Raw genomic sequence first — 70,101 nt, forward strand, 5'->3', positions numbered from 1 at the left:
TGATCTACAGTATTGCTGAAGTATAGGACGGAATCTTCAGGTTTTCCCCATCAAACCTCTTCCTAGTCACCTAGTTCTCTCATTCAGACATGGACAAAAGAAGACCTCATTAAGAACAACTGGTGATGTAGCTTTCAAATACTTTTATTGTATTCTGGTGATAAGTAAAAGCAGAGTAATTAATTCAGATAATAAGATTTGTTTTGTTTTTATCATTTTTGTATTAGTGTATGGAGTGTGCCAGTATACAATATAGCTTGGTTTCAAAAGGCTTAGAACTGAAATACATACTTTGGGTTGATTATTATTTGATACAGTGCACAGCGGGTTATGTTTTTTAACATCCTTCCCTTTGTGGAAGTTAGTCGTGGATGTGAGGAATGAGGTGAAAGCATGTTAATGAAAGCCCAAGTGTGACTCGCACACATCAACGAGCAGTGCCTGCTTGTGTGATGGTGTTCCGAACATTCCTGGGTATGTATGTTTATGCAAGTGAGAAGCCTGCTTGACTTAAATTAAAGCTTTGGAATTTAAAGCTTCATCTGGTTTCTTTGGGTAAAGTTTCCATTTATCGAGTGGGAAACAATTGAAAAAGACAGTTGATTGGTTCACATTTACTCTAAAGTTCAAGTGAGTTATTCCAACAAATGATTGTATAAGGTTACTGTGCTAACAGCTGAATTACAACTGTGAGTTAGAAACGGAGCAGTCATCTAGAAGTGTACCCTGTGCAAGAGTTTGCATTTGTGGTGTGCCTTAGAGAACAGGTTGGTTTTGAACCATTGGTAGAAGAGGGCATTGTTACAGACCAGTCCAGAGGACCACAGGAGTGGAGTGGGATATGCGGAAGGAGTTCTGTAAAATGAAGGATTTTACCCACTGTAAAATGGAGCTATTTTCCTAAGGTCCTGCAGCAAGGCAGGCATAGAGCTAGGATGAAAAATCATCTCAGTCCTGGTTCAGTGGTCTTTGCTCTAGACTATTCCCTCCCAGCAATCTGGCGGTCCTTAGTGGACAGATTTGAGGGAAAAGACAGCTGGTGCATTAGGCTTCTTGATTCATGGTGGGTTCAGAGAAATCACAGTGGATGCGCCATTAAGAGGTAGACAGTGGCTCAGGCAAATCACCTCACCAAGTCAGAGCTGCCTGGAAATTACCATGTTGACTCATAAAAGTATATAAACATTCAATAATCAGGTGCCTGACAAGTGCTATGAGGTGAGATGTTGATAATAAAGTTGGCCAATACTTAGGAGAACTTTCTATGTATGGGCACAATTCTAAACATTTTTATGAGCATTAACACAGCCTTGTATTATTGTTTTGCAGATGCAAAAACCGAGGCACAAAGAAGTTAAGGTCACACCGGGATTCAAACCTACTCTGGTTCCAGGTGCCACACTCTTACCCACTGCGATATACTGCCTCCTAAGTAGTTGAGAGATGTACAAGGTCTGGCCCTTGCAGAGCAATGTAACTAGCAGCTAAGGACAGTGCTGGGAAGGAGAAGCATTGGGGATTGTGGAAGCATGGAGAGATAGGATTTAACAAAGCCTCGGGAGTCAGAGAAGAATGAACAGCTAGCCAGAAGAGGTCAGTGAGGTCTAGGAAAGAAAGCAATATTTCTAGGCAGAGAGGCTAGCACTTAGAAATACCCGAGGTGGTGAACTAATGAGGTTTTGGAAGTGCTGGAAGTTCAATAGGGGAAACAGTGAGTGAGACTTCTGATTTCTCTTCATGATGGACTAAGTTATTTTGTCTGTGTGTGAATCCTCCTGCTGCAAGAAGCCAAAATTTCTGGATAAAATACAAGCAAAAAGATTTCTGGAAGCATTCAAGAACTGACAAATTATTAAAAATGTCATCAGGCCAAAAGCGAAGATAAACAAGAATTCAGGGAGAAATGGAGCACAGATGCCTGGAAACCACATTTGATCTAATGGCAAACCACATTTGATTCTAGCCAATCAGACCTTACCCTATGTTGAATGGGACAGAATCAAAACCTAGAGCCCACATACAATGAATAGACTGTTAAGCGTTTCCCATAAAAAGCTGGCATGCCAAAGGGCTATCGTTTCCAGAGTAAAGGAGGTGATCAGAAATCAGATCCTCCCAGGGATTTGCAGCCTGGGAGCTCAGGAAAATTCAAGCCTTGAACCTGGCTTCAGATGATCCTGTACTAATGATGCCTCCAGAAGTATGATAAAAGTGAACGAAATTACTTTTTGGAGGCAGGGGCTTTTTTTTTTTTTTTTTTAAAATCTCCTCTGTTACTTCTACATTTTTTTTCCCCTGCAAAGATACAATTATTTTTTTAAAGCACACCAGAAAAGTTACTATAGGTGAGAACCAACAGGAATAACAAACTGATTCTCAAAGACTAGATACTTGAATTATAAGATACTATAAAATGTTCATGGCTACTATCCTCAAAGAAATGATAAACTTGAAAATAGAGGGAACAAGAAATGGCAGCAAGCGAAAGAACAGAAGCCTCAGGAGAATTAGTGAACTGGAAGATAGAAATTATCCATGCACATAAATTTAACAAATGGTCCAATTTCTCAAAAATCATAAGCTACCAAAATTCACCTGATATGAAATAGATAATCTGAATAGTCCTACAATTATTTAAGAAACTGAATTTGTAATGGAGAAAGCTTCCAGGGGTGCCTGGGTGGCACAGTTGGTTAAATGTTGGACTCTTGGTTTTGGCTCAGGTTGTGATCTCAGGGTCGTGAGATGGAGCCCCATGTCAGGCTCTGTGCTCAGCCTGGAGTCCGCTTCAAGTTGTCTCTCCCTCTCCCTCTGCCCCTAGTGCTCTCTCTTTCTCTCTAAAATAATTAAAAATAAAAAGCTTCCAAAAAAAAAAAAATGTTTAGGTCCAGATGGTGATGGTTTCACTGAAAAAGCCTACCAAATTTTAAGAAGAATTAGCACTATTCTATACCATCTCTGCCAGAAATTAGAATATCGGGCAGTACCTTCTTAACTCTTTTTTTTTTTTAAGATTTTATTTATTTATTTGACAGAGATCACAAGTAGGCAGAGAGGCAGGCAGAGAGAAGGGGAAGCAGGCTCCCTGTGGAGCAGAGAGCCAGATGTGGGGCTCGATCCCAGGACCCTGGGAATCATGACCTGAGCCGAAGGCAGAGGCTTTAACCCACTGAGCCACCCAGGCGCCCCCCCCTTTTAAAAAATATTTTACTTATTTACCTTCTTAACTCATTTTATAAGGGCAGTATTATTTTGATATCGAAGCCAAATAGAATAGTACCAAAAAAAAGAAGAAGAAACAACAAAAACCCTACAGACCAATATCCCAGAAATTTAGTCACAAAAATTCTGGAATTAGCAAATTGAATCCAGCATATATAAAAAGAATTAGGCAACATGACCAAGTGAGGTTTATTCCAGATATCCAAGACTGGTTTAACATATGGGAAGAAATCTATATAATCCACTATACCAAGAGGCTAGAGGAAAAAATGATCATGTCTATTGGTGTAGAAAAAAGCATTTGACAAAATTCAGTACACATTCATGATAAAACCTATCAGTAAACCAAAAGTAGAGGGGGAACTTCCTCAATAAAAAGCATCTACAAAAATCCTACAGCTAATGTACTTAATGGTGAAAGACTAAATACTTTCCTTCTAAGATAGGGAAGGAGTCAAGAATGTCTACTGTGACCATTCTTATTCAATGTAGAACTGGAAGTCCAAGCCAGCACAGTAAGGCAAGAAAAATAAAAAGCATATAGATTGGAAGGTGGGGGGGGGGGGACCCAAAACCAACAACCCTTATTTGCAGATGAAATGATTGTCTATGTAAAAAATCCTAAGGAATCTGCAATAAAACCCTTCTAGAATTAATAAGGGAGTTCAGCAAGATTTCAGGTTACAAGGACAATACACAAGAGAAATTATCCAGAATGCAGCAGAGAGACAAAAGGATGGGAAACAGTGGGTAAAAAAAGTAAAGATTATGTTCAATTTGAGTTCCAGAAGGAGAGAGGAAAATGAGGCAGAGGAGTATCTGAAGAAAAAGAGCTGAAAATTTCTCAGCTAGTGGAAGATACCAATCTACAGATTGTACAAACCCAAAGACTTCAAGCAAGGTGGGGGAAAAAAATGAAATATGAAGAAAAAATCCCGCTCATGATCGTGGAATTACAGAAAGAGAAGTAACCAAGAGCCAAATGAAAACCAAGTTAACGATGCCGGACTTAATGATAAAAACGAATGTTTGCACGGTCCTTATTACTTGCCAAGCCCGTAGGCGAAGTGGTTTTCTCCTCAGGACAATTGTAGGGGTAAGAAGTACTGTTATTCCCTCCATTTTACAGATGAGGAAGTTGAGACGAATGAAATTCAGTTACTTGTGCAAAATGGCACAGCGTAGCAATGGTAGAGGTTAAGATTTTGAACAAGGTAGTTCCGGCTTCGGTTTGTGACCTTAACCGCTGCACAAACTTGTCTCTCTCAAGGGCAATGGGAAGCCATCTAAAGGTTTTAACCAGGGGAGTGACCCCACATTTGCTTTCCAAACACCAATCATCCTGGCTCCACTGGGAATAAGGATCAAATAGAGTTAAGGGTGGAAAGCGGGGGGGAGGGTCTGTGGGAATAATGGAGCCAAAAATAGGGAAGGCCTGGATGAGGGGGATGGTGGCAGACAAAAGCCAGTGGACTGCGGGCTCTGCTGGAGGCGAGTCCTCAGGACCTGGCTTTATGCAAGAGGAGAGCGACGATGATATTCACGTTTCTGATTCGGGCAATTCGGCGGACAGGTCAAGTCATTCACTGAGGTGACCTGGGAGGAGCCTGGTTTTGGACAAGGTGAATTTGGGGTGTCTGTGACTCACAGCGGGCCACCGAGGAGCCACGACCGGCTAGGACGCAGAGCGGGGCCCAACACCGGCCTGTCCAGGAGGGGCGCGCGCGAGCCCGAGGGCCCCGAGCGCTGCGCTGCGCGGCGCCCGGCTCCGGAAACCGCGCGCGCAGGCGCAGTGCGGCGCGGGCGCCCCCTGGCGGGCGGCGGCGCACAGGGACCGCCCCCAGCCTGGCGCCGCCGCCGCCGCCCGCCTCAGCCCAACATGGCGATGCACAACAAGGCGGCGCCGCCGCAGATCCCGGACACCCGGCGGGAGCTGGCGGAGCTCGTGAAGCGGAAGCAGGAGCTGGCGGTGAGGGGCCGGGCGCGGGGGCGCTCGGTGCGGGCTCCGCGCCCTCCCCTGCCTCCAGGCCTCGGCCCGATCGCGCCAGGCCGTTATTCCCCCGGCGCAACGCGGCGGCCGGGAGCCTGGCGGCCTGAGGCCGTCTGCGCGTTCCGCGGCCCGCCGACCCCACGGCTTGCCGGCAGCGCAGCTCCGGAGCGGGGGCGCCAGGGCCGGGGCCCGGGCCGGGGGGGCGGGGCACGGAGCGGGGGAGGGGAAAGGGGCCGGGGCCGGCGGGGGCGTGGAGGAGGGATGGCGCCTGGGGTGGGGGCTTCCGTATGGAAGCTAGAGGAAGGCGAGTGTCTCTGAGCTTTGGGAATGGGGGCGGTTGTGCCCTTGGCTTTTGCGGGGTGGGTGAGGGCGGGCAGGTCTGTGGTCTTTGAGGGGTGGGTTCGGGAGTGTCTGGGGGGCCGTAAGCCACCTGTTTGGGCTTGCCAGTGGGCTGAGGGGGTGGGGTAGGGGGCGAGTGTGGGATGGGGACCCAGTCATCCAGTCCGGCCTTTGGAGGATGGAGGGGCGCATGTCCTTTTGAAGACTAGGAAATGCGTTGGATGGGGTTTTTGACGGGCATGGCTGTGATATTTTGGGGAACATCTAGAAGGTGACAGGCGAGGGGAAAGGACTCAGTCCAGGGAATTGAGAACTGTGACATGCACCCAGGGTTCCAGGCACCCTGGTGGCCACCCCCTCCCCACCGCGTTTAGGCTTGTGCACCGGGGAGGGCCATGTCACCTGAAGCTGCCCTTCCAGGTTTCCATGGTAACTGACAGCCCATCGCCGGCGTTCTCAGTGCCTGCGGGGAGGGGAGCGAGTCGGCGCTGGAAGGCTGCTCTCCCCAGTAGCAGTACCTTGGTGCGTGGGAGTGGAGACTGCTCACGTTCTGCCTGAGCGGGGGTTCTTGACAGGCTTTTCCACGAGCCGTCTGAAGTATATGCAGAATTTTGCACATTTTTTCAGAGACAGGGCCTGTACCTTCCCTTCTGTTCTCAAAGGACTCCAACAAGACAGGACTAAGGTCTAGACTGTCTTAGCCTAAAATAGACTTCCTCTCCCCGTGTCTTATCTTTCTAACTGGGGTGGCTTAGCGTAGTCGAGCTCGAATGTCTAAGGCTGATATTCAGAGTTTGGTTTGGTCAGAGTTAACTTTTGCATTTAAAAGGCATTATCCATTTCCTTGTTTTTCATCTCCCAGGAAACACTGGCAAACTTGGAGAGACAGATCTATGCCTTTGAGGGAAGCTACCTGGAAGACACTCAGATGTATGGCAATATTATTCGTGGCTGGGATCGGTATCTGACCAACCAGAAGTGAGTGTCAGAAGCCTGTGGTGTTGGCATTGTGCCCTACTGATAGTTTTTTGGACTGTGTTCTTGCTAGCAACCTGGCAGGGGGCAGTAGTAGAGTGGTGGTGTAGAAAGCTGTGTGGGGTTCAGCTTGGACTCTGGCTCAGCCTCTGCCTCACAGAGTAACTGTGGACAAATCCTAACATCTGGAAAATGGGGAAAGTCGAGCCCCTGGAACAGGGTTGTGTGAGGCATAAACAAAGTGCAGCAAATGACAGTACCTGACATATCACTGTGTGAGTGTTTTCCTTTTTTTTTTTTTTTACTCAGTCACAAGTTTGACCTTTATAAGATTTGCCACACCTGTGTGCCAACCATACCACAATTTTATTTAGTAATAACTATTCTTGAAAACTGCCTAAGCTTTTCGAAAATTTTCAAATTTGAGAAACTTCAAGTTGAAATAGTATTGTGCACACTTGATACCCTTCACCTGCATTCATCATTTGTTACCATGTTGCCACATTTGCTTTCTCTCTAATGTATATAAACAGACACACACCTGTAGCTCTACTTAAAATTTCTAGAGGCACCTGGGGGGCTCTGTCCGTTAAGCGTCCATCTCTTGATTTCTGCTCATGATCTCGGGGTTGTGGGATTGAGCCCCAAGTCAGGCTCTATGCCGGGTGTGGAGCCTGCTTAAGGTTCTCTCGCTCTCTTTTCTGCCCCACCCCCTCCTTTCTAAAAAATTTTTTTTAAAAATTTTACAGATACATAGGAAGTTGCAGCAATATTAGAGTCCCATGTACCCATCACCCACTCTTCCCCAGTGGTTGGGTCTTATGTAACTGTAGTAGAATATCAAACTCAGGAAACTGACATTGGTATAATGTGTATGTGTAGTTCTGCCACTGTGTGTAGATTCCTGTAAGCACCACTGCAGTCAAAATACAAAAGTGCTGGGACGCCTGGGTGGCTCAGTTGTTAAGCGTCTGCCTTCGGCTCAGGTCATGGTCCCAGGGTCCTGGGATCGAGCCCCACATTGGGCTCCCTGCTCGGCGGAAAGCCTGCTTCTCCCTCTCCCACTCCCCCTGCTTGTGTTCCCTCTTGCTGTGTCTCTCTCTATCAAATAAATAAATAAAATCTTTAAAAAAAAAAAAGATACAGAAGTGTTTGATCACCACAAAGACTTCCTGCCTACTACCCCTTTATAGTTATATTTTCCCTTCCCCCCCTTATTTTGGCTAATCATTTAAGCAGAGAGCATGACACTTTGCCTATAATTATGTCAGCAGTTACCTCCTAAGAATATTTTTCTTACCTAACCACAATTATCACACATAGAAAATTAGCGTTACGCTAATAGTATCACCTGCTGTAGTCTATTCAGTTTCCCCCAATTGTCCCCCACATCCTTTGCTGCCTTGTTTTGATCATCCGGCGTTCATGCATTGTATTTGGCTGTTACTACTCTTTCATCTCTTCATTTAGGAGAGTCTCCTACCCTTTTTGGTGGCAAAGTTGTTCATGACATTGTCTTATAGAATGCCTCAATTCCACATTTTTCTGTTTGTGGCCTCATGAGAGATCCTTTAAGGATTTTTGGCAAAAATGTTACCTAAGTGACTTGTATGCCTGGTGTCTCATTTACCTCTATTTGATTGGGAGGCACATAATGTCATTGTCCCATTACTGGTACGAAGTTTGAGCATATCATTACTCCCTTATAAAAGTTCATTTTTTTCTCTCTGTGATTGGAAACTATACTTTTAGACAGTGTGAATATATTACTCCTCCAAGTTTTTATTCAGTGGTTTTAATATCCACTGTTGATTTTTACCTGACTCACTTAATATACTGCTGATTCTGATCCTTGTATGTAGACTACTGGCATTTGGAAGGAAGAATCTTCCCTTCATATCTTCTCTCCCTTTTGTTCTCTATCTCTGGCCCTCTCTTTTTAGTATCACTAGAGACCAGTGGATTTAAAAAAAAAAAATGAGTGTGTTGGAATCTAGTGCTGTCACTTTTTTACTGTAGAGGCATATTTTTTACTCTGAACTTACTGAAATATACACAGAGAAGTGCGTACATCACAAACATACAGACTGGTGACCATCATTATCTTTTCAGTGCTTGGTTTGCCCTACATGTAGACAGAGGGAGCCTCCTTTGCCTTTTTGACGTGACCCTCTAATCTTCGAGCATTTTGTTGCTTTCTGTCCCAACAAGGTGTCTTAGACTCACCTTGGCCTTTTCTTATCCCAGAACTGATACCAGTCATTTCCCTAAGGAACTCTGATTTGTTCTTTAAATTTTTTTTTAAAGATTTTATTTTTTTAATTTGTCTCTAAACCCAGTGTGGGGCTCAAACTCACAACCCCGGAGAGCAACAGTCACATGTTCCCCTGAGCCAGCCAGGTGCCCCGTGTTCATTAAATTTTTTCAATTAAGCTTATGTGACAAATATTTCATACCACTAGTCTCTGCTAGTTGTTTTTAATAAGTATCAAAATAAATACATATTAAAAATACAGTGACTGGGAACCAAGTAAGTAATGTCCCACAGTGGAGCCCCTGCCATGTATTGGAAACTGTTGGTGTCTGTGTAGGCATTCAGCGTAAAGGTCATTTTGGTCAATCCAAACGGTGTTGGAGGCGTTTCCGTCTGAAAGTTGGTAATTAAAAAAAGAGAGACAATGAGAGAGAGAGTTCCTTACATGGGCCTGGGCTGTCCTCAGCTTGAGCCATAGATACAGCTTGGTGCTTATGAGTTTCTTGTGTGTGTTTTAGAAACTCCAATAGCAAAAACGATCGAAGGAACCGGAAGTTTAAGGAAGCTGAGCGGCTCTTCAGTAAATCCTCAGTTACTTCAGCAGCTGTAAGTGAGGTGGGGGGAGCTTTCCTGTGGCCCATCTCGAAGGAACACCTCAGTTAAATTTCTGCGCGTTTTCTCTTTCCCTGCTGTCTGAGTGCTCTCTGGAGGTCTGTGATAATTTTTCTAGTAACGGGTGGTTTTTTTCTTTTAGGCAGTAAGTGCGTTGGCAGGAGTTCAGGATCAGCTCATTGAAAAAAGTAAGTCTATTTTTTTACTTTTTTATTACTTTATTTTTAAGCCACAATAACCCTTATATTTAACTCCTGTTCAACCTAGAAGTTAGGAATCCTTTTGAGTCTCCTTAATCATGTCTTTTTTCCTCTTTTTTTTTTTTTGAGGAGGAAACCATGTCCCTCCTGCCTCGTCTATCATGAGAGGTTGACTCTAGCTGCTCAGAGACACAAAAATATGTCTTCCTTGCTGATAAGTGTTAGGGAATTTTTTTGTTTTGTTTCATTTGTTCGTTTAATTTAAAAAGAAAACCTTTTATCATGGAAAATTTCAGACATATATGATAAATCTCCATGTCCCCAGTTTAATAATTCTTAGGAGAATCTCATCCTGGGAACAGAATGTACCTGTGTGTTCTTAAATACAAAACGCAGAGTAGATAGTATTTACTTTGTAAATAAATTGTATTGTCCTCTGTAGGTAAGCCATATAGTCTAATTCTAATGTCTAGTGATGGGATATAGATCTGTACATTTATTTCTCTGAGTCAGACTCTATGGAGCTATCTGTGTTGGACACTCTGCCTGTGTACTGGGCCACTCTGAAACATAACCTGCTTTTTGTATTGTGGCTGTGTGCTTCTTTGGGGTGGTTTTTTTAAAAGATTTTTATTTGTTTACTTGATAGAGAGATCACAAGTAGACAAAGAGGCAGGCAGAGAGAGGGAGAAGCAGGCTCCCCGCCGAGCAGAGAGCCCAATGCAGGGCTCAATTCCAGGACCCTGAGATCATTATTAGGTGGTCTATCTTGTGGGATCCAGTTGTGTTTGCACTGGGCCAGTGATTTGAGGAAGGTCCATTTTGGTAGTTTGGGAATTAAAACTACTCAGTGACTTTGATGATTATCTCTGTGTACAGATTTCTAAATATCAAGAAAATTCTAGAAAATGTCTTCTGGTCATTTCTGCTCAGATATTCAAGCTCATACATTTTATCTAAAACTGCATTGTTCTGTTTCCTTCAAAACTTGTCTGCTCAGTTTTTCTGTTATAGTACTTCTATTCTCCCTCATTCCAAACCCGGAAGGCATCTTTGATTCCTTTCTGCCAGCCGAATCAATTACACCGAGTCCTTTTGATTTTTCTTTTACTGTGGCTTAAATAAGTTAAATCTTATTTCTTTTCAATTAATTGCCACTTACAGAATGTAGCACTAGTATTGTCTGCTTTCTGAAGTCATAAGACTGCCTAAGGAACACCCTGGACCTCACTTGTGTGAGTTGAAATGGAATGATGTCTGACTCCTCAGTTTTCACAAAAGCCCATAATCCTCCTCCTGGCCTGGTGGGTGGTTCAGCATCTGGCTATGGTCTTAACTACCCACACAGAATGGCTGCACCTAGATACTCATGAGGAGATGAGTCTTAAAACCGCAACTTGCAGAAGCTTGGCTGAGAAAAGCACTTATGTATTGAAGGTTTTCTGAAGCAGGTGTAGGCCATCCGTTCCCCTGAGATCTTCCACTTGATTTGAGCCGCGTTCCTGGCATATGTCAGAGTGGTATTTTTTGGTCTTCCCTATCACGTTGCATTTGATGAATTATATTTTGGTCCTGTTAAATGTGCTACTGTACTTATTGTAAGAAAATGTTACAGATGTTTACTATCATTACTAATTTTTATGATTTTTAGGAATAGTTGCTTTCCCTAAGGGGACTCTGGGTGGCTCAGTTGGTTGAGCCTTTGCCTCTTGATTTCGGCTCTGGTTATGATCTTGGGGTGGTGAGGTTGAGCCCACTCAGCTGGGAGTCTGATTCTCTCCCTCTCCTCTCCCTCTGCCCCTCCCCCTCCCCCCACTCGCATACATGCACACTCTGTCTCTCTTCTCTCAAATAAATAAATAAATCTTTAAAAAAAAGGAATAGTTTATTTTCCTTGAACAGCTGGTTGGTTTTTACTGAATATCTGGTAATGGACTGTTTCTTTGTGCAGGTGCTCAAATGTTTAGTGGTTCTCCTCTAGCAAACAAGTATAAATGTATAGCATGCATTTTGGGAATGAGTCTTAGTGTTGCATCCTTAAAGCTGCATACTTGAGTCTTCTATTCCTCTGTTTTACTTGTCTCATTTTAAGTTGATTTTGTTATATGAATCTTGGTAAACTGCTTTGAATTCTTTTTAGAATAGAGAATTACATAAATACTGGAGTTTATCAGTTCAAATGGTCAGAGCCCCTTTAAAGTAATTCTGTTGGGTTCTGTCTGTTCTGTCTCACCACCTGTCATTACTGTTTCCTCCTGCTGTTCTTTTGGGAGGGGGGGATAGAGGGAGAGAGAATCTCAAGCAGACTCCCTGCTAAGCACAGAGTCCAACATGGGGGTCTGTCTCAAGAACCTGAGATCATGACCTGAGCCAAAATCAAGGGTCAGATGCTTAACCGACTGAGCAACCCAGGTGCCCCCTTACTGCTATTTTTTTAGTTTATTTTCATCTTGATTTTCTATAGTCACCTACAGTGAGTCTAAGTATGAAAGTATGAATTTTTTTTTAAAGACTTTTTTTATTTATTTGACAGAGGGAGAGATCACAAGTAGGCAAAGAGGCAGGCAGAGGGTCGGGGGAGCAGGCTCCCTGCTGAGCAGAGAGCCTGATGTGGGGCTCGATCCCAGGACCCTAAGATCATGACCTGAGCTGAAGGCAGAGGCCAACCCACTGAGCCACCCAGGAGCCCCTATGTATGAATTTCTTTGTAATTATCTGATTGGGTTTCATTGGACTTCTTGAAATGGTGCTCTGAGCTCTGTCCCATCTCTTCCCCTTCTCTGCTTACATGTACGTTAAACTTTCTCGTTTTTTTTTTTTTTAAGATTTTATTTATTTATTTGACAGACAGAGATCACAAGTAGGCAGAGAGGCAGGCAGAGAGAGAGAGAGAGAGAGAGGAGGAAGCAGGCTCCCCGCCGAGCAGAGAGCCCGACGCGGGACTCGATCCCAGAACCCCGAGATCATGACCTGAGCCGAAGGCAGAGGCTTTAATCCACTGAGCCACCCAGGCGCCCTAAACTTTCTCCTTGTATCCTTTATGTCTTTTATTAGGCTTTCCATGTCTTATCTTTGCCCCTGGACTGCCCGCCAGTTCACAAATCTTTCAGTTGAGTCTGATTTGCTGTTAAACCTTTCCTTGATTTTTTTGGGTGCCTGGGTGGCTCAGTTGGTTAAGCAGCTGCCTTCAGCTCAGGTCACGATCCCAGGGTTCTGGGATTGAGCCCCACATCGGCCTTCTTGCTCAGTGGGGAGCCTGCTTCTCCCCTGCCTGTTGTTCCCCTGCTTGTGCTTACTCTTTGTCTCTCTTTCTCAGTCACTCTTTCCATGTCAAATAAATAAATAAAATCTTTTTTAAAAAATCTTTAAAAAAATTATTTTTAAACTTTACTTCTTTAAGAAGAGTGAGCCTGGTTGTTGCATATTCTGTGTTTAATTTCAACCTCTGAAGTCCTTCAAGACGAGTTTGTGTTGTCTGTTGCTTCCACTGATTATTTCTCACAAAGTCTAATTTTCCTGTGTGCCTGGTTATTTTTGACTGTGTACTGCTCATTGTAACCTCAAGTATTTATAGAATAATTTGAGGGTGAGGAAGAAGGTGCCATCTTCCAAAGACTTTATGTTTTCTTCTACTGGGTGTTTAGACATTTAAACCAGGTTGAGGGTCCCTGAAAGACCCAAGTGATTCAAACCAAGCTTTAATTCCATGAAGAGGAGTGGTCTGCTTCACCTTTTGCTCTTTTACCTTTGTACAGAATCTCTCCAATGTCTCAGAATTTCTGTATTAACAAATCTTGTGGAATGGATCCTGGTTCTTGATTTTTGATGGTGATGAAGTACACATTCTTTTCTCTTAGAATTTTGAGTTACACATTCTTAGATCTCAAGGATTTTGGAGTTCAAACCATTCTGAAAACTTTTTTAAAAGATGCATTACTTTCTGCTTCCTTTGACTTATGTACCCAAACTAGCATGATAGAGTGGATTCGCGGATCCCCAAAGGGGAATTTTATGCAAATTACTGAAAGAAAAACAAACAGCCAGATTTTATCCAGTTTCCTTTAAAGGATCAGCCTAGTTTGTACTGTTTGTTTTACCAGACTCCTCTGAAGTTTTCATCAAACCAGATCTTTCCTCAGCATTTAAATCATTCCAGTGGATAAATAAATGGCTGCAGGAAGCATAGTTGGGTATCTTTCTTTCATCCTTTAAAGTTTTTGTGCTGATCAATGTTAGTGCCTTGGCACTCTTCAGTAGGTGTTTTTGTTGTTGTTGTTGTTTAAATAATTAGAGTATCTCATTTGTAGGTGTATTACACTTAATCAAAATCTGGCATTCTTTACTCTAAAGCCAGTAGCTTACTTACATGTCAGTGAGAAATGAACTTACGTGTCTTTTCCTGGTGACAGCATCATAGGGTTGACTGACTCACTGCTGTACTTTGGGGTGTTGTAACCCACCCCTTTTGCTCTCACTTCTCTCCTACTTTCATGAGCCAAGAAAAGACAATTATTGGGGCACCTGGGTGGCTCAGTCGGTTAAGCGTATGCCTTCAGCTCGGGTCATGATCCTAGAGTCTCAGATTCGAGCTCCACATCAGGCTCCCTGCTCAGCAGGGAGTTTGCTTCTCCTTCTGACCCTCCCGCTTCTGGTGTTCTGTCTCTCTCACTCTCTCTCTCAAATAAATAAACAAAATCTAAAAAACAAACAAACAAAAAATCTTTCTTTGTGGTCACACTTTATATTTTAACATTGTTTAATGTGGTCTCCCTGGCTACAGCCCCTCTTATAAACCACTTTGAGCCCAATAATCCTAAAACACAGGTTTGTAATAGAGAACTCAGAAAACATTCGTTGTTTGATGTCACTTCTCTGTTTAGAAATACTTGATGACTTTACCTTATGTCCTGCTAGCGATTATTTTACGGCAAATTGTTTACTGTTGAGAATTTGACTTGCATGTTTGTAGATCTCAAGGATACTGAGACTTGAACACTTACTGTGTTCTAGCAGCCACTTGCATTGATCTCATTTATTCCTCAAAGCTACTTCTTGAAGGATAGATACAGATTATACGCTTGAAAGTAGGGAGCATTGCTGTAGCTCCAGCGTTGACCCCAGTGCCTGGTCTCTAAGAGATTTTCAGTGTAGAGAAAGAGTTCCTATTTTACGGGTGGAGAAACAGGGTCTGAAAGGTTAAGCGACCAGTCAGCTCTTTTAAACATCACCTCACACTGTCTCCATAGGTCAGATCCCTTAATCCGACACTCATGGCTCTTCTTTACCCTGTCGTGCTATTTCACCTCTCATTTCTCAAGCCGTCTGCTTAAGAGATGTTGTTTGATTCATTTGGCCCAGGTGTACCTTATGTTTTCTTTTCTCTGCGCTTTCACTTGTGCTATTTTTTGTACTTATTTTGGCTTCTCATTTTGCAAGGTCCAGCTTAAATTCCACCTCCTCCGTGAAGCTTTTCCTGAATAATCCACTCTTTTTTCTCTGGCTCCTGTGATGCTTAATATCCATATCTGTCCTTTGGGACACCGGTTACTGCCGGGGATGTTCTCTTTTCAGAGAAGTAACACAGGTGGATTCTCCATTCACAGGGCTTTGATTCGATTTTACACTCTTTTGTATGTGTTTGCTCATGGGTGCTGACAGAATATGACCGGCTCATCCATTTACTCAATCCTCCCATAGCAGCGGGTCCGAAATGAGCAAACGGTTGGTTTGGTTCACTAATGTAATTTTTTTTTTTAAGATTTTATTTTTTTATTTGATAGAGATCACAAGTAGGCAGAGAGACAAGGCAGAGAGAGAGGAGGAAGCAGGCTCCCCGTGGAGCAGAGAGCCCGATGTGGGGCTCGATCCCAGGATCCTGGGATCATGACCTGGGCTGAAGGCAGAGGCTTTAACCCACTGAGCCACCCAGGCACCCCTCACTAATGTCATTTAACAGAAGTGCAGTTTAGGCAGAAGTTGCTGTATCTAACTTACCTCTCTGTCTTGTCTCCCACCTTTTTAGTTCATCCTCTCTTCCTTTGCCCAGCCCCCTACTCAGTCCTGTGCCCCTTCTGTCACCCTGTCTATGATCCAAAGTGTTTGTGACCTCATGCCCCATCAGCCTGTTCCCTCCCTCACCAGCGCCCCTGTCATTTGTAGTTTTAGAGATGACATTTTTTAACCTACATAAAAACAGGAATGGGTATGGGAGAAGGCGGCTGTCCTGATCATACGTCTCCATTTTAGACTCATCTTTTTATATTTTGTTAGAGGTTTTTTTTTTTAATTAGAAAAGGATTATATTCTGATTTTATTCAGTCAGACTATTTAGAAGTGAATATGAAATAGGTTAATTACGTGTTCTACTTCAGCCCCAGCTTTCTGAGGTAACCAACATTAACAGCTTGATATCATCCTAACACAGCCTCCTGCACCTTCACACACCGCACACACACATACACACACACGCAGACGCACAGAGTTGGGTTTTGGTTTTTTTTCACTTGGAGGGTTTTTTTTGTTTGTTTATTTGTTTTTTGGGTTTTTTTGCTTGTTTATTTATTCCAGGACTTTTTAAAAGGGTTTTATTATTTAAAAAAATTTTTTTATTAACATATAATGTATTATTTGTTTCTGGGGTTCAGGTCTGTGATTCATCCGTCTTACACAATTCACAGCACTCACCATAGCACATACCCTCCCCCATGTCCATCACCCAGCCACCCCATCCCTTCTACCCCCCTCCCTTCCAGCAACCCTGTTTGTTTCCTCAGATTAAGAGTCTCTTATGGTTTGTCTCCCTCTCTGATTTCATCTTGTTTCATTTTTCCCTCCTTTTCCCTATGATCGTCTGCCTTGTTTCTCAGATTCCTCATATCGGTGAGATCATATAATTGTCTTTCTCTGATTGACTTAATTTTGCCTAGCATAATAACCTCTAGTTCCATCCATGTCATTGCAAATGGCAAGATTTCATCTTTTGATGGCTGCATGATATTCCTGTGTGTGTGTGTGTGTGTGTGTGTGTGCACGCGCTCATGTGTGCGTGCATGCGTGTGTATACACACACACCACATCTCCTTTATCCATTCAACTATTGATGGACATCTAGGTTCTTTCCAGTGTGGCTGTTGTGGACATTGCTGCTATAAATATCGGGGTGCACGTGCCCCTTCAGATCACTACATTTGTGTCTTTAGGGTAAATACCCAGTAGTGCGATTGTGCTGGGTCATAGGATAGCTCTATTTTCAACTTTTTGAGGAACCTCCATACTGTTTGCCAGAGTAGCTGTACCAGCTTGCATTCCCACCAACGGTGTAGGAGGGTTCCTCTTTCTCTGCATCCTCACCAACATTTGTTGTTTCCTGACTTGTTAATTTTAGCTGTTCTGACTAGTGTGAGGTGTTATCTCATTGAAGTTTTGATTTGTGTTTTCCTGATGCCGAGTGATATGGAGCACTTACATGTGTCTGTTGGCCGTTTGGATGTCTTCCTTGCAGAAACATCTGTTTATGTCTCTGCCCATTTCTTGATTAGATTATTTATTCTTTGGGTGTTGAGTTTGATAAGCTCTTTATAGATTTTGGATACTAGCCCTTTATCTGATATGTCATTTGCAAATATCTTCTCCCATTCTGTCAGTTGTCTTGATTCTGTTGACTGTTTCCTTTGCTATGCAAAATCTTTTTATAGTGATGAAGTCCCAATAGTTCATGTTTGCCCTTGCTTCCCTTTTCTTTGGCGATGTTTCTAGGAAGAAGTTGCTGTGGGTGAGGTCGAAGAGGTTGCTGCCTGTGTTCTCCTCAAGGATTTTGACGGATTCCTGTCTCACATTTAGGTCTTTCATCCATTTTGAGTCTATTTGTGTGTGTGGTATAAGGAAATGGTCCAGTTTCATTCTTCTGCATGTGGCTGTCCAATTTTCCCAACACCATTTGTTGAAGAGACTCTTTTTTCCATTGGACATTCTTTCCTGCTATGTTGAAGATTAGTTGACCATATAGTTGAGGGTCCATTTCTGGGCTCTCTGTTCTGTTCCATTGATCTGTGTGTCTGTTTTTGTCCCAGTACCGTACTATCTTGATGATTACAGCTTTATAATAGAGCTCGAAGTCTGGAATTGTGATGCCACCAACTCTGGTTTTCTTTTTCAACATTCTTCTAGCTATTCAGGGTCTTTTCTGGTTCTATACAAATTTTAGGATTATTTGTTCCATTTCTTTGAAAAAAGTTGATGGTGTTTTGATAGGGATTGCATTAAATGTGTGGATTGCTTTAGGTAGCATAGACATTTTCACAATATTTATTTTTCCAATCCATGAACATGGAACATTTTTCCATTTCTTTGTGTCTTCCTCAATTTCTTTCATGAATACTTTATAGTTTTCTGAGTACAGATTCTTTGCCTCTTTGATTAGATTTATTCCTAGATATCCTATGGTTTTGGGTGCAATCGTAAATGGAATCGACTCCTTAATTTCTCTTTCTTCTGTCTTGCTTTTGGTGTAGAGAAATGCAACTGATTTCTGTGCATTGTTTTATATCCTGACACTTTACTGAATTCCTGTATGAGTTCTAGCAGTACTGGGGTAGAGTCTTTTGGGTGTTTCACATAAAGTATCATATCATCTGCAAAGAGTGAGAGTTTGACCTCTTCTTTGCCGATTCAGATGCCTTTTATTTCTTTTTTTTTTTTTTAAGATTTTATTTATTTATTTGACAGGCAGAGATCACAAGTAGGCAGAGAGGCAGGCAGATAGAGAGAGAGGTGGAAGCAGGCTCCCTGCTGAGCAGAGAGCCAGATGCGGGACTCGATCCCAGGACCCTGCGATCATGACCTGAGCCGAAGGCAGAGGCTTTAACCCACTGAGCCACCCAGGTGCCCCCTTTTATTTCTTTTTGTTGTCTGATTGCTGAGGGTAGGAACTTCTAGTACTATGTAGAATAGCAGTGGTGATAGTGGACATCCCTGCATTGTTCTTGACCTTAGGGGGAAAGCTCTCAGTTTTTTCCCAGTGAGAATGATATTTGCTGTGGGTTTTTCATAGATGACTTTTATGATAGTGGGGTATGTACCCTCTGTCCCTACACTGTGAAGAGTTTTGATCAAGAAAGGATGCTGTAGGGGCGCTTGGGTCGCTCAGTGGGTTAAGGCCACTGCCTTCGGCTCAGGTCATGATCCAGGGTCCTGGGATCGAGCCCCGCATCGGGCTCTCTGCTTGGCAGGGAGCCTGCTTCCCCCCTCCCCTGCCTGCCTCTCTGCCTACTTGTGATCTCTGTCTGTCAAATAAATAAAATCTTTAAAAAAAAAAAAGGAAAAGAAAGGATGCTGTACTTTGTCAGATGCTTTTCTGCATCTATTGAGATTTTCCTTTTTTAAAAGAAAGGCATTGGATCCAGCAGTACATTTTATCTGCTTTTTCACCTATGCCCCTGCAGGTTGAACGCATCTGGATTAGAAGTGTATAGAGTAGTGATGAAGAGCGCGGGCTTTGGAGCCAAACTGTCTTTAACTATGAGTTCCGACTCTTTCCCTTATTAGCTGTGTGACCTTGGGCAGATTTGTTAAACTCCAGCCTCCTCGGTTCCCTTCTCTGTAAGTGGTCGTCATAGTTGCAGAGGTTTCTGTGAGGGCTTTAGGCACGATGTATGTAAAGGGTATAGAACAGCGCCGGGCTTCTAGTTAGGACTCTGTTAGCTTTTGTTACAACCTCACATTATTTTCAAATGCTGAAAATACCCAGCAGTCTGGTTGTGCCTCTTCCCCCTTGGTGCGTATTCACACTCTCCACTTTCCCCACTATAAACAATGTTGCAGGAAACTTCCTCGTACACTAGCTTGTTTGTAATGGGCTTTTTATTTCTATAGGATGGTGTCCTGGAAGTGGCATTATTGTGTCAAAGGGTGATTTTCATAAATACAGCACAGTTACTTTCTGTGGTGTGGTGGGAAATACATATTAGGTCTTTGTCCCCTGCTCTGGCACACAGCTCCTAAAACCCGTGGAATCTCCAGAGTGATAAGAATGACTAATATTCACTGCATACAGAAGAAATTGTTGAACGCTAATGGAGATGACTGAGAGCTGGGGGCCCCTAGAGAGTGTGAAGGATGGGGGCTTAGAACTCTCAGCCCTACCCCAGAACTCAGAGAGGGGAGGAGAGCTAGTGACTGAGTTAATCACCAGTAGCCAATGACTTAAGCATGACTGCATAATGAAACTTCCTTAAAAACCTCTAAACTATGGGGCACAGTTGGTTAAGCTTCTGTCTTTGGCTCGGGTCATGATCTCAGGGTCCTGGGATTGAGCCGTGCATCAGCCTCCCTGCTGAGTGGACAATCTGTGCTTCCCTCTGCGGCCCCCTCCCCCGCCCTGCCATGAGCATGCGTGCTCTCTAATCAATAATCTCTCTAATAATCTAATCAGTCTCTAATAAATAAACAAAATCTTAAAAAAACTGAAACCCTAAACTGTGGAGCTTTTGTTGGTGAACGAAGTGAGGTGCTAGGAGGGTGGTGTGCCCAGAGAGGGCATGGCAGCTCCCTGCCCCTCCCCATACCTTGCCTTATGTATTTAGCTGTGGCTGAGTTGTAGCCTTTATAATAGACCATTAATAGTAAATAAATCATATTCCTGAGTTCTTGGAGCTGTTGTAGAAAGTATGAAACCTGAAGAGGGAGTTTAGGGTACCCCCTGATTTATAGCTCATTGGTGAGAAGTGTGAGAGGCCTGGGACTTGGGACTAGTATTTGAAGTGAGGGGGGCATGCTTGTGGGACTGAGCCCTTAACCTGTGGGTCTGCCCTAACTCCAGTAATAAGTGTCAGAATGGAATCAAATTGTTGGTGTCTGGTGAATCAGGGAATTGGTTTTTGGTTTTTGGAAAACACCCTAGACTTTCCAAAAAGAGTATCACCACTTAAACTCCTTGGAAGGGCCTATTACAGATATCGAAATAAACTACAGGGAAAAGAGAATACTTTTTAACTCTTTATTAAAGTGAGTTTTTGAATCTATGCAAATAAGGTAAAAAAAAAAAAAAACCCCTTTGTACCCATTACACTGCCCCAAATCCCAGAGCATGCTCAGTGCTCCGTCCATACCCCTACTGTCACTTCCACCTCCTGTGTTACATTGAAAATCCTAGACATCATACCATTTTCTTCTATGCGTGTTTCTTATGGTCTCCAAATTATACGTTTTTTAAACTGTGGTAAAAACACTAAAAACAGGAGTGCCTGGATGGCTCAGTCAGTTAAGCATCTGCCTTCGGTTCAGGTCGTGATCTCAGCGTCCTGGGATTGAGCCCCACATTGGGCTCCCTGCTTAGCAGTGAGTCACCTTCTCCTTTTCCCTCTGTAATGTCTCTCAAATAAATAAATAAAATCTTTAAAAAAAAAAGTTAAAAAGTTCACAGATTTTTTTTTTCTTTTTTGAGTAGGCTCCACATTCAACGTGGGGCTTGAACGCACAACCTGAAATTAAGAGTTGTGTGCCCTAACGACTCAGCCAGCCAGGTCCCCCGACTTCCACAGATTTTTAAGTGCCTCCTGTAGTATTGTTAACTACCGGTACAGTGTTGTACAGCAGATCTCTAGAGCCTATTCATGTGTAACTGAAACTTTCTACTCCTCATTTCTCCTTCCCCTTGGCAGCCACCATTCTACTCTCTGCTTCCCTGAGTGTGGCTGTTGTAGCTACCTTACATAAATAGAATCATGCGGTATTTGTTCTTCTGCTACTGGTTTATTTCATTCAACGTGATCTCCTGGTTCATCTGTGTTGTAGCATATGACAAAATTTCCTTCTTTTTTTTTGAGACTTTTATAATATATTCCACTATATTTATATACCACATTTTCTCTATCCATTCATCCATTGATGGGTGTTTAGGTGGTTTTCACACTTTGGGTAATGTGAATAATGAATGCTTCAGTGGACATGGGAGTGCAGGTGTCTCTTCAAAATCCTGATTTCAGTTCTTCTGGATAAATACCCGCAAATAGGATTGCTGCGTGTTATGGTAGCTCTATAAACAATAGGCTCTTACCACTATAATCACACCAAGGAAAAATAAAAAGTCCTAAACAAAACATGTATTACTATTACATTTCTTTTTTTTTTTTTAATTTTATTTATTTATTTGACAGACAGAGATCACAAGTAGGCAGAGAGAGAGGAGGAAGCAGGCTCCCCGCTGAGTAGAGAGTCCGATGCAGGGCTCGATCCCAGGACCCTGGGATCTTGACCCGAGCCAAAGGCAGAGGCTTTAACCCACTGAGCCACCCAGGCGCCCCTATTACATTTCTTTTTAATGCTGAATAGTACTCCATTGTATGGATATACCACATTTTATGTATATATTCATCAGTTAGTGGTTATTTGGCTACTAGGTTTAATGCTGCTGTGAATATTCATGACAAGTTTGGTGTGAACCTGTTTTCATTCCTCTTGGATATATACCTGGGAGTGCAATTGCTGGATCATTTGTTAAGTCTGTCCTTAGGCTTTGAGGTACTGCCAGACAGTTTCCAGGTGGCTATACCATTTTCTGTTCCTATCAGCAATGTGTGGGCGTGCCAGTTTCTCCACATACTTGTGTATTTTTTCTTGTTAGACTGCCTTCTGTGCTCATACCTAAGAAACCGTTTACCTAATCAAGTGGGTTCTAAGAGTTTTATGTTTTTTAGCTCTTACATTTAGGCCTCTGATACATTTTGAAGTAATTTTTTTGTGTGGTGTGAGATAGGGGTCAGACTTCATTCTTTTCTTTGAGGATGTCCACTTGTCCCAGCCTTATTTATCGAAAATACAATTAATTGAATTGTCTCGTCACCCTTCAAAGCCATTTGACCCTAACTGTAAAGGTTTTATCTGGACTTCGAATTCTGTTGATCTGTATGTCTCTTCTTATCCGCAGTCTTGGTTACTGTAGTTTTGGGTACTAAGTTTTGAAGTTTGTTTTCCAATTTTTATATGAAATTGGTTTAGGAGCAGGATGCATCAGCGTACTTTTTCTAGCTTCTTAGCCGTAGAGCTCCCTCTTCTGTTGCTCTCGTGACATGTTAAAAAATACAATCTCGTGATTTCTGAGATCTGGTTCCACTGCTTCCTTCTGCTTTTGGGGACTGTCTCTTTCTTTTACTCTTGTGCCCATGTGTGACTCAACTTGAAATCCCCTCCCAGCACTTTATAATACAAAGATATAAAAAGAAGAAAACTGGTCCCTGGTCCTGTTGTCCACATAACCCCTTTTGACAGTTTTTAGAAACCGATAGTGTACAAAAAGTAAATAAAAAGAAAAAGAAACCATGTACATATTTGGGCTCCTTCAGTAGTTGAGTCAAGTGAAAGTATTCTTCCATCCTTATCTATTATGGTTTCAAGAAATTCCTTTCAGGAAAAAATAGGTATACCTTTACTAGAATATATGTAATTCTTCTTTTTTTTTTTTTTTAAGATTTTATTTATTTATTTGACAGGGATCACAAGTAGGCAGAGAGGCAGGTAAGAGAGAGGAAGGGAAGCAGGCTCCCTGCTGAGCAGAGAGCCCGATGCGGGGCTCGATCCCAGGACCCTGGGATCATGACCTTAGCCAAAGGCAGAGGCTTTAACCCACTGAGCCACCCAGGCACCCCTCTTTTTTTTTTTTTTTTTAAAGATTTTATTTACTTATTTGACAGAGGGACAGCGAGAGGGGGACCACAAGCAGGGGGAGAGGGAGAAGCAGACTTCCCATGGAGCGGGGAGTCCCATGCGGGGCTCATGACGTGAGTGGAAGGCAGATGCTTAATGACTGAGCCACCCAGGCACCCCATGTAATTATTCTTAAAAATACATATTTATGCAAATTGTTTTTTAATTTGCTTAATATATATAAAGAATTTTAAAATTGGGAATGTATGTCAGCTGAAGAGTTTTACTTCCACTTTTTAAATACTTTTTTTTTTTTTTTAAGATTTTTATTCATTTATTTGACAAAAAAGTAGTGCAGGCAGGGGGAGAGGGAGAAGCAGTCATCCTGCCGAACTGGGAGCCCAATGTGGGGCTCAATGCCAGGACCCTGGGATCATGACCTGAGCCGAAGGCAGATGCTTACGGACTGAGCCATCCAGCCATCCCTTAAATACTATTCTTAAATACTATTCTCAGAGTAATGGGGCTCCTGTCCTCTTGAGCTCCCCCTCAATAGGATTCCTATACGGTTTGGGGAAGGAACCCAGGCTTCTTATATAATCATTAATCCCATTAGTGTATTTGCTGTTTATGCAGCCAAGAGGAGGGACTCCTGCTTGTATGGTCCCATCCCCCAGCTGTCCTTAGGTAGGTTGCTTCTGGTTACACTGTTTCAGGTTCCTTGAGTTTCTGGAACTCTGGTAACTTTGATGCTTTGACTGCACATATCTTCTCTGACATCAAGTATTTTCCTGTCAGTTAGAATGTATGGTCCTGGAAGATGGGAAGTCGTCACTTTTTTTATCTGTTAGTGCTCAACAACATCTTTCCTGGCTGACTGACAGACTGCCTGAGGAGTGCTGCTGATGCTTCTGGGACTTGTGTTTATTCCCTCCAGGGGAGCCAGGAAGTGGGACGGAAAGTGATACTTCTCCAGACTTCCACAATCAGGAGAACGAGCCCAGCCAGGAGGACCCTGAGGATCTGGACGGATCTGTGCAGGGAGTGAAGCCTCAGAAGGCTGCTTCTTCTACTTCCTCAGGGAGTCATCACAGCAGCCATAAAAAACGAAAGAATAAAAACCGACACAGGTCAGTGGCAGGGACCTCCCCCGCCCCGCTGCCCCTAATCCCCTGCCCAGAACTGCCATGATCATTGCTGCAAAGGGGCTTTACTAGGGTAAAACCTCGTCAGGCTTGGTGCCGTCTTTCTGTTGCAGGTGGGGAGAAATTGCTTTGGTCCAAATGATACAGGCAGAGTTTCCTCCAGTGGAGGAATGGGTGGGCATTAGAGTGACGGTGAAGGAAGACAGCTTTCTCACTGTTCTGGTGTAAAGAATTTCATTCCATATTGAATCTGAGGAGGAAAGGGGGAAGTCTGTAGAATAGGACTTGGAATATGGCGCTCGTGCATGTTGGGAAGCTGCCAAGTGGGAGAGAGTCTTTTGCTCCTAATCCTTGTCCTTGCTTACACTTACTCCCTTGTGGGTGGACAGAGCTGATCTCTGACAGGCCTTTTTTTCTTTTTAAATACAAGTGTTCGATTGCTTATGATTTCTTTGTTTTATACATCTCTGTAATTGCTGATTTCAGATATCAGAGAGGAATAATATAAAGTCTATAAGATATGAGAGTACCTTTCTAGGTAATGTTTGTCCACTGTGTGTGTTTTTGTTTTGTTTTTGTTTTTTTACAGTGCGTAATGAGATAGGAATGACATCAGTGGACAGAGAGGTCAGGTGTCACCCAGAGAGGATTTTAGCATTACACTCTGCCTGGGGTTTGTATGATAATGCCAGGGCCTATTAACTCATAATTGTACAGCTGTACTCAGAGAGGGGGATGCATAGCTTCTAGAGTGAGCAGTCTTTCCGTGACCTCAAACTGTCTTCTGGCAGGCATGAAAACCAGGTGTCCATAGGCTGGCTTTTGTCCTGCTCCTTTTGGGAACTTACATACTGAGGTGAAAGAATGCAAGCAAGGAGTGGCGGGGTTCCCTGTCCTCCAGTACCCTTCAGGTTGGGTTGCTCTACAGACCTGTGGGATATTCCTTCACACACCCAAGGCATTCACATCGTTAGCTTCGTGGTTATGGCACATGGCGGTAATACAGAATGAACTTGAGCTGGTTTAAGCCTCCTAGGTATCAGCAGATTCTCTAGTTTTTTAAAGAATTTTTCTTGTCAGTGGTGGTGGTGGTTTTTAGACTGCAGAAATAGTATTTCCTCCAAAGAGTGACTTAGGATCACTGTTTAATACTTTCCTGCAAACCCAAAATCACTCTGCCAATCTCATGACTGCAGTAAGAAATAGCAAGATCTTACGACCCGTAAGGTTTAGGCTATTTGATCACTGCGGTAGGACTAATGCTAGCTCATCACAAGCAGTAGCAGGGAGCTAGACTCTTAAAATATTTTTTTAAATTGTTAAGGTAATTTAAATGTCATGTTCTGTGTTGCTTTTATTAAGTTTACTCCAGTGCTGTTTTAAAGTAATGATTCTTTTCCTATTTCATAGTGTCTAGAGTAGGGGGACAATTCCTTGAAAGTTTCTGGGACATTAGTGGTTCAATAGGTAGCTACTGTTCATTGTAGGTGATACTTCCCCTTTTTTTAATGCCATGATCAGCTGACTGATAAAAGGGAATTAGACATGAACTTAACTTCCTCCTGTGGGTTTCTAGTAGATTTCTGTAGGAATACTACTCCTTCCTACCTTTTTTTCCTCTGGCTCCTAGAGCTAACTCCTTCCAGAAAAATAGAAGGATTTATAAAGATCTTGGGTATTATTTATTGCTTTCACAAATGGTGTTTTCTGTTTGAAAAGCAGGATCCTTTTGTCATCCCCCTGGGATAATACCTGGCTGGCCTTTTCCATTGGCCATAGGCACCTACATGCTCCTAGGGAGCAGAGTTGAGCTGATTTGCCTTCTTTCTGTATAAAAACGTTCAGTGCACCAGAGTGGCACCTCAGGGGCCAGTGAAGGTTCTCCGATTCCTACCATCTTCAGTCAGGAAGTGTCCAAACTCCTTGTCCCCGACTCCTGTCTTTGTGGAAGGGTGGAGAGTGGAGCACTTCGTTCACACATGTGTGTCCATTTGCATTTGGTACCCTACTTGTTTCTCCTCCCAACTTGCCACGCCCCAGATACTCTCAGAAAGTCGATAGTGAATTATTTCAACAAATGTCTGAATGCCTGCTGTGTGCCAGGCATTGTGTAGGGGTGAGTAAAGCAAAGTGGAAATGAATACGGTACTGTAGCAAAAAGGAATAACTTTCGGGTTTGTCCTCTTGAGGAGTATGAACATGTGTCAAATAATTTTTAACATTCATAAATGATCACGGTGTTCTGAATTTGTATATTTTATATGCTATCTGAATATTAAGTCCCAGTGACTTTAAAGAAAAAAGTAGAAATAATAACTTATAGCTCTTCTTAGAGGTTTTTACTAATACACAGAACTCTAGAATTCTAGGTAGTTTGTGACATTTTCATTAAGTAGGTACAGTCTCACTTGTGAACAAATTTAGGTTAGGCTGAAAATTAAATTTTTTTGAAGTTTTATTTACTTGAAGTAATCCCCACACCCATCATGGGGCTTGAACTCACGACCCCGAGATCAGGAGTCTCTTCCGGCTCTTTCAACTGAGCCAGCCAGGTGTCCTGAAAAGTTAAATTTTTGATGGTTCCTGGTTTGTACGCTGCGTACTCTTCCACAAATAATTTAAGTGAGGCGGTTGCCTAAGAGATAGTGAAGCTACGCTTTCTTCCAGCTTCACTCATGCAAACATGGGCCAGGAGGAAAATAGAGCATTTTGTATATTGTTTCAGCACCTGTCTACAGTGTGAAAGGTGTTGGAGCCAGCCAAAGAGCTGGAGTCATGCTCAGGGTTAATGTTTGCTTTGGAGGTCTGCCCAGACCATGGCCTGTTAGCAGTGATGCCCTAAACCGCCTCCTCCCCTTCACTGTTCCTTCCAGATCCCTGAGGCTCAGGTGCTTGTGGATGTCAGCTCTCCTTTGTCTTACGGGGGCGGGGGGTAGGGGGTGGGGCTGTAGATTTGGGTGTTCTTAATCCTAGCCCTGACATAAACAGTTACCTGCCATCACCAGTTCAGGGGCAAAGTGATGGGACGGTGCAGTCCTCTGGAACAAGACTGTCACCAAAGTTTATTCATTCGACCCTTGGCTTTCTAGGATGAATGCTCTAGAAGAAGAGTACCATGTTGCCTGGACATTCTTAGAATTTAGGACTTGGGTTAAAAGTTGCAGAATGTTTTCTTTTGAAAAATGTATAATGTTTTTATCTTTCATGTTAGTCAAAGTGTATTGTGCTGAATTGTTAGTACTATCTTCAAAGCACCCTTTCATTATATGACTAAACCCTTCTTTCTCTATTTCTTCTAATGTGCTGTTTATATTTTTCACTACAATTACGTATTTTAAAAGTTCTAACTCTGAATCTGGCAGCTAATAGACGGCCTGCAGTTACCTCGTTTCCTAATGCAGTAACTTTTCCTTTCTTAGTCTGTTCTTCTGATACGAAATCCAGTGAGGGAAGGGACTCTCCCAACCACAGAACCTTTGGTGCTTTGATGTTTGAAACTTTATGACTTAAGATTCTTAAAGCTGATTTTGTTTCTATGAATCTTGCTAGGGTGGCTAATCGACTAATTTATTCAATTAGTATATTAATTTCTATTGCTTTCTTCCTTTCAAATGCTGCCCCTCAGCCCGTCTGGCATGTTTGATTATGACTTTGAGTAAGTTTGATTTGAATTAGTATTTGTGCTGTGTTGTTTAGTGTGTAGAGACCAATATGCCTTTTTGAGACCTTTCTAACCCATAGTTTATCTGTTTAATTGTAGGTATGTATATTAGGTTAGGCTGGGAAGTTTTTTTTAAAAACAGAAAAACGTGATGGAGGTAACATTTTATTTAATAACTTAAGCAAAATTAAGTAAACTTCACTTTTATGCATCTTAATTTCTTTAAAAATAGATAACCTTTACTTTAATTCACATTTAAATTGATTTTCTGGCTTTGCTTCATAAGGAGATTAATAGTTTAAGATCTTGATATTTTGCTTTGGAAAGATTTAAAAATTGAAATTTGTTTAATTTCTTTTGTGTTTCATGTCCAGAAATACAAACTCCTAGTTTCTTTCCTGTTCTTAATCATTACGTGTCTCAGTGATTATCAGTGATATAGTTACAAAGCTAACACATTAACATAGAGCATGCCCTCTTAACCCAATCTCTTTAACGCATAGTTTTGAATAGTTTTTAAATTATATGGCTTTCGTAACTGCTGTATATTTCTTTTTTGTCATCTAAGTTTGCCTTGTGGCGAAAGTTACCTGCTTATGTTTTTAAATACTTGCTTAATAATATCTGGGTAAACAACTAAATATGACATAGTCTAATGAAGAATGTGGGTTTTACTTAACCAAATAGTCTTTGTTATAGCTTGTGCCCTATGCAGTAGCTGATTCCTGGCCCCTCTTTCTGTAAATTAAAATGCAAATATGTTTTATCTTTTCTATCACAGGATTGATCTGAAGTTAAACAAAAAACCACGAGCTGTAAGTATCAGCCAGAGCATTTCAGAGAGGCTAGTGATTTTGTAATGATTAGAAAAATGTCTTCTTTTCAGAGCTGAGTGTTCTAATCTCAGGTTACAACTCTCCATTTTAAAGGCTGGGGTATCCAATTGTATATACTTCAACTTTTAAGGGTTAGGTTTTTTTTTCCTTTTTTTTTGGTTGTTGTTTGGTTGGTTCTTGTTTTGTTTTTTTGTTTTGTTTTGTTTTTTTTGATTAGAGAGAGGGGTCACACGTTTTTACTGAAGAAAAATTCCCTTTGATTAAAGAATGAATTGTTAATACTAGTTGTTTTTATTTTTGTTTTGTTTTGTTTGGGGTTGGTGAGTTCAGGGGGCCTAATAAGGGCAGAATTAATGTTTCAGATGTGAAATATTGTCTATTATATTTGGACTAGAATCTTTGGCTATAGAACAATCCCCTAGCAGGGCTGTTGATGGATTATTTTCTTAGGTTACAACTAGTGTTCTGAGAGTAAGTTGGGACTCTCTTTCTCTCTTCAGGACTATTAGAAGACTCATTAGTGCAGAAGCTGCAGAAGCTTCCAGGCTGTAGAGCCCTGCTTCCCTCCTCCAACCTCACAAAGATACATATCCCTCACCTGAGTGCGCAGCCATCCACCTCTGCTTTCCCAGACCCAGTGCCTGTGACTCTGAATAGTTTGTTCTGAAACGTGGTGACAAGTCATTTCTGTAAGACCACATTGGATCATTTACTGTGTGTCATTTTTAGTAACAGAACTGCAAGAAGACCAAGACATGGTTATAATTCCAGCAAGTTGCTAACTCTGCATTTCTCCCTTCTTGGAATGAATGTGTCCCCCCAAACTGGCTGGCACCAGCTTCATCTGTGATACCCATCAGGAAATGTTCTCTGGTTTTGTTTTATGCTGAAGGTAGAATGTAGGTCACGTTTCAGAGGGAGGCTGTAAATATCGGGCATTTTCTTATTTTGTTTGTGTTTTATTATTTTTCTATTGTTTTTACCATCTTCTTTTCTTTGGGGACTTTTTGTAATGCCGTTGTACAGCTCATACCTTCCTGCCAACATATCTGATCATCTGCTTCGTGCAGTTGCCAGTATTCTTAACTGAAAAGAATCTGGTTTACCATAAAGAAAATGGGGAACTTGGCTCTGTGTTTTTGCAGGGGGAAGGTAAAGAGGGTTTATTTAATAATTACCTATCTTAAATCTTTCTGCGTTGGAAGCAGTTTCATGTTCAAGGAACAGGAAAAGCGGAAAAACCTAAGTTTAAATCAATCCTTTTAAAATAGATATTTTTATTCTTTTATATAAATAAAATTTCACAGGTGTTGACTTCTCATGCTTTACTTTTAAACCTGAGATTGTTTTTTCACTTATTTTATTTATTTGTATCATGCCTTATGGAAATTTCTTCCTTTTTCCATTTTTCTTTCTTTGCTGGCATCTGCCTGATTAAACATTGCTCTAAAAATCACTAAGATATATGGAAAGGCTCAGCATTACCCCCAGAGCTGGTAACGTTTGGAATTCTTGAGGAGAGTGAGAGAGAGGATCTGCGAGAGCCAGCGATGCCCAGTAGACCCCCTACCTCACGGGCTGCTTGGGCTGGGGAGCTTGCCGGTTTATTGAGCTGTTATCTGCCTCTGGAGTGGGGCTTGACCTCGGCTGCTCATGGGAATCACCTGGGAAGCTTAAGGACCTGCTGGTGCCTGGGTCCCACCCCCAGAGACTCCGACTGGGGTGTAGTCTAGTGGCTGGGATTTCCTTCCAGAGAGTCCCTGGGATTCTGATGAGAAGCCAGGTTGAAACCACTGCATGAGGAGTGTTTGATTGAAATCCTATGTTGCGAATCAGTCTAGGAGATAAGATTTGGGGCCCCATTTTTCCTTTGATGCTGTCTAGTCATAGTCCTTGGCTTAGGCCCATATCTTTGTTAGAACAAGTATGTTCCATTGTGATAATATTGGTAGAGCTGAATACGGATGGCATCTGTTAGCAGAACGAGTCTACCTTGTCAGATGTGCAAAAGCTTTCACTCTTGTTCTCAAATAAACTTTTTTTTTTTTTTTTTTACTCTGTGGCTAATTAGATGTCTTTGGTAGCAAAAACTCCAATGTTAAGGTTTTTAAGAAAATAGTTTCTTATATTTAGATTGATCCTTTAAAAAAAAAAAAAACAATTATAAAGCTTAAAACCATGGGGACCAGAAGATTTCTATACCCTCCTTTGTCAGTTTCTCTCCTTTCCTGGGAGAGAAAAGTGGGGCTTCCTGTGGTCTCCATGGCCCAGAGGAGAGCACACAGCAAACCTGAGAATATTTCTCTCATAGTTCTGACATTTGCTTGAGATCTGGTGGGATTGCTCTTAAAAAGTTGTATTATGTAAAAACATACCTGTGTATATGAATACACATGTATGTATATGATCATGGTTAGAGGTAGGCTGCTTGCTTTATACTTATTTTCTCTGTAAAGTTTTCAGTCATTGATTAGGGGACCTCCCAAGTTTTCCTGTAAGCTGGCCACAGACTAAAGACACTTAAGTCACGAGGGAGTGCTTATGTTCTCTAAATTGGAGACATTTGGGCAGAAACCCCAAGAGATGCCTACCATCCTTGTGATATTTGTCGCTTTGGTTGTTAACTAAGTTTGTCTGAAAGACTCAGACCTGACCAGTGACCCTGCCGGAGTGGCTGCCAGGACCCATGAGAGGGACTTCTTCTAGGCAGGCCTTTACCGGGTTATCAGGGTCTAGAATAGTATTTTGCTTTAGGCCCTTAGGCTTCTTATCTCCACAACGGGAAGAAGTTGCCCTTAGCTCTGGTTCGAGGTTGTAAGACACTGAAAAAAATCCAGATGCGTGGTAGTTCTATTTCATGTCTTCTCCTGGGAGGATGGTGTCTGTACACAGCTCCCAAGGGAGTCTCAAGTATGCTTGCTTTTCCCTCAGCAGAGAAATCATTTATTTTGTTGAAACTCCGCATGTTCTAAATAGCGTCAGACCCTGCAGGCTGAAGATGGAGAGATGACCCACAAAGGAGAGGACCGCTTGTTCTGTGGGGCCAGCGGGAGGGCCTGAGGGAAGTCCCGGGAGTGGGACGGGGTCGGCAGGCCGAGGGCACGGGAGTTCAGAGCTGCTGTCCTGAGTCTTGGGGGCCTCCGGAATGCTTTGAGAAATGGAGCCTTTGGGGGCTAGAGAATACTCTGTAAGTATCCTACAAGGAGGACTGTTGATACCGCAACCTGTGTGGTGAAGAAGGGAATGGAAACAAGTATCTAAATGGCCTAACTTTGAAGGGAGTAAATATGCTGTTTTGAAACACTGCAAAAAACCTAGTTTTTGCTTTTATTCTGACTTGTCTGCCCCTCATCCTCGCTCCCAACTCCTGAGGCATGACTGCATGTAAAAATCCCTGTCTGAAGCCCGCTGCCAGGGCTGCTGCACTGGGGCTGCGTGGAGTGTGAGCGCGAGCGTGTGTTTGTACACATGGACCTCTCCGGGCTGCTGTCCTGCTTGGGGCCTGGGAAGGTGACTAAGGAGAAGGCATTGGGATTCTCCTGTGTCCATGTAAATGTTACTGTGTCTGAATTTTCTAAGTGGTAATCTTCAGGATTGGAAACAGTTTTCACTTTGGAAAACTTCTGTAGAGTAAAATCACAGTAAAATCGTCCCTGCCAAGATGGGCTGTGGTGTTGATTCTGACCCCCACCTTAGCGCAGGGCAGTGGTCCCCAAGGAGGAGGGTATGGAGGATGGCCTATGGCTGGGGGGGATTTGAAGGGTACGTTTCAAGCCTTCAATTTGTATTTATTTTCTGGCTCAGCCTTTTTTAGTTGTCACTTTGAATGTGGTATATAATAACATGTAAAAATATTCATTAGTACTTGGAGATAATTGATGAATAAACGTTAGGTTGAACCACAAGCAGTTGTTGCACTTCAGCCATCCTGATCTTCAGAACGGGCAGTTATCCTGATGTAACACCACCTACGTGTTGGGGGGTGTGTGTGCTCTAAGCTTTTACTGTCCATGGACAAGAATAACCTTTGGAGGCCCCTGGCCGACAGAACCCTCCTCAGATCCCCATCCCCATAACTTATTTCTGTACCCTAAGGAGGTGTTAAAAGATTTAATTTGAATAAACAATACATGCAAATGGCATAAATTCAAATAGTACAGGAGTATGGTCAGTGAAAAAAAAAGGCCACCCGTCCCTCAGCAACCATCTGTCCTTCCCAGAGGCGGTTCCTCACAGACCCTTCCGGAGGAGCTTTGTACACGAATGAGCGATATGCACACAGCCATGTGCCTAGTACCAAAATGGTAGCTAGTCGTACAGCTTAGAAAGCGTTCTATGAATGCAGCTTGTGAACCTCATTTCTGTTGGCTCTTTGGCATTCCTTTACGTGTGTACACCACAGTTTATTTAACCAGTCCGCTGCTGATGACATTAATGCTGTTTTTCATCTTTTGTCATTTTGGGCAGTGTCGTAGTGCCGAAATATGATTCTTAGTGGTAGGATTGCCGAGCCACCGTGTCAAAAGGTAAAAACACAGATTGCCCTGTGGTTTTATTGCCCAAATCACTTTAAATGTGAATGCATGTGTTTTTTTTCTCCTTTTCCATTCCTTATTCCTCTACTGTCTGAGGATTTTTCTTGGGTGATTTGTTACCCATAACATTTGTTACCCATAACAGTTGAAATTTTCTGGAGCTTTTTTTTCTGGAGGATTTTTCTTGGGTGATTTGTTACCCATAACATTTGTTACCCATAACAGTTGAAATTTTCTGGAGCTTTCAACTTTGTAAAGGGCAGCCCATAGAGTGGGCGACTCTTGATCTCAAGGTCATGAGTTCAAGCTCCACACCGGGCACAGAGCTTACGTTTAAAAAAAAAAAACAGCAAAGAAAAAAGAATTCCCATCTTTGCCTTAGCACTTTCTATATTATTCTCTTTAGAGTCTTGTATTCGGCTCCTACTGGAGATGCTTGTCTCTGGGCACTTGGTTCAGGCCCGTTGCTCTGCGACCTCCTGCCACGCAGACAGTCATACCAGGAGGCGCCAGCAGGTGGCAGGCAGAGCCCCACAAGCACCCCTGGCCTTTAGTGGGGCTCTAATCTGGAGAGCCGCCAGAATCAGAGCCACTGGACCCTTCCCAGACCCAGCAACATGCCCAGCCCAGGGTGGGGTGGGGGCGGTTGCCTGATCCTTCCTTCCCTTCTACCGAGTTTGCAGCCATTTCTTAAATGGGTGAGCAATTTAAGATGGCCAGTACCTGCCTTGAGATGTCCTTCAAAAGGCCCTATCCCAGGATGACAGCCTGAGGCCACCTCCCCATCCAGGAACTAGCTGGAAGGATTTACATATCATGGCCTGGGATGGCCCGTGTTCCCTTAATTGTAGGGCTCTACTTCCTGTCTCTTTTCAGCCAAATCTCCCACACCCTTCCCATGAACGAGGAGGTCCTCAGAACAGGCTCTTACTCACCGCCCTCTACTCCACCCACTCTGCTATGGTCTAGGGGAAAAAAATGAGCCAGAGGTTTGAGAAGCCCTGGAGCAGAAGTGCTAGGATCCCAGGACTGCCTTATTTGGGGGCAGGAGCCTTTGGGGACCAGCGAGGCCCAGGGTGTGAGGTGCCGGCTCCATCCGCTCTCGACTCCTGGATTTGTGTCCTACTGAATCCCAGTTTCCCTGATGGAGACCTGCCCAGCCTCACCTTGAGGGCAGGGGTCTTGCCCTTCTGTGTAGGGGAGGAAGTGGCTGCGCAGGGGGCGATGTCAGTGGTGGCCTCTTCCCAGTCACTGCCCCACACCAGCCGCCCTGCCGGAGACCAGGGATGTGTGAAGTGCTGGCAGCACTGGGGGTATGGGGCCTGGGAGGGCTGCTTCCCCAGCCTCAGCGCCCTCGGGCTCCTTGCTGAAATGCCCCAGACGTTTAGGGACCGCTGGGTTTTCCTCAGGCGAGTGGAGTCGGATGGGGACAGAGTGGGTGGGGACATCCAAGGAAGGGAGCTTCATCCATTTGGGGCCAGTTTGTTCTTTGCCAAGGAGGCCAAGGTTTCCGGAGTCCCCCTACGCCCCCCGCAGGGTTAACCCACCTTTGAGACTGAACTCGGGAAAGCAGACTCAGGGTCAGGCCCCAGCGGCTGAGAGCCCCAGGGTGAGGCGGGGAACTTTTGGAGGTGGGGAGGGGCTGGCAGTAGGCCATCCTCTGGGAGCTCCCTGGGATCATTTCCCAACAATGCGGGGATTTGCATACTCATTGGTTTCCCCATCAGCTTCTCGGCTCCTGGAACCAGGAAGGCAGAGGAGGAAAGGGCAGGCAGGGCGACAGCCATCTGAGTCCCAACGCCTCAGCACCTCGGGGGCTGGAAGCAGGGTCTTGGGATGGCTTCCAACCCTGCCACCCTCGCCTTCCCGCGAGCCCTGGGGGGAACCTCACACCTCTTTTGTGAGGCAAGCCAGGAAGCTGGGGCTCTAGGAGGGCAAGGGAGTTGCCTAGGGCCCCCCCAGCCAGGACCCTTCCCTCTCAGGCTAGACCCCCACAAACTGAGGAGTCTTCTTGTCCATCTAGAGCTATGCAGGGTTCACTGTGTCTGTTGGATGGGTGGGAAGCGTCGAGGCCCTGTGAGGGAAGGGGCTTCAGTGGGTGGGGCAGGAACTGGTTGGGAGAACTCCACCCTTAAAGCCCACGTCCTGGGGAGGACACGTACATCCGGGTCTTTGGGCCTGGCAGCCAAGTTGAGGAAGAGGCCCAGAGGAGCGGCTCCAGGTCCTGGAGGGCCGGCGAAGCACAGAGGGGTGAGCTCAGGCCTGCAAGGCGCCGAGCTGACCAGAGCCTCCCTGAAGCCTGGCCTCGGCTGGCACCTGCTGCATGGACTTGGCCGCCCTTGTGGGTGCCCATCAGCCAGCCAGTGGGGCCGCACGCAGCCTGGGCCTGTCGCCTGCTGCCCACCTGCCTGGAGGGTCCTTCCCCCGCACCCCAAACACAGAAACAGCAAATGACCCAGAGCTCAGCTCTGGTCAGGGGCCAAATGTGAGCCCTCGAATTCTCGGGCAGCCGGCTGGTGGGATGGGAAGAGGCGCAGGCACCTTACTGCTCCTTCCAGGCCGCTCCCGAGGCCTTGTGGCCTTCGCGTCCCACCCACATGGTGTGCAGATAGAAGGGGGCTTGGTGGGTTTGGCTGCTGGGGCGCCCACTGCTGAGCAGGGGTGGGGGGTGGTCCTTTCACTGTCAGGCTGGAGGGATTCTTTGTGGTGGCTGTATACCTAACAGGGTTGGGAGGTGCGGGCTCCTCTGCCTCCCTCCTTCTCAGGTCCGAGAGTTGTTGCAAAGCAGGGCCTGGGGTCCTTCCTTCTGGTGTGTGGAGCCAGGGCGCCAAACTCGAGGGCCTGCTCCAGCCTGCCCTCGTCTCTGGGACCTCAGGCAAACCACTCAGCCTGGCGTTGCCAGTGGCCTTCCTTTGCCAGGCCAGTACCTGATAATGAACTGGACAGTCTGGTCTTTTAGCTTCCTGTCCCATAAAAACAAACAAAGACCCACAAACAGCCTTGTAATCTGGAATACAGTACTTGACTGGAGAAAATATTTTATAAGGAAGGCAATGACTGTTCTCAGTGCAGATAAAACCTTCCAAGGAGGCTGGAAGCAACGGGCAGGGGGTGCCTTCAAGAGCACGTGTGGGGGCTTCGAGATAACATTTGCTGAGATCATTCCCACTTTGCGTCTGCTTCCTGCTTTAAATGCAGGCCTCTAAAAACGTCTGGGGAGGTGCCAGGGGTGGGGGGTCTCAGTCAGTTGAGCATTTGACTCTTGATTTTAGCTCAGGCCATGATCTCAGGGTCGTGGGATCGAGCCCCACATCAGATTCCCCGCTCAGTAGGGAATCTGCTGGACATTCTCTTTCTCCCTCTCCCCCCAACTCACTCTTTCCCTCTCCCAAAATAAATAAATAAATATATCTTAAAAAAAAAAAAAAAGTGTTCAGGGTGAGGAGCGCAGTTGGGGCCCAGTGTGTGGGGAGATGGCCACACCAGCATTTTCCTCAACATGATGCACAGATGTTCTGTGGTAAAGCAGTTTCTAAAAAAAAAAAAATACAGATACTATAAAAGCTTCACAAACAATAAGTACAGATTAGGTGACATGTTCAGCTATAGAGTTATTAAAACTGTATTTTTTCTGTTTTCTCCTGCTGATGGTGTTTTGTTTGGGGACCATTTTTGATAGCCCAGCTTTTCACTTAAAATCTGTAACATTTATATCTCATTTTTTCATTGGGGAAAAGTGTTTTCCTTCCTGGCTGCCTTCCTTCTAGGGGCCGCCGAGAAGGTTGAGATGATGAGGTGAACATAGCCCACAGAGAGCAACACCAGAGGCCCCTTAGATGAGCACTTACTATGTGCCAGGCCCTGGGTCATGTGGCCAAATGCATGCTCTCACGTCCTCTGTACAATCCTGTGAGGTAGCTACAATTAGTATCTCCACTTCACAGATGAGGAAACTGAGGCCCAGGGAGGGGCAGTCACTTGCCCCGGGTGAATCTGGTGGCAGAGCCAGTTCCTGAGCTTGGGACCAGAACCCCTACCCTCCCGTGTGGAGGCTACCCCGGTATCACCTCTCCATGCTGCTTCCATGCCCCCTGCCTCACTCGGCAGCTCTGCGTCTAGAACGCTGTATTGTCTGGGAGGGTGGGGCCGGAGCTGGGTACCTAAGGGCTCCCCCACCACCCTCTCTCCTCAACTATCCTGAAAGCCCTCTTCTCAGCCAGATGGCTTTCTGCCCTCAGCTCTGGTCACAGGGCAGAAAAGGGGAACAGCTGAATCCCAACCCTCACCCCCTGCCACCCCTTGCCACCCCACTGCTTCAGAACCGACTTCAACTCCCCAACTCTCCCCCATCCCTGCCTGTGGGTCCCCCACCTCCTCTCAAGGCCTGGCCCATGGCCTGTTAGGAAGGCCCTGCTCCCAAGGGACCAAGCACTTTGGGTCGAGTGCATACCTGCTGACCTTCCGCTGCGCAAAGGCCCGCTCAACCCCCAAGCACAACCTGGACCATCATCTCCTAAAGGGGGTCACATTGTACTTTATTGACGTGTTCAGGGAGGCAGGGACTTACAAAGAATTTAACGTTATACCTGTACACATACATATATGCGTTCCCACTTTTGCGGAAGGGAGATGACTTGGAGTACAGAGGAGGGGAAGAGAGGGTGGGGGCAAGGAGACAGGCGAACAGAGTGGGACAGAAGGTGGGTTATTAAGAAGCATCTTGCTTACTAACATGAAGCCTGGTGCCCCGCGAGAGCACGGATGAGGCCTCATTGGCGTACAGGAGGGGCCCTTGGAGGGCAGGCACATGGTGCCTAACTAGCCAGCCGAGGCCGGCATCCCAGGGACGGGGCGGAGGTGGGGGGCCGTGCACAGGGCCCCCAGCCCAGGCCTCTGCTCCCCACCGCCTCCCTCCCCGCCCTCTGAGAGAAAGGAGGGTTTGGGCTTCAGCCGCGGACTGATGCCTTTACGGCAGCGTCTCCTTAAACTACAGATACAATGTGCATCAACAGGGTGATCGCTCCTGCCCCACACGGCAGCTGGCTGCAGGCGCCGTGTGGGCCAGAACCAATCCTACAGTATCTTTGGTTTGCAGGTTCCCTTCCCTATTTCACTCCTCCCACAGTCCAGCCTTGGGGGCGGCTGGCACGGCACAGCTGGCTCACTCGCTGGGGTGCCGGGGCTGGTAGGAAAGGATCTCGGCAGCCAGCCGCTGGGGGTCCAGGAGCTGCGGGAAGCGCCCCATCACAGCCTCTACCAGGTGTGGGGGGAAGACCCCGCACAGCTTGGTGTACACGCTGGCTCGCTCCTTGGCCAGGCTGCCAGTCCCGCCCCACGGGCTCCTGTCAGCACCTGGACCTGGCACCTGCCGGTCCTGCAGGACTGGGGTGGGCGGGGGCAGCTGGTACGGCTCAGACCAGTACTCTCGAGGTGGAAAAGCAGCCGGTGGGGGGGCGTAGTCAGCAGGGACACTGAAGTGGCCAGCACCCACGGCCCCTCCAAAGGCAGAGAAGGCCCGAGGGGTTGAGAGCTCGGCCCCGTAGGGGCTGTAGCCGGCGTAAGGGCCCAGAGGAGGGCCGGGCTCACTGGGGCCTCCTCCGCGAACCCCCCACAGTTCTGACATCTGGCTCTCCAGGGAGCCGATGCCCGAGTCCAGACACTCTTGGGAGGTGTATGGGAGAGAATCCGGTGTCTGGGAGAATGGGTCTGTGGGCCCAAAGCTGCTGCCACTGCCCCCACTAGGGGGCAGGATCCTGCCCGCTGGGGCGAAGGGCTGGGTCAGACCCTCTCGGTGCAGCCCTGGGGATGCCTGGGCTCCCAGCTTCTTCCCATCCAGGCTACACTGCTCATGCTCTGTGGGCACAGAGCCGGGCTGGGATGAGGGTGAAGCCCGCTGGCCACTTTTGTCCTTGCCCGGGGCCCTAGTGGCATTGGCACGGAGCTCGTCGGCCACAGAGCGCTGCGGGCGGCTCGGCCGCTCTGGGTGGAAGAATCGGCACTTGATCCCGTAGGTGCATTTCCTCCCTGCAAGACAGTGAGGACAGCTCTGAGCTGGGGGGCGGGAGGCTCCAGGACCACAGCCGGGAGAGGGAAGGGAGTGGCATGGGAAACTTGGGATTGGGTAGTCTCTGAGAGGAAGAGCTCTGGGCCCATATCTCTTACCATAGGGACACGGCTGCTTCCTGTGCTCCGCTGTGAGTGGCTTCTTACGTAGGAAGTTGTCCAGGCTTGGCCCGTGACGGCCCAGAGGGTCATCAGGCGGCATGAACCTGCAGAGGAGGTAGGAGGCATGAAGGGAACCTCCTGGGGCTGAGTGGGGGAGGGGGGCTGGACAGAGAGTCTCACAAGGATGAACAAGAGGGACAGCAGCTCCTAAAACTGGTGAACATCCTGCATGACATCCCTGGGCCCCAGGTGGGACTACCCCAAGGGAGGGGAGGAGGCCCCAGCTGGAGAGGCCATTAGCGCAGCTCTCCAAGGCCATGGGAGGCCAGCAACCTGAAAATCCGAATCAAAGGCTGCATCCATCCACTGGCTGCTGATCAGGGGCTGAGTGCCAGGAACCACTAACTATAAACTGTCACCGCTGCTTCTGCCCCACCCTCCACATTAACCCCCTCCCACCCTGCGCCCCCATCCCCAGCCTGACCTTCCTACCTGGTGCCAGGTCCCTCTCACTCCCAAAGCTGCCTGGATGCAAGGCCGTGGCCCCAGCAGAGCTCCTCCTAGCCACCCTCAACGCCCAAGGACACATCTGGCTTCCCCTCCCCATCCTGGGACCCCAGACCATACTTGACCCTGATCCCCAAGGACCAGGACCGTACTTGTCGTTGACGAAGGAATACATGAGCAGCCGCTCTTCAATGAAGCGCTTCCATTCCTGCCGCTCGCTCTGGAGGTCCCGGTACGTGTCGTTGGAGACCACCACCCCGTCAGACTCGAAAGCTAGCTTCACGATGAAGCGGTCATCATAGCACACCACGCGCTTGCCACCCACGCGCCGCGACGGGGTGAACACCAGGATCTTCTTCTTCTCCAGCTCCCGCAGGATGTGCTGGTCTGTAAGAAAGTGCCAACAGAGGTCAGGGCCTGGGGACTCTGATCCCCAGGTGCCCAGCAGGAGGGGCTGAGCGCAGAGGAAGCTGGGGAAAGCAATGCTGGTCCCTGCTTGAGGCCTAGAAGCGGCTGTCACACCCAAAGGGTCTCTCCTGGGGAGAAGCCCCGCTGGGGGGTGCAGCGCAGGACAGCCCCTGCCCCTCCCCCCTCCCCCCCCCCCCCGAGGTGCTACCCACCTGTGATGGGCACATCGGGCCGAGGCTGCTCCTTCCTCCAGGATGGCACAAATACTGTGATGTCTGTGTGGCCCCGCTCCAGAAACCAGTTCACTGCCAGGAGGATGCCCCGGCAGGAGAACACTTCCTTGTTCCCGTGGCTGGGAAGGAGAAGAGGGGCAGGGTCAGCCTGCGAGGGTGGCTGGCCCATTCTCCCGTAGCCCCAAGCGCGAAGGCCTTGCTCCCCAGCCCCTGGCCTGGCCTGGGTGGTGGGGCGGCCAGGCTCAGCCCACTGCCTTCTGGCCTAAGGCCTGCATTCCCTGCTGGTTCCCACAGCGTCCGGGATGGCCTGACCAGGGACTTTCCCTGACGTTCCATCTCCCGACAGTGAGGAGCCGCCCAGGAATCTGGTGGCACCCGCTCCCCATGTGGGGGAGGGTCAGGCTGCTTGCAACACACCTGGGGGTGGGGGAAAGGCTCCAGGAGCCTTCTGGTTCCTGCCCCACCCGGGGGGTGCTGGGACCACAGGGACACGGACGTACACAGGCACACTGAGTCACCAGTCTCCCTCACCCCGCTGGGTGGTGCTGTGGGTGGGGGTTGGCAGGGACCAGCCCCGGCTAACTGGAGAGAAACCAGATTGCTCCGGATTAAACCTGGATTAAAGTTCAGTCCCACACAGGCCCCAGGGCTGGGACTGAGGAGGCCGAAGGGGAAGGAGGCACGATCCACTGTCCCACATAGGGCAGTCGCTGACCCAGTGGGAGAGGCACGCAGAAGCCTTTCAGCCTGAAAGTGAAAGAGCCTTTCCTCCCAAGACTGCCAATTCCCCCAAATGCCTAGACTGCTCTGTGCTCTCCTAGCCCCTCCTGGGAGGGCGGGAGCAGAGGCAGAAAGGCCATCTGGAAGCCACCAGGAGACTCTCTCTGTCAGGAGAGATGGGAGGTGGGACATCCCTGCTGTGGTCTGACAATGTCACCCCCTCCAAAGGTGGCTGGATCCAGAAGCAAGCCTGGGTTGGCTGCTGGCTTGCTCTGGCTCAGTTTCCCTAGCTGAAAAATGGGCCTGGCAGTCTGCAGGGCCCATGTCAGTGGCATCACTTTCATGTCTGCTTGAGGCCAGAGACAGTCCAGCAAAGGGAGGTTCCAGCTGGCTTCCTGGGAGGGTTGAGGGGTGGGAGCTCCCGGGGAACCAGTGAGTGTTGTAGAATGCCTCCAAGCCCAGGCTGGGGGCCCTGGACGAGGCCAGCTACAGCTCCCTCCCCAAGAGCCCCCGCCCCTCAGACGCTCATATTTGGCAAATAAAACAGAATAAACGTTACACAAAAGAGGCAAGTCCATGGGCAACCACATCCTGTGGGTGGCTAGGGAGGGGGGAGGCTGGTAGCTGGAGTCCCGAGAGAAGGTAGAGATGGGAGTAAGGCAGCTGGGGGCATGGAGGCTGTCTGAGGGAGAGGCTGGGGCTCCCAGTCTGAAGGTCTCCATAAATTGTAGGGGAGGCAAAGTCCAGCTGAAGGCAGTGCTCATGCCCACCAGGTGGTGGGGCCTCCCCACTGTCCACCAGCCCGTTTATAATGAAAGTTAACATTTACTGAGAGCAGGGAGCTCAGCCCTGATCTAAGTGCTTAGCAGGGAATCATCAGCAAGCCTCTGAGGAGGGTCCTATCATTAAAGGCCCCTCTCCCCTCCATTCCCATGAGAAAACCAATCCATGGAGCACAACCAGTTGCAGGGACTGTGGAACAGGGACACAGCCCAGAGCCTGTGCTCATTCTCAGGCACAAAGCACCAACCCTGGCTGGGGGAGGGGGGCAAATGGGGCTGAGTGGGCACCAAGCTCCTTCTGGAGGCCAGATGGGTCCCACACCTGCTTTCGTCATCCTTACGCAGCCACAGTGAAGGCAACTGGGGATCCAGAACTCATCTAAGGCTCCCCGGCTAGTGGGAAGGGGCAGAACTTGAACCCACACCTGGGGCCCCTGGCTTGCCTTCCTAGTCCTAACAGCAAGACCTGAAGTTTGTGCAGCGGAAAGAAAAGCTCCCCAATGTGAGCCTGAACAAAGTGTTGGGAGGTAAGGACAGGCTGGGAACAGGAGACAAGGATGCATCTGGCCAACTCCAGCTCTTTCTTCAGGACCCATGAGAAATGGCACTGCCTCTGAGAAGCCTTCCAGGACCTTCCAGGATAGCTCAGATCCCTGGTTTCTCTTCAAATAACCAGGGCTTCTCCTGTCACATTCCACCCACCCCCCCCACTCCCTGAGCCTCTGCTGCCTCCCCTCAACCATGGGAATGTGAATTGATCATCCCTGGCTTGGCTCCCCGGCTCAGGAGAGCAGCCGGCGCACACAAGCCCATCGTCCCCACGTCTGTACACACATGTGTGCATGCACATGCCCCATCCTAGCCAGCATCTGCAAGCTCGGGGATTTAATCCAGGAGAGTGTACTGCCTCTGGCCATGAAAAACCTGTGCTGGGGACAAGTCTGCTCGCTGTCCTAGCCCCTAAAATACTCCCCAGGCAGGTAGTCAGAGTCCTGCTCTTGGAAGGAGCTGAACCCGAGACAGTTCCGCAGGTCGAGCCAGGCCAGGAGTGCCTCGCTAGAGCTAACTTTAGTCCCTCTTGCTGCAGTGGAGGAAGCTCTGCTGGCACAGGAAAACCAGACATCCTCCCTCCCCACCGCAGTCCTGTTTTCGTAGAAGCTCAGACACCCCCAGTCCAGCTAACTAGACACTGGCTAAGTTGTGGGAGGACGTAGGGCACTCCGGCTGGGCTGCTCCCACCCAAGGACAGAGGGCAGGGCCAGGCCAGGCTAGCCAGGTGAAGAGATCTGCCTGGGCTGGGCCCAGCTAGAGGAGAAAAATTCCCTTAGAAGGAAACAGAGGTGAATTTCCCCACGATTTGCATACGCTGGGGGCTGGCCTGCCTGCCCTTAGGGGGGAGGGGGCAGCAGGGCAGGAACCCAGCGGCAGCTGAGACAGGAAGTCTGAGGCTGGAATTCCCCTCCTGCTACAGTCCCAGCTCAGAAACCCCCCGCGGCTGTGCCTCTCCGGGCTGGCTCCTCCGGCCAGCCCCCTCCTCCCGCCCAGGCCCCTCCTCCTCCCGCCAGGATACAAACACACAGAGCACATGGCTGTCCCGGGGGCGGGGGGTGTGTGTGGCGGGAGGTGGTCAGCGCAGCCTGCCCAAGGCTCCAGGGGAAAAAGTCACAGACCCGCGAGGCTCCTGGGCCAGCCACAAGCTGCTGGAGCCAGAGAGGGGACCCCTCTCAAAGTACAGGTTGTGGCCAGCTGCCGCTAGCATGCGGGAACGAGCTTTATCCAACCTCCCACGGAGGCTCAGCCCATTTCAGAGGCAGGATGATTGATCCCAAGGTGGCGGAACAGGGGCCCCTGCACAACGGCTTAGCTGGGCCGGGACCAGCCTGACAGCTGACTTGACCCAGCTGGGTTGGGAGTGGGCGGGGCCAACGGCACTGAAGGCTTAAGCAGCCCCCCACCCCTCCCAGGGAGGCCCCTCACGGCAGCCACGGAAGGAGCCCTCCCCAGGACCCCGACCAAGAGCGGGGCGGGCAGTGGAAGCAGGGAGGAGGGGCTCCCTGACCACGCCCACCGGAACTTTTCCCGGTCCACGACCCACCCAGCCCCGACCCAGAGGGCGGGGCCTGGACTGAAGGGAGGTCTGGACTTCCTAGGCTCAGCCCCGGCCTGGGCTTCACCTGACCCCATTCCCTGTAAGAGACTTGGCGAAGAGGGGAGGACTGCTGGGGTGGAGTCCTGGCTCTGGCCCTGGCGGGGGGCTCGGGGGACTAGGCCCAGTCTAGCACAGGTAAATCTGGCTGTAGCAGAGGTGACCCAAGTCACAGCTGACCTGCCCCCGCCCCCATGTAAGCCAGATCCTGGGGGTCACTCTTGGTCACAGCGACAAAGGTCCCAGTACTCGGGCCTACTTTCACAGGAGTCCAGGTCTGGCACAAGGCCTCAGAAGCCCCAGACCCCGAAGTAACAGTGGTAACAGCTACTGCTTACTGAGCTTGGGTGTCTGCAGGCTCTGTGCCTCCTCTCCTCACAATGTCACCTCAGTAGGGGTTAGCTGGGTCTTACTGACAAGGAGAGAAAGCTCCAAGACATTAAGTGACCGACTCCTACACGGGAGAACTATAATCCCTTACACCATAATGCTTCGTGTCGCAGGAGAGGAACTGAGACTGAGTGTTGGTCTTTAGGGAGAGACGAAAAGCCCAGGGTGAACACCAGAGATAGAGGGACCCGAGTTCGAATCCCCGCTCTACCACTTACCAGTGATGTGTGCCCATGGGCACATCTTTGAGCCCCTGTCCTCATCGCTAAAGCATTCCTAACAAACCCACTTCCAAGAAGCCATAAATATTAAGGGAGAGCCTCAATAATGAGCTTTCCCTTCCCCTCGATCCGTCTGTGAGAATAGTTCAAACGCTTTCCTGAAGGCCCCTCTACCAGAGATGCAGAGACATAAAGCCACCATACCCCACCACAGGCCCTGGCCTTGGCCCCGGAAGTGACATGTACCTCATGGCCACGTTGCTCCCATCGATGACCACAGGTCTCAGGTCACTGCCCTCCTTGTTCTCCTCTGGGGCCGAGGGTTCCAGGGTGGGAGCCTTGGGGGTGCCCCCACCCCGGGGGACCAGTGGGGGCTGAATGCTGGGGTCTGGGGAGGCCTGGCGCTCCCGCTCGGCTGCTGACCCATGTTTGACCAGCTCGCCCAGCACTGTGTTGGTGTCGGCCTGCACCCCCAGTTTCTGCAGGACACTGTGGATCTCAGCAGATGAGTAGCCAAGCTTCCGGAAGAAATCAACCTTCATCTGCAGCTCCACAGCCGATGTCTCCTCCGTGCTGGGCTCCTGAGCCGGCCTGGGGGTACCCAGTTCCCACAGACTCATGGTGGGCTGGCTTTCTGAGTGGACCTCTCTCCACCTGCCACTCACAGTTCACACGGGTGGAAGGCACCTGTCACAGCTCCTGTAGGACAACCGTAAGAATTAGAGATGGATGGGAGTGGCACTCTCTCCCACCCCTCTCCAGCCCCTACCCACCCAACAGGTTGAGGCTACACTGACTGGTGGCACCAGGCAAAGCCATCTGCGTGTGTCACCTCTCCTACCCTCTCAAAAGCTGTCCTGGCTAGGAGTCATCATTCTCACTATATAAAGGATGAAACTGAGCCACAGACTTCAAGAACTTAAGGTCACCCAGCTGTTAGCTGGTGGCGCAAAGACTTGAACTTAGGCAGTTTGGCTCCACCTCCTACCCCGCCCCCAGCCCCACGGCAACCCAGGGGACCCAGCAGTGCTGGGAGGCCTCGCAGGACGTCGCCGCGCCCCCACAGCTGCTGGGCGGGGCTCTCGGATGGAAACCCGAGGTTGGAAGTACGCTCGGGGAGGGGGGAGGGGGTGCCGGGGGCTTCCCCGCTGAGGCCATCGCCTCCGCTCGCCCCGCGCTCCGAGCCCAGGCCCACGAGGCGCAGGGCCCGCGGCCGGACTCGCGGGCCGGGAAGGGGGAAGTTTCCGGGGAGACCCACCCGCGAGAAAAGTTGCTGGGAAACTCTGGTTGGCCGCGGGGCGCGGGTGACGCGGAGGCTGTCCCGGCCCCGAGCCCCGCGCTCTCTCGGTTCCCCTCTGGACCTTGCCTCTCCCTCAGACTCCCCCAACTTGAACTAAGTTGGCGGGGTTCATGGGGACCGGCGAGATCGGAGGGGACCCGCCCCACGTCCCTCCTCTCCGGCCGGTCTTGGCCGGAGCCCTCCCCGCGCCGCCCGCCCTTCCCCGGAGCCCGCGCCCCCGCCCCGCCGCGCGCCTCACCCCGCCGAGCGCCAGCCTCGGCCCGCGGCGTCTCCATCGGGCCGAGTCCTGGGGGCGAGGCCGGCGGCGCCTTTATACGGAGCGCGCAGGTGGCGTTCGGCACCGTGACGCGGAAGCCGGGCAGGGGAGGAGGTAGCCGGCCTGGGCGGTAGGGGGCGGAGCGGCCACCGCCCCTTCCTGCTCCGCCCCCACGCCGCCCCGCCCCACCCCGGCCCCGCCCCCGCGGCCTGAGCGCGGCCGCCGGCCGGGCCACAACCGGGCGGGGGGGTGGGCAGGGATGCACGGGCAGCCGCGGAGGCAGCGCCTCCGTGTGCCCCGCCGCAGCGCATCTCCCCGCAGGCGTCAGGGAGGCGCGGGCCGAGCCAGGTGCACACGGCCACGCGGGGACCCGGTCGGCCGCGCACGTTCAGACCCAGGAGCGCCTGACAAGTACGCCCCGACTGAGCCCGGGACAGTCACGGTCGCGCTGAATGAATCAGGTACCCAGAGGTCGATCCAGCCACCGTTGGAGGTAGGTCCTTAGTTGCAAAGACGGGCACTTTTCAGACCGAGCCAGGAGCACTCAACAGGTACACCGTGACTGGAACAGGGACACACAGGTGGGGCCGTGGTGAGGACACTTAGCAGGATAGGAAAGTACAACCAGGAAGTACACAGTGGCCGAGGCGAAAAACCAGGCAAAGAGGTCCGTTTACACCAATCACCGGGAGTGTTCACACAGTATTCTCTCGCGCAGCTCACGGATGCACCCCCGCCTGCCCCCCGCCGTGAGGATGCTCTTAGGTCCCAGGTCAGGCAGTCATGGTCTCCCACTGCAGTACAGCACTTTCCACTATTTACCCGTGGCCTTAGGTGAGGAAGACAGATTGCTAGGCCCATTTTACCCTGGAGAAATTCAGAAAAGGCTTAATTGCCCTGTCTGGAAAGGACTGGAAGGAGGACCAGGGGCTTCCATGCCAGGGCCCCAGGAGCCACCTTTGCCATTTTTGAAACCACCAGTGACCTGGGGCAGAGGGGAGACTTTTTGGTGAGAAGATTGGGCCTGACACCTGCCCTCATGTGTGTGTTTGTGTATGTGTTTAAAAGGGGAACACAGAACCCTCAAGCTAGAGGATGAAGCCTCAGCAGTATCACCCGCTCTCTTTGAAGATGGGGAAACTGAGGCTTAGAGAGCCAAAGCCCCCAAAACTGAGAGCTGTGTACCAAACTTTAATTTTCTCTGCCTTATCGTAGGCATGCATCCTATAAGGTAAGTATTAGTGTGACAGCCAAAAAGTTTTATGGTAAAAGACACTGTATATGCTATACAGGTACGGCTTAATGGATAATAGTAGTAACAATAAAATATCTATGTGTCCACTAGCTAGTTGAAAAACTAGACCCGGGGCGCCTGGGTGGCTCAGTGGGTTAAAGCCTCTGCCTTCGGTCCGGGTCGAGATCTCGGGGTCCTGGGATTGAGTCCCATGTCGGGCTCTCTGCTCAGCGGGGAGCCTGCTTCTCTGCCTCTCTGCCTACTTGTGATCTCTGTCTGTCAAATAAATAAATAAAATCTTTTATAAAAAAAAAAAAAGAAAAAGAAAAACTAGACCCATACCAGTAGCTTTGAGACCCTCCACATGCCTCCACTGCAGCCTCCGCCCTTCATCCTTGAAGGACCATTTTCCTGAATTTTGTTTTAATTGTGCTAATTATTTCCTTGATTTTCTCTTGATTTTATCACTCTGGTATAAATACCTAAACATCATATTGTTTAGTTTAGTTTTGCTTTTTTTGTGTGCAGATGGAATCATTCTATAATTATGTGACTCCCTATTTTCACACAGAATTGTTGTTGGGGTTTTTTTTAAAGATTTATTTTTAACTAGTCTCTGCACCCAATATGGGGCTTGAACCCACAACCCCAAGATCAAGAATTGCACATTCCACCGACTGAGCCAGCCAGGCTCCCCCGACATAAAAAAGAAATGTTTTTTAAAATACATTTCTGTTGCCGCTGTCCCTATAAATTATTTATTTTACGATTGAATAATATTCAATTTTAGGACTATACCACTAGTTATTTGTCCGTTCTGTTATTGGATGTGATTTCTGGGATTTGTTACTTATTTACATAGGTAGCTGTTACCAGGCATGTGCTTTGAAAATTCTCATACATATCTTAATGCGCTTGTAGAGTTGAAGCAACAAAAACTCAGAGTTTCAGAAAGGTGAAGTCATTTGCCTGGGGCCCGTAGAGTTAGAATTCGCAGAGTTCCTTCTGAGGTACCCACTTCCAGTACCTTCCTGTTTTAAGAGGCCGCAGAAGACCCAGGGAGGAGGGAGCGTTCATTTCTAGCCAGGCAGGGAAGCTCTTCCTTGGGACTTGCCTAACCCTGTCTACCCAGGTCCCTGCCTTGTTGCCTCTCAACTTTAAAGACCCCAGAATGTTCCCTCCTATACCCCCCAGGGGAGGGCCGCCAGCCAAGGAGAGAGGCAGAACAAGGCCCCTTTCCATGCCCCCCCACCCACTACCCCCCCCGCCCCCGCTGGTCTCAGCTACTCTGGCTGAGCACTGTGATGCTGAACCCCTGATTTTCAGCGCCACCCTTTTATAGTAAGGAAAAGCTCAGTGCCATTAGGCATTTATTCATTGCAGGAACTAACCTTAAGATAAGAAAAATATTAAGAAACAAGCCCAGGTTAATCACTGTGATGATGGTAAGTCAGCCGCAGCGATAACACCTCACATTTAAGACTGCTCACCAGGCTGCAGGCACTGGGCCAGTGCTTTGCATCTGCTTCTTCCTTGGCCGGGAGTGCCCTCCCCTCCTTCCCTCGGACTGCCACCTGACCAATTCCATTCATCTTTTTGATGATGTCACCTCCTCTGGGAGGCCCGCCGAGACTCTTCAAACGCCACTCTGCTTCCTCCCTAGTGCTCCCACGGCACCCAGCCCGTGTCCCTACGTGCTGGATTGTGATTGCCTGCCTGGGACCTCCTCTGGGAGGTCCAGTGCTGTGCCAGTTGTGGCCGGCAAGACCGGGTGATGAGTCACGCAGCTCTGTCCCCTCCCCAAGTGAACTGAAGTCTCACTCTCTTCCGGCTCTTGAAGGCGGCTCTTTCCTGAGAAGCTGACTCTTCTGCAGAATCCAGGGCTGCTCTGGGGAACCCCTGCTCCACTTACAGCTGGATTTTGCAAACGTTGGCCCTAATTCCCAGGAGCACTCTGGATGGAATGGTGCCCAGCCCACGCTTGTCTGTCTTTGGAGGCTGGGCTCGCCAGCTTCCTTCCTGGAGCTTGTCTGCTTTCTTGCCACCTGGCCAGCCTGGGTGAGGTCCGCAGAGGTCCAGGACTGGTCACCCACTTGGTGGGGGATGGGGGACCTGGAGAGAGAAAGGTTGCAGGAATCACCTTGGCCTTTGATAGCTCCACTGGGCCACTCAGAATGGGGAGGACCCAGAAGCTAGATCACATCTGTAGGAAGGGTGGGCAGGCTGCACCCCAAGCCTTAGCAGAGTAGCCACAGAGGTTAAATTCATCAAGGACTTCTAGAATTGGAGAAAAGAGCAGGTCCCTTCCATGTCTTAACGTTCCTAGTATATTTTATTTTAAGTTATTTAAAAAAAAATTTTTTTTAACCTACATAATCTCTACCTGGGGCTCAAATTCACAACCCTGAGATCGAGTCACGTGCTCCTCTGACTGAGCCAGGCAGGCGCCCCGTCTCCTAGTATATTTTAAAAAGACATCACAGTAGAGCTACAAAAAGAAACCAAACAAACAAAAAAATTGAGGGAGGTTTGAAATAGTAATTGAACAAAATAACTTTTTTCATCATGTATTCAAATGCAGTGGACTACTGACAAGATAGTAATTGGGAGATTGGTCTTAAAAATATATCATTTCCTTGGAGTAATGGCTGACCGTAGGGCAGGGTCAAGGAAAAGGTGAGTTGGGAGCACCAGGAGACACCAGAGTTGGAAAGCGCTCAAAACGCAAAAGGATGGAGTGTGTCCCAAGGACCCAGGAGCTAAATTGCTCCAGAGGCCACAGCAGCAACCATTAGAGCAATAAAAGAAATAACAGGATATTAGATTATAACCCAAAGTATAAAATGTATATCTGTGAGTCCGCGCTGGTAGAAATAACTTATTGCATAGATAGCTAACCCGGAAAGAAGAAATAAATCTTCCTTACTGGAGAATTCCAAGTAATCTATGTAGATGGTCCCTTCCAGGATCTGGAGTTCATGAGCCCCGCCCCTTCCACCCCGCCCCCCCCACCTCGCATTAGACTTCTGACAATAGAGCAGGAAATGGGAAAACAGTAACCTTAGGGTGGAGAAGCCTGGCAGTCACTACCTTGACCAAGTGTCAAGGTTACTTCGCAGGGAGTGAGCAGAGTGGCTGTTGTGCGAGCCTGAGATCACATGATGAGAAAGGCATGTCCCTTCTGTGATTCTTCTTCCCCAAACCCATGACCCCAGGGAAAGCCTCAGACGAACACCAACTGAAGGACATTTTACAAAACACTTGACAGGGGCTCCTTAAGACTAAAGAGCACAGAGGGCCGAGTGGCTGGTTTAGTCTGGGAAGCGTGCCATTCTTGATTTTGGTTCAGGTCACGATCCCAGGATCATGAGCTCAAGCCCTGCGTCGGGCTCTGTGCTCAACGAAGAGCCTGCTCAAGATTCTCTCCTCCTTCTCCCCAAATAAATACATAAATCTTCCCCCCCCCCCAACCAAAAATGAAAAGTATGGAAAGACAGAAACAGTCACAGCCTAGAGGACGCCTGTAAACAAGCCAAGTGGAAGCAATGTGGTTCCCTGGGTTGGTTCCCGGATCAGGGAGGGTTGATGGAAAAGCTGGTTAAGTCCACAAAAGGTTGGACTTCAGCAACAAAGATGTAGCAATGTTGTGTGGTTGTAGCTTTCACAAATGGGCCATTGTGGTGTGAGATGACAGATGACAACATCAGAGAAACTGAAATGGGGTGAGGGGTGTATGGGAACTCTGTGTATCTTTCCAGCTCTTCTATAAATCCAACGTCAACTCCAAAAGTAAAAAAGTTGATGTAAAAAAAATCTATGTATGTATATAAAACGTCATGGGCCTTAGAGGCGGTGTGTTTTGGCAAGGGGGCCGATGTCTTTGTTCATTTCCATGGGTGTGTGTGTACACTGTGACCGAGTATATTTCCACTTGGAGACAGTGTCCCAAGTCTACACTTGGGGACTTTTTGTCTCTGGGGCCCTGGCCAGATGGCCCTCCTGCCTCCCCTCCCTAGATCCCACCTACCCCCACTGTCCCTCTACCCAGGTACCCCTGCTCCCTCTCTTCTGAACCTTGAATTCTGCTTACATTCTGCATGGTTAGAGCTGGAAAGCCCCAGAGAGACTTCACTAGCCTGGAGTCTTTGTTTTATAGATGGGGAGATGGATGGGGAAAGGGACTTGCCCCCGGCCACACAGCAAGTTAAATTCAGGCACAGCTGAGAACGGGACTGGCCGGGCTTTCTCCATCGCTGGCCTCCGTGGCCCCATTTGTGGCAGCCCTGAGGTTCAGACCCACGCAAGTGCTCGGAAGTCCTGGTGACTCACTCAGGGACTAGATCAGGGCAGTGCCTAACCCGAAGGAATGGTCGTATCTCAAGTGTCCGTTAAAGGGGGTGGGTGCAACCGCGGTTTGCCCTTTGGCCCCACTGTGTACCCCCTTTCCCGGTGAACCCCACCTGGTTTTGGAGATCCAGAAAGACATGGAGGCTGAAGCGGGGGTGGGGCAGAAGGGTCAGTCCTCCGGCTCCTGCCCCAGAGCTACTGCACTGAAGGGGCCCAAGAGAATTCTGTGAAGCCTTAAGGGTGTGCACAGGGGTCGGGTCCCCAGTTTTGGGTTGAATGCTCCCTGATCTACACACAGGGGAACACAACCTCGGTGATATCCTGGGGGCTGCCAGACAGGCCCCTGGGCTTCCCTAGGGCCTGGAGAGTAAGGGCTGGGCCAAGGTGGCCTTGATGCAGAGTGTGCTGGGCTGGCCAGTCATGCCTTCTACCCTGGATGCCCACTGTCCCCTATACTATGTTCCCACACTTAACTGTGATGGTCTGGGACCCCCCCTGGCTCCCCACCTGACTGTGGCTCCCCAGGACGGGATCTGGCATGCACCGATGTCGGTAGATGCATGTTGAATAACGTGTGAGTGAGCTCGAGGGATGCCAGCTGTGTTTGGCATTAGGCTTCTGCGTTGTACCCTCTTTGTCAAGTGCAGCTCATATATGTCCCTTCTGAAAATGGCAGTCCTAGGCCTCTCCAACTGAGCCACCTGTGAAGGTTCAGATGGGAGTGGAGAACTGGAAACTGGACATGGATGAAGCTGCATCTAGGCCAGATCTAACCCCAGAGTCAGGAGCCTGCTGCTAGCTGTGCTGACGTCAGCTCACGTGGTTCACGTGCCCGCCCACAGACTGGGTTGTCATCTCCGCCAGCTCACAAGATCCCAGAGGTCATCAGTGTGTAGCTCACATGCGGGTCAGAAGGGGTAATGGGCTGGTTGAGATATCACTGGCTGATAAACACAGGGCAGGAAGCTTGCTGGTGGTCTCCACAGCACCCTTGCCCCGTTCCCTCTCCTGACAGTACTGGGAATTTCCCAGCCCCGTGATCTGGCCAGAAATGACCCCATTGCAAGTCAGAATAGCTCAGCCTCCAGGCTCTAGTAATTGGTGAGGAAAAGGCACATGACCCAAATCAGGCCAATCAGGGTTAACAAGTCTCAATTCTAGGTCTTTTCTTTGAGCTAACTGTGAAGCAAGCTCTCTGATTTTTGCCAATCACAAATGAGTAAAGCAAGTAGTGCCAGGTGCTCCTGGAAGCCACATTGTGACCATCACAGGAGGCAGAGCCAAGAGACTGAAAGAACATAGATCCTTGGTAACAGGTGCCAGATCAAGCCTTGCCTGAAGCTATTCCTGGCTCTAAGCCTCAACTTCTGTCACTCGCAATGGAAAATATCCTTTATATTGGTCACAACAATTACTTAATACTTATTAAGTATGTAATAATTACCTAAATACAGCATCGGGGATAAAATCTTACAAAAATAGGAGCTCTGTGGGGATGTTTGGAAATAATAGAACTGACTCTTAGTGGTGAAAAGGCCAGCAAACTGCTGATCTGGTTCACCATCTGCTGTTTGGCACATGGTAAGGCCCAGAGAAGTCACAAGACTTGTTTGAGATTTTATAGCTGCTCAGTAGGCCCTCTGGCTCTCAGTCCACTAATTCTTGACGATTCATGATAATGATTGGAATGCTTGAATTTGTATGCATTTCCTGTGAAATCATCCTTACCTGTCTTTCCCCCCCTTGTCTGTTTTCCCACAAGGCAGAGACAAGAATGGCAGTAATCCTTCATATTGCAGAACAAGGAGGCAGAGGCCCAGAGAGGCTTAAAAGATTTGCTAACATCACACAGAGAGGTGGTGGCAGAGCTGGTCCTGGAGTCCACATGTCCTGAATGTCACGTAAAGTTCAGCTCCCTCTACCTCGTCCCTTGTACTTACCACCTCTGCCTCCATGAGGGTAGGAGTAAAGATTTGGGGCATGGTGGGGTCCCTTCTTGCCAAGTGAATACAGAGGGCTTTGAGTTGTACGGTCTAAGGAAGTGATTATAATCCCAGCAGGTGGTCCTGCTCCACCCCCCCCCCCCCCAGCCTTAGGGAAACCAACTTATGAGGCTCAGAGAAAACTTAGACCAGAGACTCCAAAAGGGAGGTCAATCTAAAGAGGTAGGAAGCTGTGTGCTTGAGAGTCTGGCTTCATAGTCCATGTGGCCCCAGCTCTGACACCTCCCTCCCCAAAAGTCTTCCAGGGCTCCCCAACATTTTCAGTAGTCATGGGATGGATAGAGGCACAGCTGCATGGGTGGTGCACTGCCCAATTTGGATTATGATCTGAATGGCACCCCCTGGACTCATGTAGTTCATAGCTTGTACAACCATACACAGTGAGCCTAGGTTTCATTTCTCAACATGTTTGAACACTCAGACTGGTTTCACAGCCATCAATGACCTTGCAAACACTTTTTGAATAAAAAGAAATTTCAACTTTTTTTGCAAGGTAAAGAAAATATTTGGAGAAAATTTATTTTATTTTACATCAGTCTGATCCCAGAGATTGTAAGAAGTTTCTATCCATTAAGATTCCTTATTTTTACAGGTGACTTTTGACCCTTTCCTATTTAGTAAGTAAGGCCCACTGTTTAGCAGAATTTAAATTAATTTTATGAGGAAGAGTACGATTTATAGACGAATGAATTAAACATTTTGTCAGGCTTGGTTTGAGGACGGAATGTATGCTGAAATTATCATAATAGATTGAAATGTACATGCTGTGAATTTAAAAAAATAGACTTTGCTCTCACTACATGTGAGTTCGGAATTCTTGCATTCTGTGCTTCATTTCTGTGATTTATTTAGTTATTTTAAAAACAAATTTTGTGCTTTGATTCTAAAAGAAGAGATAAGAGAGGAGATACCATCTCCTCAAATAACCCATTTCGGGGACGAATAGCTGTTATTTCCAAAAGATGAAAAGCCAAAATGGCTATATTTTCTCTTTTTAGTGTGGGTTTTTGAAGTCCTAGAGCCATTTTGACGTTCACATGAGATTTTTTTTTTGAACAGGTGATACATGAACAACGTCAAAAGTTCAAAAGGTACAGACAGGTGTGTTTCTAGTAGAAACAAAGCCTCCTCTCCTTGGTTCTTAAAGTGGTTCTGTTCGCCCGAGAACAACCCAAGTTAGCAGTTTCTTGTGTATCTTTCTAGACAGAATCTGTGCATTTACAAGGGAATATTCACATATATACTGTGCAATCTGCTAGGTTTCTCCTTATTTCTATTTAAACAAGGCCCTCGCACCTTGCTTTGCTCACTTCCTAATAAACCTTTGTGATAATCCCTATCACCGTGTGTTGTGCTGCCTCATTACTGAAAAATATTCGGCCGAAAAATATTCCGTTGTAAGGACGCATCATAATTTTTTAGGCCTTTTTGCCTGATAGACATTTGGGCGTTTCTAATTGTTAGCTATTATTGGCAAGCAATACTGCAGTGTAGACCCTGGTCTACCCAGCACTTGACAACCAAGCAAATACGGAGCGGGATAAATTCATCTTGTTGAGCCAAAGACTGTCTCGGTTTGCAAGGGCTGCCGTAACCAAGTCCTGTACACTGGGTGGTTTAACAACAGAAGCCTATTATTTCACACTTCTGGAGGCTGGGAAGTCCAAGGTCAAGGTTCCGGGCAGTGTTGGTTCATTCTGAGAGATGCGAAGGTAAATATGCCTTCTGGTGGTTTGGCTTGTAAACGGGTCACCCTGTCTCCACCTTGATGTTCACAAGGCATGCTCCCTGTGTGTCTGTGTCCAAATTGCCTCTTTTAATAAGGACATCAGTCCTATTGGACTGGGGGCTCACGCCACTCAGAGATGACACGAACCAAAATCAACAGTCAGATGCTTAACCCACGGTGCCACCCAGTTGCCCCTAATTCGCGTTTTCTTTGGTGGCCAGTTGGCCTGTTTTTCTGTTGGGTTGGTGGTCTCTTATCCCTTACTGATTTGTAGGAGCTCTTTAAAGATAAGGGAAATTAACTCTTTTTTAATTTCACCTATTTTCTTTTCCTATGAGTTGATTGTTATTTGACTTTGTATGTGAGTTTCTTTTTTCTTTTCTTTTTCCTTTATGGGGGGAGGAATCTTTCAGTTTAATGTATATGGACAGATTATTTTCTGTTATGGTTTGGGGATTTCTGTGATACTTAAGAAGGCTTTCTCCACTCTAAGATGACACAAATTCTCCCCCCTTTTTTTTCCTGACACACTTATGGCTCCATTTTTTTTTTTTTTAAAGATTTTACTTATTTATTAGGGAGAGAACATGAGTGGGGGGGGGAGCAGAGGGAGAGAGACAAACAGACTCCCTGCTGAGCAGGCAGTCGTGATGGGCTTGATCTCAGGATCCAGAGATCATGACCTGAGCTGAAGTCAGATGCTTAACTGACTGAGCCACCCAGGCGCCCCTATGGGTTCATTTTTTAATGCATATAGCTTATTTATTTATTTTTAAAGATTTTATTTATTTATTTGACAGAGAGAGACACAGCAAGAGAAGGAACATAAGCAGGGGAAGTGGGAAAGGGAGAAGCAGGCTTCCTGCCAAGTGGGGAGCCTGCCATGGGGCTCCATCCCAGGACCCTGGGATCATGACCTGAGCCGAAGGCAGATGCTTAACGACAGAGCCACCCAGGTGCCCCGTGTATATAGTTTAAAAAAATCTACTGGAACATAATTTTGGCATAGGTATAAGGTAAGGACCCAATCTAGCCATCCTGGTGGATCCCTGATGGTACCAACAGCATTTATCAAATAATGTGTGAAAGCCATGATCAGATGTAAGCAGTGTGTCGATATGTGGAATTTGCAGAAATATTTTCACTGAAAAGTTATCCTGACTGGGGCACCGGGCTGGCTCAGTCAGTAGAGTGTATGTTCTTGGTCTCCACGTTTGGGGTTCGAGCCCTGTCCTGGGTGTAGAGATGACTTAAAGATAAAATCTTAGAAAAAAAAGAGTTGTCTTGATTGTATTTCACCATCTTTTTTTTAAAGTTTTTTAAAAGATTTTATTTATTTATTTGACAGAGATCACAAGTAGGCAGAGAGGCAGGCAGAGAGAGGAAGGGAAGCAGGCTCCCTGCTGAGCAGAGAACCCCATGCGGGGCTTGATCCCAGGACCATGGGATCATGACCTGAGCCAAAAGGCAGAGGCTTAACCCACTGAGCCACCCAGATGCCCCCCCCTTTTTTTTTTTTAAGAAAGGGGGCGCCTGAGTGGCTCAGTTGGTTAGGCAGCTGGTTCTTGATTTCGGCTCAGGTTATGATCTCAGGGTCACGAGACGGAGCCAAGCCCTGTGTTGGGCTCATGCTCAGTGAGGTGTCTGCTTGAGTTTTCTCTCTCTCCCTCTGCCCCTCTGCCTGCTCTCTCTTTTTCTCTCTGAAATAAGTACATCTTTAAAAAAATAATTCTTTCCTTTAACCCATGATCCATTATGGGTATAGACTATGAATTTGTTATTGTAATAAAAATCATTTAAAAACAGTTTCATAGGCACACCTGGCAGTATTCAGCCACGAGAAAAGGACTGAGTAACTGTAAATGCCCATTCAGTAAGCACTCTTAAGTTTCTCAAACGGTTCCCTTTTAAAAATTAGTGAATATTTATTAATTGATTATAATATGGAGTAGCAGATGCTAGTAGTGCATTTAAAGACATGAATCCCCTAGGAGAACCCCTCAGAACGCTTGGGAGCTAAGAGTTCCCTCAGAACCAGAGGGAGCTAAGATTTCAAATCCTGACTTTACCACCTGTAGGCCCTGCCTCCCCCGTGAACTTGCTTGACCTCTCTGTGACATATTTTCCGCCATCTAATAGAAACTTTTTTTTTTAAGATTTTATTTATTTATTTGACAGACAGAGATCACAAGTAGGCAGAGAGGCAGGCAGAGAGAGAGGAGGAAGCAGGCTCCCTGTTGAGCAGAGAGCCCGATGCGGGACTCGATCCCAGTGGGATCATGACCTGAGCTGAAAGCAGAGGGTTTAACCCACTGAGCCACCCAGGTTCCCTATTTTCCGCCATCTATAAAATAGGTACAGGAATAAGGGTAGGTTTTGTGGGGCCTGAAGCCTCTGCAATTTGGGGGAGCCCTCTTAAAATTTACAAATGCGGGGTGCCTGGGAGGCTCAGTCATTTAAGTTCTGCCTTTGGCTCAGGTCGTGATCCCAGGGTCCTGGGATCGAGCCCCATTTTGGGCTCCCTGCTCAGTCAGGAGCCTGCTTCTCCCTCTCCCTCTGTCAGCTGCTCCCCTGCTGCTCCCCCTGCTTATGATCTCTTTCTACCAAATAAATAAATAAAGTCCTTAAAAAACAAACAAACCACTTACAAATGGAAAGCTAAGCAACCCTCCCCCCCACTACAGGATCTGGGAAGGGCCTCTCCCCTGTAGATTAAACTTTATTGCCTTCCCCCTGGACTGATCTCTGAAAATAGTGGCTTCTTCACAGGGCCATTGGGAGTTCTGAGTGAGCGTACATCATCTGGGCAGGGGCGAGCTGGGTCTGACTCCGGGACTGCACGCTCAGGCGTGTAAGAAGCCTGGGCTTCCTTTCCACATCGAAACCAGCCTGAAGTTCTGACGCCAAGTCTGCGGCTCCCCGGAGGGGGCCAACGCCTTCCCTTCTGTTGCCCTTGAAGTTTTTAATCTGCCTTGCTCTGAAGAAGAATCAGACATGGGGTGAGAGAAGGGGTTCCATTTTTCAGTGGTCATTATTTGTCTCTGATCATCTGTTCACATGCGTGCACGCATGCACGCGCACACACCTGTCATGGTTGAGGCATCTGGTGTTCTTTCCGAAGCCCCTGGAAGTCCTCTACTCTCCACAGCTTCTGATCCAGGCGTGGGACTTGGGGGTCTTTGAGGGGTGCTCAAGGAAAGCCATTCAGCAGCTTGCAAGAAGATGACTCCTAGTGGCCCCAATTCTAGGCCATACTGATGCTGGCCAGTGGCTAAAGTCGTTGTGCCGAAAAGCACAGATTGGGTGCCGGACAGAACTGGGTTCGAATCCTGCAAGTCTCGGTTTTCCTCACCTGCAGAATGAGGAGGAGGAGAATTCCTCCATCAGAGAATTGATGTGAGGAATTAAATGTCAGGATGTTAACATGGTGTCTGACTCACAGTGCACAAGCTCTGTTAACAGAGCTCATCTCTTCACTCTTGTCTGTTATTGATGGGGAAATTCGGGTCCCAGGACACTGGCTGTCTGGGTCAAGAACCCCATGCAACATGTCTGTTAGTAGCTGGAGTAAATAAACAAGAGGCATGCTTATTCGTTTTGCAGAAGACCTAAGACTAGACGCAGTGGCTGGTATTTTAAATGATCAAACCAGGGTTCAAAGAAATCTAAAACAGATGACAGGATGTACTAACTCCCCTGAAATAAAATGGAACAGGGATGGGCATAGAGTGCAAAGATTTTTCATGAAAAGGTTTCGGCTAAAGGTTCAGTATAATCCCACGTTGAATGGCTGCCCCAAACTAATGTGATGTCAGGTTGTATCTGTAGAGGTATAAGGTTGAGGATAAGGGAGGTGATCGCTGGAGGGCTGGGTTCAATTCTGGTTGTCCTGCTTTTGAGGGGACAGGGAGAGGCTGGAGTCCAGGCTGTGGAGGAGGACAAAGGACCGTGAAGAACTGGGGACACTGACCTTGGAGAGAAGACCCAGGCACGGAGGAAGGAGCAGATGTATCCCCCTGCCCGGCTCCAGGGAAGAACTGAGAACCCACTCTGTGTCTGTCAGGAGCAGGTGCACATCAGGTCAGGAGAAGATCCTGCTTTGAGCCCTCAGAGTCTCAACAAAAACACTGGGCCCTACTGATTTAAAAAAAAAATCCTCCTCGGCTCTATACACACATCTTACAGTTAACAAATATGTAATCCATATTTCTCCTATTCTAAGGTATACTTAAAAGTGAATATTACTGGGGCACCTGGGTGGCTCAGTGGGTTAAGCCTCTGCCTTTGGCTCAGGTCATGATCCCAGGGTCCTGGGATCGAGCCCCACATCGGGCTCTCTGCTCAGCCGGGAGCCTGCTTCCTCCTCTCTCTGCCTGCCTCTCTGCCTACTTGTGATCTGTCTGTCAAATAAATAAATAAAGTCTTAAAAAAAAAAGTGAATATTACTGAAACTGGGACTGTGTTACAATCCATATGTATATTTAATGCATCTTTCTTTTCTGAAAGGTCGTTACTTAAGCATTTTTGAATCAGCAAAGTATGCAGTTGGGAGCTTTTGGACAATCTGTATTTCTTGTGTCCCTTGTCCCGTTAGAATGCATGTCTTGAGTTAAATCTACCTAAATAAATGACACATTAAAAAAAACCCAATTAAAAAAAACAAACAAACAGAAAAAAACCCAGCATTCTCTTCTTAGTGAAGCCATACCCAATCTATTGAATCCATCAGCGGGTAACATTCACCTTGTCACTGGCGTCCTGGCATCTGAAGTGGGATGGAGAGAGGCTATTAAATCGGTTTTAAAACATTCAGAGCAGCAGGTCCTTGGCTGGGAGGGGGAAAAAAAAAGCACTTCTCAAAAGATGTTATTCCTTCAAAGAGAACTTCCTTCTTCATAAAGGGAATTTGGAGAGCTTTTTGTTCTGCTGGGACAACATCTGGATTTGAATATGTCCATGCTCAAAAGGAGATTTCTCATAATGGACCGAACTCCAACCACTCAGAGCCCAAGGACTCGCGAGCTTTCAGGAGAGCCTCGCGGAGCCGTCGGAAGGCCCTCGTGTGCCGCCGGCGCGCTCTCGGGGTCCGAGCAGGGCCGGGGCAGGAGGGCAGCGCTCCGCGGCTGGAACGGAAGGAGTCCACCCCCCTCCACTCACACCCCTCCCGGCTTCATTTCAAAACACGTGTGGTTTCAAGAGGCTCTTTTTAAATGATACAGCCGCCAAGGACAGCTTAGCATGAAAGACCATTTTCGAGCCAGGAAGAAGGACGCTAGGCCAAGGCCGCGGGTTGGTCAAGGGCGCTGCGCGGAGCCCGACCACCTGCGGACCGTTCGCGCGGACACCGGGCCAGGTCCGGATCCCCTGGCGTGCCGGGCCCTTCCGGCGCGACCTTGAGGAGGTTGTGTAACCTCTGGGCCCCACGACACCCTTTCCTGGAGCCCGGAGCTGGAACGAAGCCCCTCGAAGGCCTGACATCAGGGATGACGCGATCTCGCAGGCGATGACTAGGCAGAACGCGATGCCACTCCCTTTCCCGTGTCCCGGAGGGCGCGGGGGTGTGTCGTTCTGCCTCCCCCTGCACCCCCCCCCGCTCCCCAGGTGGCCTGGCTTCTCCAGCCGTGGCCAGCTGCCCCGCCCCCATCGCTGCCAGGGCCCGCCCGAACCTCACTGGCTCTCGGCCACCCGGCCCGGTTTTCCGCTGGCGTGGGCTGGCCTGGGACGCCCCCTCCTGGTGACCGCGGGGAGGCCACCCGGGACACCGTGCCTCTTCGCTGAACCGGAGGAAGTCCTTACGAGTGTCTAACCTGGGTCTCCCCTGCGACCTTCAGAAGGCCGGTGGGGCAGCGGAGGGTAGCTTGCTCTCCCCGCCTCTGCTTTACAAAATCAGGTTGCATGGAGTCCAAGCAGTTATTTTCCTGGGCTGGCTGGACTACCTTGAGGCCCAAATGGAAGGGACCACCTGGGGTGGGCCCTCTGCAGGATTCCGGTGCTAAAAGGGCCATCTGGGGAGTTAGGGTGTCCTCGGTGAGTGGGGCTCTCACCGGGGTGTGGGAAGGGCAGAGCGGCCCCCAAGGGAAGGATGTATGTTAGGGCTTTTAAGGGAGAAATAAGGATGGTTACGGAGCCTCTGCCAGAAGGAGGGTTTTGGTACAGACCCCAGCTCACCGACCGAATAGATTTCCCCCCCCCCCCACGGCCTCGTGGCACAGATTATCAGCACTTCTGTGCTCGTAGTGGCAAAGGGCCTTCGGGGAGCCACTTGTCTTCAGAACAGAGGGCGCAGGAAAGTTTTGAGTGGAACACCAGGCAGGACTTCTCAATTATGAGGGATGTCAGACCTCAGAGAGGAAGGCCGAGCTGGGACCTTCCCATCTGGAAGAGCCCCAGGGCAAGTGAGGTCTGGACAGACAGGCAGATGAAGCTCCCTGTCTGTCCCTTGGGGCCTGTCACTAGGGTGTAGTCCTTGGGGTCCCAGGATTGAAAGGCCTTTTGTGAGGTGCTTGGCCGCTGTGGTCTTTGGGGATGGGATGAATTGGGCAGGTGAGGATGGGGAGGGGAATAAGCCAGGTCCAGAGTCACTGCCACCCTCGTCCTGCAAACTCGTCTTCCCATAGTGCCTCTCAGCTCACCTCTCTGGACAGCTCCTGATCCCCCACGAGAGGTCACTCCATCCTGCTCCACGCTCCCACCCCTCCCCTTCATGAATGCCGGCTCCACGTCTGGCCTCCCTGCTGGGAGGTAAGCCTTAGCCTGGGTCTCTCCCCAGCACCAGGCACACTGCTGGGCCCATCAGTGGTGCTCAGGGAACAGGTGGGCACTTAGGTTGACTTGGGAAGGGGTCCCAGGTCTTCCCTGGCCTTAGAAGGGGTTTGGGCAGGCAGAGAAGGAGGCCAGCCCCAACCCCAAGGCTTGACTGATGAGGGACCTGGAGAGTCCCTTCTTCCTCTGCATCCCCGACCCCTCAGGCTCTGACCTCCCAGGCGGGGCTCCCCTCCCCTCCATTCAGACAGCCCCTCACTCTGGGTTGGCCCACACATGGACCCCTCCTCATCTAAGTCAGCCTCTGATTTCCCATCTCCCAGGCCCATCCACCCAGTGTGGCTACCCTCCTTACCCAGACCCAGCTCTGACACCGGCTCCAGGCTGCTCTGTGTGTGTGTGTGTGTGTGTGCCCCCTCAGCCCATTTGTACTCCAAACCCCCAGGCCAGGCTGCCCCTTTGTGACAGATGCTCTCCTCACCCGGTGGGGACTCTGACACCTGTGCTGGGCTGCCTCCCACATGGAGCCCTCCTCACCCGCCTCTGATACTCTGTTCTGGTGCTTTCTGCACCCCCTTCCCAAGCTGGTGTCTCCCTTGCTCTGCTGAACCTTAGGGTTTTAGGACAAATGGGTCAGGAAGGAAGGAAGGGAAGGAGGGAGGAGGAAAGGGAGGAAGGGGAGTGGGGGGAGGGAAGAAAAAGAACAGAGCAGTGTTTTTGAAAAGGATATTCTAATAGTGGAAACTTGTGCAAGCAGTATCTTGGATCATATAAAATAGAGATGCTCTGGCTGAAGGTGGAGAGAGGAGAGAGAGGGGGAGGGAGGGGGGAGAGGGAGCTTGTGAGTACATCTGGAACCCCACCTACTTGGTCCAGCTCTCTTAGAACTGCCACCCAGTCCTAGGGGTTCCTTGGTGTACACTTTGGGAACCCTGGAGAAGAAACCTGCCCAGAAGAAATGGATGCCGCTCTGTTGCCACTAAGGTGTTCTCTTGAGGCTTTTCAGAGAATCAGCCCTCGAGGCCGCTGGCTTCTTGTCCACCCTGGGGTAGCTCTCACAGGATGGAGCCGGGGGCCCGCAGCGGCTCCCGCCTGGAGGAGGTGTCTCTGAGGGGCCCTGGGCAGTTATGGGGGGCCTGTGGGACGAGGGTCAGGGTCTGCAGGACCTAGGCTGTGAGTGACGGGGCTTGCCTGTGCTGAGCTGTGGGGCAGACCACCCCTTCTGTGACTGACTGTGTCCCCATCTCGGCTTACGGGAGTTCTGCTCTGCCGGAGGGAGCAGGGTGCGCTCGGACTGGGAGCGGCCCTTTGCGGTTTCCAAGCCTTTCACATCTCTGTGCAGATTTGGTTTCAGCTTTGCAGCCACTGGTGAGATACTCCATTTACTAATCCACGCCCCCACCAGCCCAGGAGAGAAGAGGAAGTCAGGGTCAGAGGTTGCGGAAAGGGCCCTCGGGCATGCAGAGGCCAGGAGCCCCAACAGACTCCAATCCCAGCACCTTCCCCAAACCCGAGGTCTTTCCCTGGGCTTCTCCCCAACTGTGTGAGCCAAATGTGAGGTTAGGGCTTAGGGTGTGGACTTGTAGTCAGGCAGAAGACAGGTCAAGGGTCAGAACCCTTTCCCAGTTCCCGAGGGCAAGCTCTGAGTCCCCTCACTGGGGTGGGGGATTTGAAATAGGGTGACCAGATAATGATTCATCCAGATTGGGACACTTCTGAGAATGAAAGGGAGCGCCGTTACTAATGACAGCCGAGAAATGGGAGGTAAGGTCACCCTATTATGGAACCAGCCGCCCCTCTCCTTCTTCACCCCCACAGCCCCAGACCCCCAGTTGGGATGAGAAGAGCAGCTACTCACTGGACACTCTGCAGAGCTCGTTTCGTTGGCCCTTCACGGCTAAGTGCGGCTGATCTGGTTTTTGTTCCCATTTTATTGACGGAGAGACTGAGGCCCAAAAGCTCTTGCCCAAGAACACATTGGATTTGAATGCGGGGAGACTGGCTTTCCCCAGAAGGATTATAATAAAAAATTTTTTAAAAAAGATTTTATTTATTTGATAGAGAGACAGCGAGAGAGGGGACACAAGCAGTGGGAGAGGGAAAGGGAAAAGCAGGTTTCCCATAGAGCAGGGAGTCTGATGTGGGGCTCGATCTCAGGACCCTGGAATAATGACCTAAGCCGAAGGCAGATGCTTAACGGCTGAGCCACACAGGTGCCCTGGATTATAATAAAATTTTAATGAGTTAGTTTGGGCCACAGGGATCAGACTGTGGAATGGGGTCTCCCCAAGCCTCTACTCAGACCTTCCCCTAATCTCTCTAAGCTATCTTTAGCTCAGGGACATCATTAAAAGGACAACATTGAGTGGTGAGGGGATGTGTAGGTGAGGGAGGCAGGCAGGTACACTCAGCAGAGGGAAACGTGTTAGGAGCATGGAGTAGAAGGGTGGCGGCAGGATCAAAATAATAAAAGGTAACATTTATTAAGCACTTATTGTATCCCAGGTTCTGTTGTGTTTTCAAGGTGTTAACCTACGTTAGCCTCATAACAACCCTGTACACTAAGTAATATTATTATCCCCGTTTTACAGATGAGAAAACTGAGGTCATTGGTCTTTATTTCACAGCTAGTAAGCAGTAGAGTCAAGGTCACACAGTTGGCATACCCATCATGCAGTTTGTACCTAAGGAAGAGGATGCCGCTGGTCCTGGGGTTGGCGTGGGGGACTGAGTCCCTTTAGCCTGCTTCCTCAAGGATACCAGGCCACAGATTTTCAGGGAGGAGAGAGTCCACGCCTCAGCCTTCTGGTAGCGCTGGTGGCAGCTGTCCACCAATGCCCCCTCTAGCTCCTGTCTCCATGCAGGAGAGCAGTCTGTGGAGGTGGGCCGCGCTCCCTGCCGCCCTCTGCGGCAGCTCATTTTCCTCCATTGTCTTTAAATGCTTCTCGCTCTCTCTTTTTAAATCTAATTTTTCAGCTTCTTTTTTATCTTCACTCAAGTTGCTTTAATGAAACGAAAATGTGTCTGTTTCCCTCTGCTGGAGCTGCCCGGGGAATTTCAATATAAAACAAACAAGTTGGCTTTTAAAATTAAAATTTTATGGGTGGCATTTCCTCATTTAATGGGAGGCACAAAAGGCTGGAGTAAAACCAATTAACACGGGGTTGGGACTCGGTGTTCAGCAAAATTAAACATCAGCAGCGCGGTGTGCAGGGAGCTGCTGGTGCAGGGCTGGGGGAGGTGTGCTGTCGGGCCGCCTGTCACCCAGCACTCAGCACCCAGCACCCAGTGCACAGTCAAAAGGCAGGTGGTCGTAGGGGCGAACAAATGGGGTGGCTGCTTCCGATTCCTGGGGCCCTGGGCACCAGAGTTTGGAGAGGTAGCTGGGAATAGCTAAGACCACTACGAGGGCCAGAATTCACTGGATAATTCTCTTCAGGGACGGTCTGAGTCCCATCCATGAAGGTGGGGGCCTGGGCTTGATCATGGCTGTGCCCCAGGTTCCGGACAGCGCCAGGAGTGTGGTAGGGGCTCCCCAAATACCCGGTGACTGAGCAATGACTTCATGTGAGTAAGCAACAGTAATAGGGAACCTCGCAGTGAATCACTCATGGTGCATCTCAGCCAGTGCAGGATTTTGTTGGGGTTTTTTTGGTAGAAAAGGGGCAAATGCCACGCAAGATCTGAGGAGGGAGGGGCAGTGCTGGTGGGAGGCCCCCACAGGAGCATGGCTCTGTGAACCCGGCAAGGGCAGAGTGACCCGTCGCCAGAGGAAAAGGTAGCCCAGGGCCAGGGGGCTGGCGGGAGAAAGGTGTGGTGGTGGGAAGAGGAGGGGCTGAATCTGGTCTGGAGGAAATGTGTGTGTGTGTGTGTGTGTGTGTGTGTGTGTGGCGCGCGCTCGCGCATGAGGTGATTCTGGAAAGGTCCCTGGGGACCAGACTGTGACTCACAGGAGGTGGGGCTTTCTTCCACTGTATCTCCTGGGTGAAGGGGATCCTTGGAAATTCCAAAGCAGATTGATATGATCAGAGGTGGTTTCTGGAAAACTGATTATGGAGGCTGGTGGGAGGGAAAGGAGGAGTCAGCTAGGTATGGTGGCTTTCGTCCAGGCTGAGCTGCTGAGGGCCTCAGGCTGAGGGCCTCAGGCTGGAGGTCCAGCTGACCTCACTCAGACTGCTGGGGGATGAGAAAGAAGGCTCAGGCATTGGGAGCACCCTTCTCTGAGCTGGGGAGCCCTGGAGGAGGAGCATGAGGGAAGGTGAGGAATTCTGTAAGGCAACAGCAGCCAACTCCCAGGTATAGACGTGATTGTGTTGCGGACACAGGAAGTGGATTTCACCCAGACAGTCCCGACCAGATCCCGTAGATACTCGGTAAGAAGTTGGTGCTGCAGCCCCAGGCAGCCCCCAGAGTAAGGACCTGGACTACCCCTTCTGATCCCTTCACCTCCCTCCTTGCCCCCAGTGACTCTTTCTGAACACCACTGGGGCAGCTTTCTCCCCACCTCTTCTGCCCTCTGAGCCCTGATTCTATGGAGAGGACGCTCTGGTTACTAGAATCTCCCAAGCAGCGATAAGATGGGGGAGGCCAACTGCCACACCTGCTCTGAGTCCGGAAATCGAGCTGAAAACCACCAGTATCCTCAGTCCTCCCCAGCCAGGCCTTTGGACCCAATAAAACACCCCAGAATCCTGTAGGCCCCAGACAGACATTCCATAGGGCTGTGGACAGTGGGTGCCAGGTTCTGGCTCTTTGGGGAGGGTGTCCTTGAGGGAATCCGAGATCAGAGGACCAGGTTTCCTGATGCAGGTCTGTGCTCTGATCCAGGCCTATTGAGGGGTCCATCCAGGGTCTATTTGAGGATCCAGGTGAGGGTCTCTTTGAGACCAATTTGAGAACCTGTCTGAGGTTTATCTGTAAGTCTCTTTGAGGCCCATTTAAAGGCCCAAAGATGGTCTGGATTGGCCTGAGGGCCAGTAGCATAAAACCAATAAAAATGGCCTGAGGCCAAGGCTGACATTGACCCTTCTCCCTCCATACAACAAAGAGAGAAAATCTGGCTAAGCTGGAAGCAGGTTCTTATGGCCTGGGGGCTGGGAGAGAGGCCGGTGTCTTTCTTTTGGTGATGGATGAAGTTTACCCCAAACTGCAAAACAGTTGGCCAGAGCCCCCCATTCCATCCCAGCACCCAGTTGGCTCACCTTGAGAAATCTGGCAAAGACAATAGTTTTTGAGGACCGCACCAACCTGCCCCTCTTTCTGGGGAGAAAGACATGATGGGACTTATCTGAAATGGGCTTTGAAGTATGAATAGGAGTTCACCTGGTGAACAAGGTAGGGACAGTGTGGACTGACACAGTGAAGAGAGAGAAATGTCCAGCTATTGTCCGGGGACTTGCAAGAGAACTACTTGCAAGTACATCGGTTTTCCTGGAGTTCGGGACTTACGAGAGCCAGATGTACCAGTACCACACAAAATAACATAAGAGAAAGGGCCTCACAAACTACGCAAAGCTATACAAATTGAGGCATCACTCAGCTATCTCTCCTGTTTGTTGTGGGAACCAAATGAGTCAAGATGTGTGAAGATGTATTGTAAACTGGAAAAGTGTTTATAAAAATGTTAATTAATATATTTAGAGAGTAGGTAGATCAAGTGTGAGGATGTGGAAATGGAATAGACAATTAAAATAGCTGCTAATTTCTCTCTTGAATTCACATTTTAGGAAATGTTTATAAACTGAGAATTCTAATTACTTCCCCCCCTCACACCTTTTCTCAGATGAATACACTGTAAGAGAATTGTAGGATCTATTAAAAAATATCGTCAATTTCCTGGTGTACCAGCTGGGGCTCTTCACAGAGCAAATTATAGAGCACCCACTGCAAACTGGCTTAACCAGGAAAGGAAGATAGAGTTTATGGGATTTGGAAGCCCATAGGTAGTATGAGCCTGGATAGGTCTGATCCAAAGTGCATTACACCTGATGCTCAGGCCAGCTTCTCTATGTTGGGTGCCAATGGCTTCTAGGTTTCTTCCTTCACGTTCTGGGAAAGAGATGGGCTGCCTTTTGACCAACTATCCAACCTATAGAATTCCTGAGCTTTGCTTCTGATTGGACCAACTTGGGTCATGTGATGGGGAAGCACTGGGGCGGGGCCTGTTTGATGTGAGTCTGGATCAAGTGCCCACTCCTAAAATAATCACTGTGGTAGGGAGGAAGGTGGAATGGGTGCCCGTGGTACCCGGTCGCTCAGGTGGACCGCTGGGCTTCGGGTGCAGAAATCTAAAGTTCTGTCTGGTTTCTGCCCTAGCTGCTGATTCATCACCTAAACTTTCTCTTCTGTGTAGCGCTTCCCTTGCTTTCATGATACTGGTCCAGGCCTCGTCCCATCTCCCCACACAGTTTCCTACAATCTTTTCTGTTTTTTTTTGTTTTGTTTTGTTTTGTTTTTTGTTTTTTTTTTAGCTGCTAACTTAGTCCCTAGCCTCCTTACTCGCCAATAAATTTTGCTCAAAAGCTATACGCAAAATAGCTCAACACATTTAATCATAGCAAAGCGCACGTATTACAGCCGATGTGATCAGACAGAAAACATGATTACAAAATTTAGCTGTGGGAAAATGATCATCATTTGCCAGAGACACAATTTTATCACTGGAAAACCCAATAAAATTAACTCAAAACAATTAATTATGGCTAATAAAAGGGTTTAGTAAGACATCAGACACAAAATCATAAAAGAAGAAAAAGAGCTTCTTTCTATAATAACAATAACCAGTTCTAAAATATTGTAACAGGTTATCTGTAGGAGAATATCTTTATTTTTTTTAAAAGACGATGAGGAAGCTCATTTGGGGATAGCTGGTTTTTGGAGGTGTAGATACATGTGACCTTGAAAGAGATGGCTACTCACCATCCCCCACCCCACCCCTGCTTTTTAAGAAAATCAACAGGATGGAGTCCTTCACATAGTAAGGCAAATACTACCTGTTTTTCTAGCAAGAGCTCAAAGAAGAAATCTAAATATAGGAAGGCAAATTGAGATGGTGAATCCTCAGTTTTGTAATGACCACATTTCAAACAGGACTATGGATGTGACCTGCTTTTATTGCCTGGGGTAGAAGCCGAGGAGAACAGGGATTTTCAGATGAGTAAGAGAGAGGTAGGCAGGGGAGGGGAGTCTGATGAAGGAGCATTGAGGCAGGGAGGTGACAAAAGTAGCCCAAGGACTGTATCTGGGACACATGAGCACCTGCCCAGTTTCCCCAGAAGCCAAAATATAACTCTCAAAGTGTTAAAAACAGAATTATCATGCTATACCTAGTGAGCACAATCAAAATATTATTTAACTCAATGAGAGAATCTTCCAACAAAGCTGTTTCAAAGGATTTTATGGAAACTCATCAGAAAAACAATGATGCAATAAGATTACTAAATTAGATACAAAGCTGGTTAATATCCTATAAGGCAACACCCTCCCCCCCAA

The 70,101-nt window shown here is 48.2% G+C and overlaps 2 protein-coding genes across 4 annotated transcripts; one reads left to right on the top strand and one right to left on the bottom strand.

Moving 5' to 3' along the window:
- The first annotated feature begins 5,064 nt into the window (after positions 1 to 5,064).
- MEAF6 (MYST/Esa1 associated factor 6) lies at positions 5,065 to 32,169 on the top strand. Of its 3 annotated transcripts, XM_080802673.1 has the most exons (9): positions 5,065 to 5,191; positions 6,414 to 6,529; positions 9,299 to 9,386; positions 9,535 to 9,580; positions 24,168 to 24,360; positions 28,001 to 28,030; positions 28,136 to 28,193; positions 28,818 to 28,851; positions 29,373 to 31,016. In XM_080802673.1, exons 1-7 carry the CDS (start codon positions 5,102 to 5,104, stop codon positions 28,146 to 28,148), a joined length of 576 nt encoding a protein of 191 aa, XP_080658799.1. In that variant the 5' UTR covers positions 5,065 to 5,101; the 3' UTR covers positions 28,149 to 28,193; positions 28,818 to 28,851; positions 29,373 to 31,016. The 3 variants fall into 3 exon arrangements, with proteins under 3 accessions (XP_080658799.1, XP_080658800.1, XP_080658798.1); XM_080802674.1 differs by lacking the exon at positions 28,001 to 28,030; XM_080802672.1 differs by lacking the exons at positions 28,001 to 28,030; positions 28,136 to 28,193 and having other exon boundaries at positions 29,373 to 32,169.
- Positions 32,170 to 37,919: 5,750 nt separating this feature from the next.
- Positions 37,920 to 46,621, bottom strand: ZC3H12A (zinc finger CCCH-type containing 12A). The gene is made up of 6 exons (XM_080802721.1): positions 46,518 to 46,621; positions 45,226 to 45,678; positions 40,700 to 40,839; positions 40,232 to 40,466; positions 39,570 to 39,676; positions 37,920 to 39,431 (listed from the first exon to the last, which is right to left on the bottom strand). Exons 2-6 carry the CDS (start codon positions 45,597 to 45,599, stop codon positions 38,569 to 38,571), a joined length of 1,719 nt encoding a protein of 572 aa, XP_080658847.1. The 5' UTR covers positions 45,600 to 45,678; positions 46,518 to 46,621; the 3' UTR covers positions 37,920 to 38,568.
- Positions 46,622 to 70,101: the final 23,480 nt, after the last annotated feature.

Source organism: Martes martes (genome assembly GCF_963455335.1).
Source record: "Martes martes genome assembly, chromosome: 4".
Classification (NCBI taxonomy): Eukaryota; Metazoa; Chordata; class Mammalia; order Carnivora; family Mustelidae; genus Martes; species Martes martes.

Bases quoted from the DNA above. Each gene is read 5' to 3' on its own strand.
- MEAF6 (XM_080802672.1), top strand. From the start codon at position 5,102: ATGGCGATGCACAACAAGGCGGCGCCGCCGCAGATCCCGGACACCCGG. The intron at 6,530-9,298 runs GTGAGTGTCAGA...TGTGTGTTTTAG, and splicing joins CGGTATCTGACCAACCAGAA to AAACTCCAATAGCAAAAACG. The intron at 24,361-28,817 runs GTCAGTGGCAGG...TTTCTATCACAG, and splicing joins AAGAATAAAAACCGACACAG to GATTGATCTGAAGTTAAACA.
- ZC3H12A (XM_080802721.1), bottom strand. From the start codon at position 45,599: ATGAGTCTGTGGGAACTGGGTACCCCCAGGCCGGCTCAGGAGCCCAGC. The intron at 40,840-45,225 runs GTACATGTCACT...TCTCCTTCCCAG, and splicing joins GGGAGCAACGTGGCCATGAG to CCACGGGAACAAGGAAGTGT. The intron at 39,677-40,231 runs GTACGGTCCTGG...CCTCCTCTGCAG, and splicing joins TATTCCTTCGTCAACGACAA to GTTCATGCCGCCTGATGACC.